Source organism: Lepidochelys kempii, chromosome 4, assembly GCF_965140285.1.
Source record: "Lepidochelys kempii isolate rLepKem1 chromosome 4, rLepKem1.hap1, whole genome shotgun sequence".
NCBI lineage: Eukaryota > Metazoa > Chordata > Testudines > Cheloniidae > Lepidochelys > Lepidochelys kempii.
In genome coordinates, this window is record NC_136383.1 from 128304592 (window position 1) to 128365539 (window position 60948).

Sequence of the window (60948 nt, forward strand, 5' to 3'; positions counted from 1 at the left end):
ATCTCTTGCAATTTTGATTTGTTTCTTATGGTGGGAGATTCAGGGCCAAAGTAATTCCTGGTTTTGCTTACTCCATTACAGTCGATAGCATTACATCAGCCATGAGTCTGACCCATTGTTCATTGCAACTGCTTTTATGGTCTCCCGCAATGGAATCCTCCAGATCACTTCTGCCAAAACACTGAGTCTGGTAGTCTCTAAAACAGGGTAAGTGATGTTGACATGTGAAAGTGAATTATCAAAGCCAGTTGGCAGCAGCAGGTAAGGATCATGAAGTACCTGATTGAGAAGTGGACACTATCTACTCTTTCCTGCCCTGAAAACCTGCCAGTGGAAGATGCAGCTGTATTATATGAAAACTTAGGGAAAGAGTCTGCCTTGGGCTGTTACCTGGGGTTTTCAGAACGCTAAGCAGCAGTAACAACTGGTTTTCTCCAGGTGGTGTCAGGAAGAAACCAGTGGGGACCCAGCTCCTCCGTCTGATAAATGATTGATACAAACCAGAGTGCCTGTACCTAAAACTACTCTTTTATTAGGTCTCAAGCACACACACACACACATGCTGTAGTAACGGGGTCAGAGCACCCCAAACATTATAGTTACCCAAAGTCTGAGATGGTTTCAAGTGATCACCAGCTGGGCTTCAAGGTGAGATTAGGTGTCAGCTCCTTGCCCAAAGAAAAGCTCCTGCTGACGGCTCCAAAATGTATTCTTTTGCTTTATCTTTATAGCTAACTTAAACAAAGCACATAACTCATAGTGACGCCTAGTGGGTCACCATAGTAACCCCTAGTGGGTCACCATAGATTCATAGACACTAAGGTCAGAAGGGACCATTATGATCATCTAGTCTGACCTCCTGCACAACGCAGGCCACAGAATCTCACCCACCCACTCCTGCGAAAAACCTCTCACCTATGCCTGAGGTATTGAAGTCCTCAAATCATGGTTTAAAGACTTCAAGGAGCAGAGAATCCTCCTGCAAGTGACCCGTGCCCCATGCTACAGAAGAAGGTGAAAAACCTCCAGGGCCTCTTCCAATCTGCCCTGGAGGAAAATTCCTTCCTGACCCCAAATATGGCGATCAGCTAAACCCTGAGCATATGGGCAAGATTCACCAGTCAGATACTACAGAAAATTCTTTCCTGGGTAACTCAGATTCCACCCCATCTAACATCCCATCACAGGCCATTAGGCCTATTTACCATGAATATTTAAAGATCAATTAATTACCAAAATCATGTTATTCCATTGTACCATCTCCTCCATAAACTTATCGAGTTTAATCTTAAAGCCAGATAGATCTTTTGCCCCCACTGTTTCCCTTGGAAGGCTATTCCAAAACTTCACTCCTCTGATGGTTAGAAACCTTCGTCTAATTTCAAATCTAAACTTCCCAGTGGCCAGTTTATATCCATTTGTTCTTGTGTCCACATTGGTACTGAGCTTAAATAATTCCTCTCCCTCTGCAGTATTTATCCCTCTGATATATTTATAGAGAGCAATCATATCTCCCCTCAACCTTCTTTTAGTTAGGCTAAACAAGCCAAGCTCCTTGAGTCTCCTTTCATAAGACAAGTTTTCCATTCCTCGGATCATCCTAGTAGCTCTTCTCTGTACCTGTTCCAGTTTGAATTCATCCTTCTGAAACATGGGAGACCAGAACTGCACACAGTATTCCAGGTGAGGTCTCACCAGCGCCTTGTATAATGGTACTAAAGCTTCCTTATCCCTACTGGAAATACTTCTCCTGATGCATCCCAAGACCACATTAGCTTTTTTCACGGCCATATCACATTGGCGGCTCATAGTCATCCTATAATCAACCAATACTCCAAGGTCCTTCTCCTCCTCCGTTACTTCTAATTGATGCATCCCCAGCTTATAACTAAAATTCTTGTTATTAATCCCTAAATGCAACCTTACACTTCTCACTATTAAATTTCATCCTATTACTATTACTCCAGTATACAAGGTCATCCAGATCCTCCTGTATGATATCCCGGTCCTTCTCTAAACTGGCAATACCTCCCAGCTTTGTATCATCCGCAAACTTTATTAGCACACTCCCACTTTTTGTGCCGAGGTCAGTAATAAAAAGATTAAATAAGATTGGTCCCAAAACTGATCCTTGAGGAACTCCTCTGGTAACCTCCCTCCAGCCTGACAGTTCACCTTTCAGTAGGACCCATTGTAGTCTTCCCTTTAACCAATTCCTTATCCACCTTTCAATGTTCATATTGATCCCCATCTTTTCCAATTTAGCTAATAATTCCCCATGTGGCACGGTATCAAACGCCTTACTGAAATCTAGGTAAATTAGATCCACTGTGTTTCCTTTGTCTAAAAAATCTGTTACTTTTTCAAAGAAGGAGATCAGGTTGGTTTGGCACGATCTACCTTTTGTAAAACCATGTTGTATTTTGTCCCATTTACCATTGACTTCAATGTCCTTAACTACTTTCTCCTTCAAAATTTTTTCCAAGACCTTGCATACTACAGATGTCAAACTAACAGGCCTGTAGTTACCCAGATCACTTTTTTTCCTTTCTTAAAAATAGGAACTATATTAGCAATTCTCCAATCATACGGTACAACTCCTGAGTTTACAGATTCATTAAAAATTCTTGCTAATGGGCTTGCAATTTCGGACGCCAAATCCTTTAATATTCTTGGATGAAGATTATCTGGGCCCCCCAATTTAGTCCCATTAAGCTGTCTGAGTTTCGCTTCTACCTCAGATATGGTAATATCTACTTCCATATCCTCATTCCCATTTGTCATGCTACCATTATCCCTAAGATCCTCTTTAGCCTCATTAAAGACTGAGGCAAAGTATTTGTTTAGATATTGGGCCATGCCTAGATTATCCTTAACCTCCACTCCATCCTCAGTGTTTAGCGGTCCCACTTCTTCTTTCTTTGTTTTCTTCTTATTTATATGGCTATAGAACCTTTTACTATTGGTTTTAATTCCCTTTGCAAGGTCCAACTGTACTTGACTTTTAGCCTGTCTCACTTTATCCCTACATGTTCTGACCTCAATAAGGTAGCTTTCCTTGCTGATCCCTCCCATCTTCCACTCCCTATATGCTTTCTGCTTTTTCTTAATCACCTCTCTGAGATGCTTGCTCATCCAGCTTGGTCTACAACTCCTGCTTGGTCTACAATTCTTCTAGTTTCAACAAATTGCTTATGATCTCTTATCATCAGAACATTTCTAGTATTTCTAGTCATAACAACAATAAAACTTATACGTCAGGGGCACTTAAACCCATCTGGTGGTCCAAACATTCCTTCCATTCTCATGGTACATTCACTCTCTGTCCCATCCTCCCATTCTGATTAGCAAAACTTCAATCATGCAGCTGTTTGGCCTTGCCTCTCAAAGCCCTAATGATTATTTCTAGCTCTGTGGTATTTGGCTTTCAGCTAGCTGTAGCTGGACACACTAAATGGCTGACTGGAGTTTGGTCAAGTTCTGGGGTTACAGGTCAACTTTGGGAGTGCCAAGGGAGTCTGCCAGGGCTGCATTGTGGCTGGAGCATGTTTTACACTCTCTGTCCAGCATTTTTTGCAGGCTATAATCCCAACCTTTCTAGTTCCCTTCCAGCGTATAACGCCGGTGGAGGTGTTATCCAAAAGCAGGGACTATGCTGAGTCCCCAACAACATTCTAGCCAGTTCCTGATAGGGCAAAAACAAGGTAAAGGGAGGGTTTTGAAAACCATTCAGCAATGTGATTGTGCTGCACGGTGCTGTCTTGTGGGACATGGCATTTTAACAACAGTTGTTGAAGTTCATTCTGGAACCTGCTAGATTCAGGAATGAGCAGCAATAACCATTACAAAATGGACCCACCAGGCTGGCACCAGCTGGTGGGTCCATGTTACTCAAGATATAACTGAGATGCAAAATTTGGGTCTAGGTTTGGGTCTGGATTTTGAACTCTCAGAAAAGCACAAGGGTGTTTGGATTCTCTGGACTGTCTGTATGTGTAACCTGAATGTTTTCCAAGGTTGGCTATTGGAAGCTGCTTCAGGACCTGGCCCATCTGGTGGTATAGGCTGGAGCTAGGTGATCAATGGACTACTCAGTTTGCTGGCTACTTTGAAATGTTGAAAAATATTCGCATTGGGTTGGACCGAAAACAAATTTTCAAAGTTTTTGGTAAATTGAAATGTTGAAAAAAATTTGGGTTTTGTTTCATTTCAATGAAATGAAAAGAGAGTCCTGGGATGGGGCCTCTGCTTGCTGACCTGAGTCCAACTGATTTGTGTGTGGACGGAAAGGGGGCTTGGGCTCAAACCTCAGTCAGAGCCTGGGCTTAGAGTGCAGTGTAGACATACCCTTAAGGTCCTATGTCACAGCCACCATCCTTTCAGCAGAAGGAGGGAAATTGGGCAAGACTCCCCTCAAAGTCTATGGGTGCTGCCCCTTCCTGAACTGGAAGCGACACTGTTCTGTTAGCTCTCCTTCCTCAGAGCAGAGTGAGCTGACTGCAGAGCTTGCAGTCCTTACTGGCCCAAAGAGTCATGATAAGACTCAAGACTCCTACTGGACGCAGCACATCATCAGCACCAGCCTACTTGGCTGCTGGCTGGTGACATATTTTATCCAGCTTGATTCCTTCCTCCAAACCTCTTTTATTTAAACGTTAAACTGATTTAATTTTGTATGTCCTATGGCTCCTTCGCTGGGGATCACACCCAGAGGGGTAGCCTTCGGGTCGTACTTGTTTCCTTGTAGCAGAGCAGACCTACAGCACTTCTGGTTTGCATTTTTCCGTAGCATCCAGGAGGCTCACAGAATTTAGTTCTTAGGAAAGAAGAGTGGCTGGGGAAAGCTAATCCGTCCATTGGGCGAGTGGTCAGCGTGTGCTAGGCCGTGCCTTGGACCTTCTAGTCTGACTTTTAAAAAAAGGTATGAATTTTTAGTGCCTGGGCAAGGAGCTATACAGAGAGCCAGGGAGACTGAAGTCTTGCCTATTTACAGAAAGGGTCCAGCATGGGAACTGGCAGTACAAGCTTCCCCCCATAGCCCTGCCAGCGTGCTTCAACTCTGATCAGAGGCGGATTAAGGTTTCCTGGGGCCCTGGGCCCCTCCCTGCTCCTTTTGCCTGTGGCCCCGCCCTTAGCCCCACACCTTTCTGCCCCTTTCCTGGGGCCCGCCCCTCTTCCCCCCAGGGTCTCCCCCATTCCACTCCCACACTGCGGCCCCGCAACCTGCTTGCTTTCTCCCCTCACCCCACTGATGCCCCAGGACCAGAGAAGCTCTCTCCCCCTACCCCGGGACCACAGCCCCTGCCCCGGGACCACAGCCTGCAGGGAGTGAGAACTCCCCCAGCCCTGAGGCCGTGGCAGGTAGTGAGAGCTCCTTTAGTCCTGGGGCTGCAGCAGGGTCTGGGTGCTGGGGCTTCCCCTCCCACCCCCTGTGCTTCTGTGGGGGACCAGGGTCGGGTCACTAGGGCTTCTCCCGCCCCCCCTCCTGGCTCTTCTGACAGGGTTGGGATGCTGGGGGCTTCCCCCACTGCTCTGTGACTTCTGCCGGGAATGGGGTCACGGGGTGCAGGGGCTTCCCGCACTGCCCCACAGCTGCTGCCGGGGAGTGGGGTCGGGCCACGGGGGCTCCCCCTGCCAGGGGCTCTGGGCTTCTGCTGCCCAGTGGCAGATTTTTTCCAGGGCCCCCCAGTTGCCTGGGGCCCCTGGGCATGGGCCCTGTTGGCTGAGTGGCTAATCCACGACTGACTCTGACCTGGATGCACCAGCCCTACGATAACAGGGGCAGAGTCTGTGTCCCACGCAGTCCTTGTCTTCTGTGCTCATCCCACCAATGTGTGTGGAAATGCCTGTCTATTGCACAAGCTTGGGAACCAGGAACTTCTCTGTTCTAATTCTGGCTCTGGTGCTAACTTCTGTTGTGGCCTTGGGGAAGGCACTTCACCTCTCGGAATCCATTTGCATAGTGGGGATACTGATATTTACTTTCCTAATGCACAGGGCAGGAAATTGATTAGCTAGCGCTAGATTCTGCCACCGTTACTCCTGCTGACTTGTAATTTACTCCCGGGATAAGCCCAGGGCTTCACTTGCCAAGCAACCTCCCCTAGTTCCTTCTCCCTGTCTGGTGGGAGCATCTCAATAGCAGTCCCTGGTCTGCTGGGGCTGTGATTCGGAGCAGTCATATGAGAAAAGGAAGGCTCCTTATTCACTGTCCAAGCTATGCAACAGTGTAAGGGTGAGGGAAAATCTGGTTCCCATTATTAGTTATTATCAGAGCTGGCTCTGAATGCTTCTCACAGTTTAGATTTTGCCCCCTGCAGATAAGGTTCGCCGTGTCCTGACCGGTGTACGATGTGGCCAACGTTCTTCAAAAATTCAAAATCAGGAAGAGAAACGTTCATGGAAAATCTTGAAGCATTTCTGAGAAAATTTGTTCGGCATTCTCTGACCAGCTGTGGCGATAGCTATTGTCGTGGCAGGGGTAGCTATTGTGCGGTGGACACCGGCGTACTGGGAACAATTCCTCTGCTTCTGTTTGCCATGAACAATGTTCCCATCCTTTGTAGTCCAGGGAATACAGTTAGGCAGCTGGTGTGCTGAGATCACTGCCCGTCATGCTGACCAGTGTTGTCTCCTTTGTACTCCCCGTCTGTCTAGCTCTGTCTGTTGTTTCTTGTTTTATGCACAGATTGTAGGCGCCTTGGGGTAGGGACTGTTTTGTGTTTGTACAGCGTCTAGCACTTTGGGGGTCCCAGGCTATGCTTAGGACTCCTAGGTGCTATGGTGCTACTACTAACATAAAATAACCTAATAATCCTTACCTTTTGTTATTCTTAAATCATTGCGGTACTTGCCAGACTAATGATACCACTTAGCGCTAGCAGGGATGTTTTCTATGACAAACACAGTTACTATACAGTGGAATTTGAATAGCTGAGTACAATGCTGTGGGCTGTATGGGATATTTTCACTCACTGGGGTGAATGACAATCTGTGATGAAAAATGCATTTATTTTGTCTCTTATTAAAATAAAACTTCTCTGGCTGGGCAGTCACAGGGGCAGGGACATGCAGTGGATAAAGTGACATGATTATTGTTGTTTTTCTACAGAGCAAAGCAAACCAAATCCTTTCATCAGCTGCCTTTAAACACATCTTGGAGACAGCTCGCTTGCACCGAACCAACACAATAGAAGAGTCAGTTTCTAAGAACGCAAGAAGTGGCAGATTCAGATGTAGCAGCAGCTGCTGTGTGGTGTGTCCTACATAGCACTGACCACATTAAAGCATGCAGTCAGGTGTACACTGCACACTGATATCGTAGGTAATAGCTGGCAAGGCATAACTGGTCAAGTTATAGGCAACCCCCAGGAGCCCTTTCTGGTGCAAGTCCTTCAAAGCTAAGAACTTCTGTAATGCAGCTGAAATTTCCTTTTTTAATTCATTATTGTTTAGTTTTGGACCTTGCCTGTATAATAGTCTCATCTGTTGCACTGATGCAGCCATTAACTGTCACAAAAGCCCCAGGCACGCGTGGTAGATGTCTGTGGTTAGACTGTGGTTCCTTTGTGATCGCAGCAGAGCAAAATGGAGGATTTGAGAAAGTCAAGTGAATTCTAAACCCAGGAGACACTCGGCACAACGGTATCAACAAAACCCAGTGTTACTGACGGAAAGGAGAACGGCTCTTCGTACACTGTAACCCCACTTGGAAAAAATGGATCAGTTATGTAACTTTCTTGGCTGGAGGCCATCGCTGTTCGGATTCAGCATTACTGGGTGAAGTGTATTTGGATAGGAAGCTGCTTAGAAGTTGCACTCTACTGCAGACGTTAACAGTGAGCTCGTATGCTTTTATATCAATTATATCTACAGATCAGCACAGCCTCCTGTCACACATTCCATGTCTCTGGGAAATTATTCTGCCTTACCCCTTCTGAGGTCACTGTTAAGGTCTCCTTTTTTCCAGCGGAGGGAACTTTCCCTGAGGAACAGGTATTTGATGAGTTGTTTCCCTGTCCCAGAAGTGGGTGATGGCAGTTGTGCCGCAGCTGATTATTTGGTGGGTTTACCTTGGTGCACATGTTTTCTTTTATGGCTAAAATAGTAGGAAACGCTCTATCGACAAACATTCCTGATGTATCACTAATATCTTAGGAATCAGTTTATGAGCAGCAACAGTTTGGCCAAAGGGCTGATCCCAGAGTGTTGTAGATTTCTTGCAAAAGCGGTACAAAGAAACGTGAGACAGTCCAGTGAGAAATGACCAAAAGGGCTGATTTTCTGAACTCTTATTCTCTCTGTGTCAATTCATTTTTCAACAATCACCCTGAGAAATTCACACTGGGCTCAGTTTATATACTGTGGTTTGGTTCTTGCTGTTTCATTGAGATCTTTACAAAAGAAAGATTTAAAGCTCCTGTTAAACTGAACTGTGTAATGCGACTGAAATCTGGTGATGCTACCAATGCACCATAATTTAGGACCCTACCAAATTCATGGCCATGAAAAATGCATCACAAACCGTTAAATCTGGTCTTTTTTGTGCTTTTACCCTATACTATGCAGATTTCATGGGGGAGACCAGCATTTCTTAAATGGACCCAAAAGGGAGTTGCAGGGGCATCACAAGGTTATTTTAGGGGGGTTGCAGTATTGCCACCCTTACATCTGTGCTGACTTCAGAGTGGGGTGGCTGGAGAGTTGCGGCTGTTGGTTGGACGCCCAGCTCCAAAGGCAGCATCCCGCCATCAGCAGCACAGAAGTAAGGGTGGCGATACCATACAAAACCAAGATGTTTTCCTTTTTGTGTTCAGGTCTTTAATTGTTCATTAGATACAACTAATTGGTCAAGCAAAGCGAGGTCTAATAATTCTCCATTTATAATAATAATAATTCTCCATTTGTCTACACAGGATTCGCAGGCTGTGTACATTGCACCTCCTAGTTTGTTGGCTCTCAGGCCATTGTTGGTTTTTTTCCCCTTCTTGCCTGATGTGGGCACCCGTGGAGTCAGCATGTTTAAGGAGTAGGATTCTTTCCAACAAGACATTTGCACAGCTAGTTTTGTATTTATGTTCCATGATAGACCTGGTGGGGATTGGGTGGAGGGACATTTGAACAAAACAAAAGTACAGGGTCTGTCCGTCTGTGTGTGTGTCTGTAGGGTTGGCTCTTGTAGATATATGGACAGTTCCCCATCTGGGACCATGTGAAGTGTGCTGGATATTATTGGTTTATGGCAGGTGTTTTTTAAAGGAGACATGAGTGATTCATTTACTGGAGGTTTCACTAAAAGACATGGGCGGTGGGTGGCTAGGGCGAGAGTGGGGACAGACCACCCCAGGCTATTTTGGGAGCCCCCCACCACACTTTGCGCATGGCCAGGTCAGCAAGCAGAGCTCCATGTTTGGTGGCGCCGGAGCAGGAATGGGGTCAGGGTGTCACTGGGGGAAGGCCCTGCCTGCGCACTGGATTTCCTGTAGATAGAACTAGATTCTTCAGTCCATACAGGGAGGTGCTGGCTCCTGAGTGGTGCTACCAGGGGAGGATGTCTGGGACTGGAGAGGGTCCTAGGGGAAGGGGGAGATCCACAGAGGACTGGGAAGGGGAGGAGTCCTGGGGGGAAGGATCTTGAAGAGATTGCGGGGAGGGGAGGAGATGTTGAGAGGATTGGGGGGGGGGAAGCAGAGCCCTGGGGAGAGAAGGGTGATCTTGAAGGGTTGGGTGGGGGCAGGAGTCGCAGGTGGAGAGGGGGAGATCCAGGGCCAGGAAGAGGGTGGTGGGAGGGTGTCACCTATGCATGGACCTGTGCATCAAGTGATTCTGTGGCGGGCTCCTCCCAATCTGCCAGCAGTGAGACCCAACGGGCTAGAGCGGGGAGTCAGGCCCAGCCCCGTGGGACAGGAGCTGCTCCTGCAGGGTGAGTGTGGGGTGGGCTCAGTCTCCCGAAGGAACATTTTCACCACCTGCTTATGCTAAGAGAAGACCACCCCATCGGTTAGGGCCTGCTACTTTAATTGGGTCCAGCTTGAAGGATCCTGCTACTATAGGTTTGGGGAGCCCTTGTTAACATTTGGGTGTCCATATGTACCCTGTGCGTGTTGTTTTCTATATACTGAAACTTTATTTTGTTGGAGGTTGCAAAAGTCTTTGTCTGGTAAAATCTGTATTTTACCTATAATCTATATATTACATTCATGGCATACACACCAAGAAGTTAGATAGAAACATCAAGTACTCTTGCTGGAAGGCTGCAGTGTAACTTCATTTCTTACAATTCTGAACAGTAACACACAAGAGCCCCAAAACAGAGAGAGGAAAAGCAGACTGCTCCCTAAGGCAGTGAGGCACAACTCACCCCACCTTGCTTTTAGCTGGCTCTTTCCAGATGGACTCCCACACGTTGGTACAGAGCCCCAACACCTGCAAGCAGTGGTAGCTTCCAGTTCCCACAGGCCTCAATACACAACACTGTATATGCAATAACTTTGACAGTAAGCCTGCCCTCTTGTTTCCCCTTTGGTTTGTGAAGCGTTAATCCTGTGTGTGTATGGGGGTAGGGGGGATGTGAGAAAACCTGGATTTGTGCAGCAAATAGCCCAACTTGATTGTCATGCACATTGTGTAAAGAGTTGTCACTTTGGATGGGCTATCACCAGCAGGAGAGTGAATTTGTGTGGGGGGGTGGAGGGTGAGAAAACCTGGATTTGTGCTGGAAATGGCCCACCTGATGATCACTTTAGATAAGCTATTACCAGCAGGACAGTGGGGTGGGAGGAGGTATTGGTTCATATTCTCTGTGTATATATAAAGTCTGCTGCAGTTTCCACGATATGCATCTGATGAAGTGAGCTGTAGCTCACAAAAGCTTATGCTCTAATAAATTGGTTAGTCTCTAAGGTGCCACAAGTACTCCTTTTCTTTTTGCGAATACAGACTAATACGGCTGTTACTCTGAATCCTGTCAGAGTTTGTGTAAAGAGAAGCGGGAGAGGGAAGGAAGATTGCTCTGCAAAACATGTGTACCTTGCTGACAGCTTGGGCGCCAAAACTGTCTCTCTGACTCATTGTCAGTAAGCAAAAAGTATCACAAAGACTAGAGGCAGTTTTTACTCTCAGGTCGTGTGACAACACAGAGGAAGAGAGATGGACAACCAGCTCTTTCTGAAGTGACAGCTTGGGAGCATTTTACCATCTGGTATTTGCAGGTCTTCTTTTTAGGTTAACCATCAGCCACTGTATTTTCTTTGTGTGTGTCTGTGTGTGGCTTGCATGATATAGATATGTATACAGATCTGTATTTTGCTAAATGTTTACTGCTAAAGCACTTAAGATATGGTGAATCGTAAGGCAAACAATTTGGTTTTGATTACTGTAAAGCACAGCTGTAGCTTTGCCTAATGTTTCAAGGCAATTTACATTTTATTGATTAAATAAAAAGGTGACCATTTTCATACATTGACATTCCATTATTTAAAAGCACAGAAAATAGAGTACCTGCCTATACTCCTGTGTACCTTAAATTCTGAAAGAGTTACAGGTTTAATGTACCAAAAGGGCATAATCTGTGGCAAGAAAATCAAAAATGTGCTCAACTCCTTTACATAGAATAGTCTGACCAAGAGAGAACAACTAATGTAGTAGTTAACTTTACTCAAAGGTTAGATCATTTGTAGCTTTGATAGCAACTTACCAGATAATACAAATGTGGTTTTGTATATTTCTAACACACATTTCTTTTAAACTAGGCTGTGTGTTTTCTATAAAATATTGCTAAAAAAGGATGACTGAGTTTGTGTACTTTGGGATTGAGCTATGCAGGTACCAGATTCACACAGGATAATCTATATAGCCTTTGTATGTGAGAGAGCCTGGTTTTCTCTGAAATTGTTATCAATCCCTGGGTATAGGCAGTGCCCTGGGTGTCTGACAGTGTTCCTCTACATGTGTATGTTGTTTCTATTTATGTGTATCTGTACTGATTGCACTTGGCGTTCAGATGTAGCCCCTGTGTGCATATATTTTTCTAAAATACTGAAATATTACTGCGTTGGAGGGGAGCTAAAATTGGTAAAGCCTGTCTGTTATGTAAAATCTGTATACACATTAACTTTTGCACAGAGACTGCCCTGCACTGTTCCCCATTACTGCGAAGCATTAAGCCTGTCAGAGACGGGGAGAAGGAAGGTGACCATGATGGAGTAAAAAGAAAAGGAGTACTTGTGGCACCTTAGAGACTAACCAATTTATTAGAGCATAAGCTTTCGTGAGCTACAGCTCACTTCCTCAGCTGTAGCTCACGAAAGCTTATGCTCTAATAAATTGGTTAGTCTCTAAGGTGCCACAAGTACTCCTTTTCTTTTTGCGAATACAGACTAACACGGCTGTTACTCTGAAACCTGTCATGATGGAGTAGCGAGTCCTTGCAGGTCTGGCTGCAGAGTGTAATTAGCACCTTTCCTTTGTGTTTTATACAAACTAGGTTCCTGTGTTATGAAGAGGGCTGGAGCCTTGTGAACCAACACTGCTGCCCTGAAGGTCGGACAGAAACCAACTTTTTCATCAAGGAACTTTTCTTAGGAGTTTGGGACGGCTTAACATCTGCTGCTTGCAGTTCTATTGTTAATTTGTTAGGCAGCACAATCAAGATGATGTTTTTCTAATTTTTCAATGTATGTGTCTGTTGGTGACACAGCTGTAAATATACAAGTTAGTTTGTAAGTAGGCTTAAAGAAGTTTATCTATAAAATAGCATCTATAAACTGGTTCCGTTGGGTGTGTGCTATGGATGAGGTGTTGCGGGGTTGTTTGTGTTATATGCTTTGCTGCTGACAGAATTTTAAAAGAAATGTCAGAGTGTTTGCCTCTCTGTGTGTGTTCATGGGTTTATAAGTAAGTTAGACTGCACTATGTGAAAACGTGGACATTTTACCCAATTCCATCTACCTTGAGAATAGATAGATTTTTTTTTCTCAATTTTTTTCCCACTTGCATGACTATCAGTTTTAATAATGTCAGTTCTAGGAACATTACAAGTGCTTTTCCCATTCACTTTTACAAATCTACCAAAAAGGCATACGTTTATGAGCTTGCACATATTTTCTGCGTGGCTTTAAAATCAGATATGGCTTCTGTGAGGACATTAGAAAATACACGTAAGAGTTATTTGAAGGGCCACATCCCGCAGTACCTGCGGCCATGGTGCTAGGCACACATCCTGCTGTGTGGATGGTAAGTAAGGAGAGATGCCAGTTTGGAATGTTTGTGACTGCATCTTGTCTCTTTGGTTGCAAAAATAAAAAAATCATCCATGGAAATGGGATTGAATAATGAATATGAATAAAAGAATTAAGAAAAATGGAGCGATTTACTGCCTGTATTAGATTAACAGTTGAGCTATTTGGGGGGGAATATGGGCCAAAAGGGATGAACTGATTTTTTTAAGCACTTTACAAAAACAATATAAATACCTGCTGCAAATATAACTTATAATGTCTCTGCTCTGCTGTATTTCCTTGCCTTTTACACTTACTTCCTCTCTTTTCAGAGTAGCAGCCGTGTTAGTCTGTATTCGCAAAAAGAAAAGGAGGACTTGTGGCACCTTAGAGACTAACCAATTTATTTGAGCATGAGCTTTCGTGAACTACAGCTCACTTCATCGGATGCATTCATGAAAGCTTATGCTCAAATAAATTGGTTAGTCTCTAAGGTGCCACAAGGACTCCTTTTCTTTTTCCTCTCTTTTAATACTTTTTAAGGAAATTACATGTGCTATCAGCAATTCAGTTTGTTTTTAAATTAAAATTAAATTTTCTAACAAAAATGTTTAATAAAAATATACACCTCATAACAAATATATAACTCAGATTATTATGCCATATCACTATAAATACCTGCGACTTTTCTCTCCAGATATTCACATGCGAAAATGCAGTGGGGTATTTTAGTTCATATATAAATTTATGAATGTCCGTTTTTCCTCAACAATTCTCTCTGCACATTTTTTAAACACTGCTCTCTCAATATTCTATTTGATATTTTTTTATACTTTTAGCCGTGTTTTTTTATCACTTCTAAGGGTGCTGCTACTTATTAGTCATTGGTTTAAGAGTTCTGGGCTATCCACCCAAACCCATTAGCTTCCCTCCCTAGATAAGGGGAATCTTGCTATTAATGATCAGCTGGTGGAAGGGGGTATGTCATGCTGAAGAAGGCAAAGGGTTTAGGATACAACATCACATCCAACACAATGTCATGTGCAGCATGGCATGAGGTCTAGTGACGTCGTCACTCTTAGCCATCTATCTTATTTTGATATTTACTATGTGCATAGTACTCCTAGCAGAGTCCCATGACAGGTGTTGTTCTGTTAGACTATGTGAGCAAAGTACCCTTTTCCTGTTCGTACTGGAAACATGACACCTTGGACTTTCAATGGGATGGTTCTTGAGGTTGCTACTTTGAGCTGGGTCTGAGAAAAGAAACGGAAAATATCTGGGCACAAGGCTAGTTTCATCAAACGTCCTGTGTGGGTGGTTTCCTTATTTGTGTGTTTCCCAGGAAGAGTCTATGAGAAAGAAGGTGAAACTTGCTGCCAAAGTCCAGATGTTTGCAATATTTAAAGACAATGCGCTGCATTGATAAAAAGTAACGGTTACGCGTGTTATCAGCACTCAAACATTCGTAATTGCTACTAAGATACATACACGCGTGTCTCCAGACTAGATGTAGGGTTCTGGAGTTTTGTTGTCCAGCTCAGCCAGCACTACGGCCATTGTACCGAACGGAGATGAAAACCCTTTTTCTAAAAATCACAACGAAGCAACATTATATTATTCGGGCAAGTTTGTTAACATAGTGCCCCTTGTTACTACACTAGATCGGCATCAGTTTGGAAGATGGCAGAGAAGTAAATGCATGGCAATTCAGCCCTTAAATAACTGCATTCTGGACTAGTCGATGTTCCAGTGATTGAAAGCTCGAAATGTGAGGCCGTGCCAAGTCAAATGGTTGCTTCAATATTCAGATACCATGGTGATGGGCACAGCATAAGAACCTGAATAGACTAAAGGATGAAGCAGCAAGAACTATAGTGTTCCCTAAAAGGAAAATACCAAGTGTCCCTGCTGGTGTTTGCCCTTTTCATTTAACAAATCAACTTCATTTTAAAACCGACCAGTAATCTTCTGACATCAAGGCAGTTGCTCAATGAAGATTTCAATGAAATATCATTTAATATCCCTACCCTACAGACTTTCCCCACCCAGAGGAATGAGGGAGGACGTGTTTTTATGGGAGTGATTGACAAGTGTAGCAACTTTTCAGAAGTAATATACCTGTAGTATGGCCTGATCCTGAAGGGAACTGTTGAGTGCACTAAGCTCCTGTGGAAGTCACTGAGAGATGAGGAGAATCATGACTTCACAGTATTGGGCCAACAGAGGTGCTGAGCACCTGAAACTCTCACAAAGGTCAATAAGTCAAACCCTGAGGTACCAACTCAGCTTTCCTTCAGTCAACACAGAAGTAAATTTCCTTGGCTTAAGACAGGAACTCTAGACTTGGCCCAATGGAACCTGCCGGTGCTCAGCCCCTGTCAAGATTTGGCAAATTGACAATGCCCTGGTTGGTACAAAGGGTGTGATCCTGTGCTGACCACCTCCTGGAAGGCGATGAGCACCCTCAACTCTCATTGAAACCAGGGGCACTCAGCACCTTGCAGGATCAAGCCCCTTTATCGTTGTTAGGGAATGGAATAACGGTAATAGGGCCCAATCCTGTAAACTCTGACTACAGGCCATAGTACTGGCATCAAAGTCAATGGGAACTGAGGATGCTCAGCTCCTTTCAGGAGCTGACGTCAGAGGAACCACGGTAGCATCCACTACCCCAGTAGTACATATTTACAGGATTGAGCTCAGATGAACACAGATCTGTATGCCACGAACATATGGAACTTCTTAACAGCAAGAGTGCTGGGAGCTAGGCATCTGCGTCCAAAACCGTTTGTTGACAAATGTTCTCTGTGGCCTTGGACACATTTTTTAAACTCGGCGTTATTTTCTCCACCTATAAAATGGCGCTAATGATATTGATTTACCCCTCACCCAGGTTGCTCTGAGAAGTCATTGACATTTGCAAAATGCTCTGAACATTTGTTAGTGAAATAAAGGCTCAATATTCTTTTCTCGGGCCAGCAGTAGAGCAGAGAGTAGTTCAGAGATCTGCCCTAGTAGGTGTTTGATCACAGATGCTTTCTCTCTCTCAGTGCAAGTACTTGAGAATAGATATTATTATGTTACAGTCGTGCGCAAAGGCTGCAGTCAAGACTGGGGGCCCATTGTGCTTGTTGCTGTACAAAGTCCTCAGAAGATACGATCTAGGAGCAGCGTACCCTTTAAATGGTTCTTTCTGAATGCTGCACACTCTGCCTGTCAGCACAGAGAGCTCTGCAGATGCCTTTTGTGTTTTTATCCTTATTTTCTGAAATACGTTATGTCTTGCCGTGTCATCTCTGGTCACTTCTATAAGAAATCAACTGGTACAAACCCTGTGTTTAGTCAAAGTGTGATGGGGGGGGTTTACCTCACACAAGGCCTGAGGAAGTCAAAATGGCCAGGTAACGAACCCCGTGGCAGGCTGCCCCTGGAGGAGAGTCAGGCCTGATAAGTTCCAACTGACAATGATGCCCAGCTGGGCAGGTGCAGGCTGGGCCAATAGATAACCAGGAAGTGATGTGCAGGAGATGGCAATATGTGAAGGTCTGCAGTCACTTGCTGGGCTGAGTGGGGGACAGGTAGAAACCAGGGGGAGAATAGAAGCCTTGGTAGCCTGGCCTTGAAGGAAGGGTGTACCCAGAGGAGGGTGGAGAAGATGGAGCCAAAGTGGGAAGTAGCCTAGGGAAACAGCAGCAAGGTTTTGGATAGTGCAGACCTTGGTGGCTGGTTGTAGGGTCCCTGGGCTGGAATTCAGAGTAGTGGGTGGGCCCGGATTCCCTTTCCAGTCACTGGGGAAGCGGCATAGACTGGGCAGTGGAATGGGAGTCTGCCTGAGACAGATTGTCCAGTGGGACTTTGGTACCCCAGCAGGGGCGGGCTAGGTAGTGACCTCATAGGGCTGAATCATAAGGAGGGAGTTGCCTGAATGATGAAGCGGGAGTAACCTGACTCCAGAGACAATGCGAGACCATAGGGTGAGAAACCAAGAAGGGGGCATCAGACCTGAATGGAGCTAATCCTTAGAGCAGCCAGGAGGAGGCGCTGCCTAGCAGTGAATGAACCCCATGACATAAAGAGAATGACACGAAAGGGAGCTCTTCGTTTATGTTTGTTACCTGGATAAGATCACGAAGATCACCCATTTAAAACAGAACAAACACCTGCTGGCTTGCTCTTTGTAATAACACTTGCCTGATCTGTTTGCTTGCAGACCCAATATTACAAAGCTTAGTCTCCCGGGTTTGGGAGGACTGTCCGGGGGGCAGCTTGGACCATGTAGATATTGAAGTACCTGTTTGCACACACATGTCGGGTACTCAGCTAGCTGGGTGAGCCGTCTGACTGCTAACACTATCCTTATTGCTAACAAAGATAAAGGGGCCTCTGGCCTCAGTGGGAGTGGAGGGTACTCCCTGCTTTCACAACCTTGGAAATATCACTTCCTCTGCTCCCAGCCCCACCCCACCATGCCCCCTATGCTGGGGCCTGTAAAGAGCTCCTCACTTCCCGTGCAAGGGGAATTCTCCTCTGGCTGGATCTAGAGCTTTCAGAGCAGCTTTTCACTGCTCCAGCTGTTTTGTCCAGAGTCTGAGCCTGACACTACTTATTGGTCTCAGTTTTCTCATTGAGGTCAACGGCAGTAGTCATGTGAGTAAGGCTTTAAAGGCCTCGGCCTCCAAGCTTGCAAAAAATATATAAAAAGGTACTTTCACTCGCTTTGCAAATGCTTAGAATGTTCTCAGAAATATTCTTTCTGGCTGGGAACTTCCCAGTTTTTGGTCTGAGCCCAAAAATGAATTATGGGAAAGTTTGAATGCAATCCATTCAGCTGGTTTTGAATCTAGATGGGTGTGTGTTCTCCCGTTCTTCCATGGTTTCTCTTTCCCTACAAATAACGCCTTCCAAAATTTGGGTTTAAAAAAATACATGTAATGAAGACATCAGTTTTAATGCACATGCAGTAAAACTATCTATTACATATTTAGCTGTATTATATGTCTACTACAGGTTTAGTGTTGCTATTGCCTATGCATTAATTAAAGTACTTTTATGGTATGCAATATGATTTACTGTTCAACAAGTTGGTTGAAGAACAGAGTTCTCAGCTTCTTAGATTTGAATCTTCTCCTGGATTCCTGAATTAAAAAGAAAAAAAAAACCCAAACCAGTTAAACATATTACAGAGATTCATTGTTCAGGAAATAAGAAACTGCAACAGCACCCTGCTGGTATTAGCTCAGACACTCATAGTCTTTGACTTGAGCTCTGACTTGGTTTAGGTTTGGATCAGCCAGTTACTTTTGCTTTGGGCCCAGATTTTGCAGCAAATCTTGTGCATACAAATAGTCCTCACTCACGTGAGCAGTTCCAATGAAGTCAATGAGAAGAACAATTACTTATGTGAGTAATATTTTCAGGATCAAACACTTGTTTTGTATAATGTTATATTTATTCAGCAGTGTAAGGAAACTACTTCATTCTGTGCTCACAGTGACTCTGTTCACTACAGCATCGTACTGAGAGCTCATGTTGAGTTGTGTGTCCACTTTGGCCCCTGAATCCTTTCCAGGATACGGTCCCCTGGCATTTCTTCTTCCTAGATATATTAAATTGCATTTTGTTTGAATGTGCCCAGTTTACCAAGTGGTCCAGATCACCTCTGTATGGTTGCCCTGTCTTCATCATTATTTACCACTCCACTAATCTTTGTGTTATCTGCAAATTTTATCAGCAGTGAGTTTATATTTACTTTAATGTCATTTATGGAAATGTTGAATAGTGTTGGGCCTAGGACCAATCCCTAGTGAAAGGCCTGCTTCAGTGACGATTCCCCACTGATGACTACTTTTTGAGATCTGTCATTTAGTCAGTTCTTATTTAACGTGTTCATTTAATATTGTATAGTGCTAACATTTTAATCAGAATGTCGAGAGGTACTAAGTGCCTTACAAAAGTCTAAGTATATTACAGCTGTGAAGTTACCTTTATCAACCAAACTTGTATTCTCATCAAAGAATGAAATTGGGTTTGTCTGACAAGACCCATTTTCAATAAAACCAGGTGACCAGCATTAATTATATTCCTATCCTTTAGCTCTTTATCAATTGAATCATGTATGAATACTTTGCCTGCAAAATATTTCATTTACCAAACACTGTGTTGTCTTGTTGAAAACCATGTTGTCAGTAAACAAAAAAAGTGGCTAATGATTTCAATAAAAAATTTGGTCTAAAAATCAAATGAATTTTTTTGCATAAAATGGAAAATGTAGATAATGGCGACAGTTTTCCATGAAACATATTGTTTTAAACATCTGCTTTTTTTTGACAAAAAGGTGTTTAATGCAAAAAATTTCAACAAGTTTAATTTACATCTAACAGATACAGTTGACTGTGGAATCTTAATCTGGCCCCCTTGTGTGTGTATGTTACAGTGGTCTTTAATTACATGATCATTTATTATTTTTTCCACGGGACCCCCGCCTCATTCAGTGCAAGGGATGGACAATGTTCAGGGGACGAGGAACTGTCCAATATTTCTTTTTAACCTCCTCATTCAGTGTGTGGCCCCAGACCTTATTTACTGCATGCCATCAAACTCTGGACAGAATAAGGGATAATGAAATTTTCTATGTTGCTCATCACCATAGTACCTGAGCCTTACAAACATTAGTAAATTTATCCTCAGCCCTGGGGAAGTGTTGTTAGCCCCACATCCATGAAATAGGGATGAGATACAGAGAGCCCACATGGGCAGCTCTCCCCCCTCACTTCTCCATGGCTTCTCCCAGCTGGGACCCCCGCAAGGATCCAAAGAGCAGCAAAGTCCCTGAACTCCTACTGGGAATGGGGAGGGAGGAGAGGAAAGTGACCAGGCATCACTGGGTGAAAGCTTAGGTTATGCCCACACTTATCAACTAAAAATGATGTAGTATTGACACCAGCTTTGGAAAGCAAAGTGCATTGGGCCAGATTCTGATTACAATTACACTGGTGTGTATCTAGAGTAGCTCAAATGATTATACTGGGGCAGAATCTGCTGTATTTGTTCTGATTTTTGGTTCCTCCATTTGGCTAGATGTCCATGCTAGGCATCCTAAATTTCCAATACTAGTTAGTGTTCTAAAAGGAAATAGTGCCATGGTTTAATAGTCACGAGAAAACATACTGAAAAAACACAAAGGAAATGAGTCTGGTCAGCTTCTCTCGGTATTGCATGTCCTCAAAGGCAGTGTGGATGAACAACAGCAATCTTGCTGAGTTGACCCAAGATGTTACCGGTGTTGGTTTCATCTGTGCATCCGCGATATGGTCCTATGCTGGCAAGCTCTTTGCAAAAACTATATTATCCAGGACTGATGACCTGTGTTATGAAATCCACCGAGAAAGTCCCGTGACCCTACTGATAGTTTTGTAAATCTTGTGGTTTTTCTTCTGTTAATAACTGGTTTCCATCCTCCAAAATAGGAGCAGAGAACCTACTGTTATGTACAAGTCTTTGCCTTTCTGCACCTGGCTTATTACTCAGAGGGAGAGGATGAAATTCTGGGATGTCTTGTGTTGCTCAGCAACAGTCCCCAAGACCTAAAGGACACTGCTTCTCAACATAGTTCATTTTCTTGGCTGTTATTGGTTTCCATTTCCTTGAACGTTGACAGATCTCAGGCCATAGTTACATGAGAGGCATTTTTTCCGTTTGACGTTATGATCAGACACCCATTTTCCAGTTCACGCTGGGAAAAGAGCATCTTTGACCTTTGAGGTAGCATGCAGTTGTTATTGTGGCTGAGAGAGATTGGAGAGCTGATTACAAGAAAAGAAACTGAAAATGTCTATAGCAGTTGGGCTAATTCCATTAGGCATGAAAGGATGTTAATAGTGTGCATCTTGTTTTGTTTAATTAGTCTTGTAGCTCTAGTGCTAGAAGTCTGAACGGAAATGCAGAAGGTCCATAGATCAAACCCTCTTGATGATGAGGAGACTGATAGTTACAGACCATAGATCTTGTTTCTTTTGAAAATAAAACCAAGGATTTTACATACCAAAAATTATGTGAAATAAATGTATTCAAGTTGCTGAGTCAAATACTCAAAAGTTAAGAAATACCAGATGTAGAGTTGCTTTGCAACCTTAATTCAGCCCCCTTGTGTATTTATGTTTATAGTCGCATACTTTTAGACTTTAAGTATATGATCAAAGCCCTGGCTGGGATGATTTAGTTGGTGTTGGTCCTGCTTTGAGCAGGGGATTGGACGAGATGACCTCCTGAGGTCTCTTCCAACCCTTATCTTCTATGATTCTATGATCACATACTAGCTTTTCCACAGTAACTCTGGTTCATTCAATGCACAGGATGGACCTCACCTGGGGATGAATCAGAGTTATGTAGTGAAGGTGGCTGTTGTCTGTAGGACCCCTGCCTCATTTGTGAGTATTGCAGAAGGGGGAAGGTGTGAAGTAAATGAGGCACGACACTGCAGGAAGTGAAAGGATAGTCTCATAATTAAGGAAGTTGGATGCTGCCCTGGAGAACTGGATTCTATCCCTGCCTCTGCGATAGAGTGCCCATGTGATGCTGGGCAAGTCACTTAAAACAAAATGTTCACAGCTGGCAACTAATTATGTGTTCTTCTGGCTGCCTGCTTTGAGACACCGGAGATCTGATTTGCAGACGCGCTGAGTGCTCGTGTCTGCAAGTGAAGTCAACTGGAGCTGTGCTTTGAACATGTACCGTACTATTAAATTGCTACATACTCTGGAAAATCAGGTCTTAGGTCATCTCAAATTGGGCACCCAAAATTAGTGGAGGCTTTGACAATTTTAACCTTACTCGCTCCCTGTCCAGTTTCCCCACTGTAAAATGGAATTAATAACACTATCTCTGCTCACAGGGGTGTGGTGCGGAAAAATTCACAGTCTTCGTGAAGCACTAAGGTACTACGACAAGAGCACCAACAAAATGCCTTGGAGCAAATTAATAATTTTGCATTCAGAGCAGCCTTCGGATGGTATGGCAGTCAATTAGCCCTGGACCTCACACTGAATGAGGAGAGAAAAAGAAATAATAAAAATGACCCATGCACTGAAAGTGGCAGGGGTCTTATGAAAAACCATTGTGATCATGTAATTAATGTCTGTATCATCATGCACATGTCCAAGGGGAGAGAATTATAGTTGTGCAGCCAATCTTAATTTGGGCATTTCCTAATCTGGGCATTTTAGAGCTTGACTTTGTTACAAATTACACATTGTAGGACATGCACACAACTGCTGCGAATTATACCTGGTAGGACACGCACACAAGTGCTGCGAATTATACCTGATAGGACACGCACACCAATGCTGCGAATTATACCTGATAGGACATGCACAGTTCGAATCTAGGCTGAGGTACAGAAAAAAAGTCCACAACTGCAGAGTTCCCAAAAAACACTAAATTTATTACGCTCGAGTGTGGTGCCCCCCTGCTAGCCAGGAGGGGACCCTGAATGCAGATTATACAAAGGTTATATACCTTTTAGCAAAGCATGTTGCCCTCGTGCATCGGAAACCTTAGCCAATAAACAAACCCTTGTCTTATCTACCACCTATCCCTGCTTGGTGCATTCCTCGTGCTATACCAGTATGTTAATTACACAGCATGGTCCTAAAGCCATGCATCAGTAACTTTTATTATCAGGATGGGAGGCCTCACATCAAGGCCAAGAGACAGGGAGTTAGAGACTGAGAAAAACCAGATACTGGGAGTCAAGGCAGGCTGGAGACAAGGAGGAGGATTTTCACAGGGATTCAGTATTTAAGGATTACTCCTCCTGGTGTATGATGTGCTGGCATTTAAACAATGGTGGGCCCCAAACCAAAATGGAGTCACATGTGCTAACTTTTCCTTAACAACTTTGAAACCTCAATAATGTTATTTTAATGTAGTTTTGCTAATGTAATTTCAAAAATAAAACGGCTCTGGCTGGGCAGTCACAGGGGCAGGGCTGGGCAGTGGATAAAGTGACATGATTAGTGTTGTTTTCTTATAGAGCTTAGCAAACCAAAATCCTTTCATCAGCTGCCTTTAAACACATTTTGGAGGCAGCTCCCTTGCACCGAACCAACATAATAGAAGAGACAGTTTCTAAGAACGCAAGAAGTGGCAGATTCAGATGTAGCAGCAGCTGCTGTGTGGTGTGTCCTACATAGTGCTGACCACATTAAAATATAAAGGCAGGTGTGCAGCACACACTGATATTGTAGGTAATAGCTGGAAAGGCATAACTGGTTACCAGCTTACCCCGAGAAGCCCTTCCTGGTGCAAGTCCTTCAAAGGTAAGTATTGCTGTACGGTAGCTGAAAAAAAATTGTATTTGTTATTGTTTAGATTTGGTCCCTGTCTGTATAAACGACTCACCTGTTGCACCGATGCAGCCATTAACTGTCACAAAAGCCCCAGGCACGCGTGGTAGATGTCTGTGGTTAGATTGTGGTTCCTTTGTGATCGCAGCAGAGCAAAATGGAGGATTTGAGAAAGTCAAGTGAATTCTAAACCCACGAGACACTGCGCACAACAGTATCAACAAAACCCAGTGTTACTGAAGGAAAGGAGAATGGCTCTTCGTACACTGTAACCCCACTTGGAGAAAACAAATGGATCAGTTATGTAACTTTCTTAGCTGGAGAACATAGCTAGTTCAGTTGGTTATTGTGTGGTGCTTTGGATGGCAAACACAGAGTGTATGGACCTGACCCTGAAGTCCTTAGGCAAAATTCCAATTGAAACGAATGAGAGTTTTGCTTAAATAAGGACTTGGGCCGTGTATTTGAAGGCAGGGTTGAGCCCTATATTTTAAGGTCCCATGAACCACTCTGTTGCCGGCACAGTGTGCCTGAGGCGAGCAACAGCAGGGGTTCGTTGCCCGGTATGCGTCACCCATAATCACAACGGGGTGGAGAAGTAGAAAAGTTTATTTGGAATTCCAAAGAAAGGTACAGGGAGAGAAATCTCAAATCCTGCACATCAGAGCAGGTCATTACACACACTTTTATATTCCTTAATGCTACTGCACTACACATCAGCCAATCAAAGCTTTGCACAAATACTTTGCCTTCTTTATATGGGTTACAACAATGTTTATTTCCTGCAACCTCTAACAAGCATTCCTAGCAACTTAAACAACCAGCACATTCTGTCTGGCCTTAAAGATGTCTTCTCCTGTTATCTTTAACATGGCGTCAGCAAACCTTACACTGTAAGGCATTATCTGCGGCTGCAACATTGTTTTAAGAGCAAAAGAGCTTACTCAAACCAGCCAGGCCTGAGTTCCATTAAGGGGGGTTGAAAAGAAGCCCTTAGGCCTAGAGCAGGGAGACTTCCTCGACCCTTATGGCCTTCCATCCCCTCGACTTAACTAGTGGCCATGCCCTGGGGTCCTCAACAACTCCATTTGGCCTATGGAGTGGCAACTGTGAATAGTTAGGTGTGAATTTCTCCATCAAGATGAAATGGAAGAGAATATTTTGAATGAAGCAATAAATGGTCTTTAATGTGGGGAGCATCTGGTGTTCATGGACCCAGATCTTTGTTGTGCTGTGTCAGAGAACTTTGTTCCTCAAAATATTTTTTGCAATTTCTTTGGGTTTCAAGTGACGGTTGTCAGAACTACATGCTGTGTGTAATAGCATCTTCTTGTGCCCCGCACTTTAGCTCGGTGGGTTTTTGTGGGTGTGCATTCCTATGCAGCAAATGTTGAGAGAGTGGGGGAGAGCGAGCTTAATTGTTAGAAACTCATTAATTCACACGGTTAGTGGGGAGACCAACTGTGAATGACTTAATGTTGCAAACTATTGTTAAAGTGTACATGTGCAATACAAAAGGACAATGTATCACAAAATGCTTTGTTCATTCAGGGCCTGATCTAAAATCTGCTGGCTCCCATTGGCTTCAATGTGGCTTGGATCAAACCCAACAATAGTTTAGTATAATAACTCTTCATAATGCACTAGCTGAACATATGGTAGCATAAATATAATGAAAGCCTAGTAGTATGAAACCTCACATCAACATCTGCTGTTGAAGCATGGCTGGGAGGTAGAAGGGGTTCACCTGGGGAATAGGACGCGTGCAGTGGCGTGAAATGGGACAGTGACGTTCTACTGGATGTTATTGCTAAAACAATTACAAGGGCCAGGTAAAGGGGGAGTGTGTGAAATCACAGATGGAGCCTATCATGCCTGTACTCCATCACCTCCTGTGGCTTCCAATTCCTCAACATAAAGGCTGCAAGAAGATGGAGTGCTTCAAATAGAAGACAAATAGTGAGACTCCTGCATAAGGGAGATTGATTCTGAGCTTTCTTCTTTAGATAACACTTTGTGAGGAGAAGTGTTGCAGAGAGGAGAAACTAGACTGAATTGGGCCTGTTCTAAATGGTGCCAGATCAGATTTGGGAACCTACAATCTCTGCTCACATAAAAAGTTTTGTATTTACTCCCTTAAAAAAGGAGCAGGGCAGTTCTGCTGCCTTTGAAATCAATGGCAAAACTCCCATTGATTTCCCATGCCACTGATGGATGCTGTTCCTCTTTTCGTTTTATTATTCAAGGGCTCAGTCCTGTGAGCTGCAGAAAATCTCCAGGAGATGCCCAGCCCCTGGCAGGATCAGGCCCCAAGCGTTTCGATTTCTGAGTGATACCTGAAAAACGATACTTTTCAAGGCATTTTGTAGATGCCACTACAAATCAAGCTGGCATTCAGCAAAAATGGCCAGATCCTGGGACGTGCTCAGTCACAACGTGCGTCCGAGTCCATGGGAACTACAGGTGCTCCGCACCATCATCAGGATTTAGCCTAATGTTTATGTTAAAAAAAAAAGCAGTCCTGACAGGAGGTCTCCATGCACCTGGCTGTGATCCAGGAGCTGCTGCACTCTGTGCAGCATCTGCTTGCTTATGGCATGAACAAGAAGCCACTGAGCCGGCGCTGCTGACCTCGCCCTGAAACTACCAGCCGTGCTTGAGGAATGCAGGCAGCCCAGGTAGCAATGATGGGAAAATACCCTGCCTGGTTAGTGGTGAGTCATCTGAGTAGTTAGTGAGTCTCCTTGGAGAAAACGCTGAAAAACTGTGTCGGATTTTAAACAGCATCAGGAGGTTCTAGTTTGACTCAGGCTATGCTGGCACTGCAGCCTATGTTGGCATAACTTATGTCGCTCAGGGGTGTGACTAAACCCCCCCCCCCCCGGAGTGACACGCGTTACACTGACACAAGCGTTTGTGTAGACGTGCTGCAGTGGCACAGGGGGACCGGTATAGCTGCTCCTCTGCAGTTGTCTCCGTGTAGACGTGGCCTGGGAGCTGGCTTGTCGGAGCCAGTTCTCTTCTCAGACCCGGCTGCAACAATGCAGTGGGACTGCACTGCCGTTTGCCCATGAACCGCCCTCCAGCTCAGCCTCAGGTGTTGAGGGCCTGTGACGTGCTGTGCACCACCTGCATTACATTGCCTTCCTTCAACTTCAGCGCTTCCCAGGGACAGACCCATCCGTTAACAGACCCTTTAGCAGTGTCGGTTAGCGAGACCGGTGCCTCAGCGGCTTTCTCGGCCGTCCTGCTGTACTTCCGATGAAGCGTGTCAATAAAGATTTAGGCCAAGCTTTTCAAAGTGACTAGGAATTTTTTGGATGTCTGACTTGCAATGCCTTAAAAGAGCCTAATTTGCAGAGGGTGGATTCTCTGCACTTTCTAATAATCAGGGCCCCTTAAGGTGTCTCAGGTTGGACACCCAAAATCACTGGGCTCTTTAGAAAGTCTCCACCTTAAATTGGATGTAAAAGTAGGACTGTTTATGTTAACTAAATACTAATGTATTTAAAAAAAAGGAGTACTTGTGGCACCTTAGAGACTAACCAATTTATTTGAGCATAAGCTTTCACGAAAGCTTATGCTCAAATAAATTGGTTAGTCTCTAAGGTGCCACAAGTACTCCTTTTCTTTTTGCAAATACAGACTAACACGGCTGTTACTTTGAAACCTGTCGTAATGTATTTAAATACTGCTCGTCACCCTGCTAAAAGATACCTATTGCAGAGCTTTGACACTGCAATCCCACAGCAGTGGCTCCTATTTCAATATCGTCCATAACAACTGCAACTCAGCTGCAACCCTTCTGAGTCAATAAAAAAATATTGCAAAGTATTAGGGCCTGATCCCAAACACAGCGTGGATACAGGGTTTACTAGTGCATGTATTTCCAATGGGCTAACTCATGGTAGGAAGCAGGAAAGGTGGCAGTCAGTGGTTTTCAGGATCAGTCCCTTAGATTGTAAAGTCCCAGGGACTTTTCTTTTAAGCCTTGGCTGTAAAGTAACCTATTGTGGTGCTTTAAAAAGAAGAATAAATACAATGCCAGTTAATTATGTCAAACATTTATTGGGCTTTTAGCGATACTGTGATGAGTTATTCAGCTTCAGTAAATATGCTCTTTGGCAAATTGGCATTTATTTAACACAGAACTGGTGCTCACATACTATGGTGATCAGCACTATGGGAATCCCTGAGCTAGTGAGATGATGGCTAGGTCTATCCAATACACTCAGAAGAAAGTGAAATATCTTACGTAGGTTTTTCCCTACCAACAATACAAGTATGAGTCTTTCCTTTCCACCCACAATGTGGAAATGAGGTTTACTGGCTCACTTTCTGTTTGACTAAATGCAAGTTAAAACATCGGAGGCTACTGCCTGCATTGAAGAAGAATTACCCTATGCACAGCTCTGGGGATTACTTCCTGAAAAAAACAACCCACCCACTATGTGTAAGAAGTAAGTATGGAAGTTATTGTGCTTACTTCATTGAGGAGGCGGTTGGTGGTGATGGTGTGTGGAGGAGAGAACCACCAAGTTCTAATAGGCCAGAAGAGTATTGCTAACAGGTTTGGAGAGTAGAATCCACGGGCACATGTGAAACTAGAGACCATTTCCGGAGGGAGGCAGTGTAGCTTAGTAAACAGGAGGGCACTAAACTAGCAGGCAGGAAACATGGGTTCTATTTTGGGCTCTGCTATTAACCTTCAGTGTGACCTGCCCTCTGTGTCTGTCTTGTCTATTAGACTGTAAGCTTTTCAGGGCAGGGATTCTGTCTTAAGCCTGGTCTACACCATTTTTATTCCACTTTAAATTTCTCATTTAGGGATGTGATTTGTGACAGAGAGAGTAAATACCCTGCATTTACAGGGGTACTCTGTACCGGTATAAGCACCTTCCTGCCAGTATCATTGCGTCCACACTAAGGGGTTGGACCACTTTAACTAGACCAGTTTGGACCTTATCTAATTAAAATGGTAGAAAACTGTGTTTAGACAAGCTCTTGCTATATTGTTATAGTGTCAAATAGCCTGGGACCCCAATCTCCGCTTGGGGCACGTGGTGCTACAGTAATACCAATAGGAATTTATTCTCTGAGCAACATCAGGTGAAAGATGGTCCTAGTCCTAGATTGGTAAAGACTTTTTATAACAACACTCTTGGTCATGAAGTACATAGAACTCAGCAAATAATTTTTTTTTTTTTTTAGTTCGGCAGCTGAAATGAAAACCTTGAAAAAATTACATTTCATTTTGGGTTGAACTTTTTGTTTGACCTGCAATTTTTTTTCATTTTGTTTCATATTTCAGTTTTTTTTAAACCCTCTTGTTTTTTTCTTTTTCAAATAAATCTACCTAACGTTCTAAATGAAATCGTTCCAAACAGAAACTCAAAACGTTTCATTTTGAAAATATCAAAATGAAACCTTTGGACTGTAAAAAACATTTTTTCCCCTCTTGAAACTGTTTGCCAAATTTGATCCACATTCGTGAATAGTTTTGGTTGACCTGAAGCTGCATTTTTCAGTGAATAAAACTATTCATCCATAAAATTTTGCAGAGCTCTATACATATATTGAAAGCCACTCAACCTCCTAGATAAGTGAATTATCGATCCTTCAAAAGGCTGTTCTGAAAATGACCTGTACATTCAATAAAATTCGAATCAATTGGCTTTAAGAGAAAAAAAAAGAATCTAAAATCCACTCAAAGATTATTTTATTAGGTGGAATTGAATGTCTAGAGTGCCATGAAGCTCTTCAGAAGAAATTTTCAGTACATTGTACAAAAACACTATTTACACAATATTGACATGACAATACATACAGCAAACCAGCGGTTATTCCTGTAAGGTGCTGAGCAGCCTCAAACCCCGATGACTTTAGAAGGAATTGAAGGCGTGCAGCAGGAGGGAGTTGGTACTTTGCAGGACCTGACCCTACAATTTGGAAGCTGTAGTAAGTGAGAGAATACTAACACAGCTGTGGTACATGACAGGTAAATCCCAGAGAACAAACACCTACTCTGCATTTCAAGTCTCAGATTGTTTTCCATAACATTCCTCCTGGTTCATGTGTTCCAGGTGTTGATCTCGTGTGGCATTTACAGTAGCCATCTGATGTGCAACATAGACAAATCCTCCAGCCATTCGTCTTACTTAAGAACCCTAAAGTATTGGGAGATACAAAGATGTTAATCCTCTTGGCAAAGAGTACATGCTGCAAAGCGCAAAGGTCCAGATCCTCCAGGTATTTGGGTGCCTGACTCTCATTGGTTCTAGTGGGATTTACATGCCTAAATACTTTGAGGGTCTGGGCCAAAGTCCAGGAACAAAATAGAAAATACTGCCCTTTTCAGACTATGCATTACTAGAGTCCTAGTAATAATGAACAAAAAACAGCCTGGCAAACGGGAAACTGAGAAGAATGAAAAATCAGACATGATGGTGCTAAGCTAGCAAGTAATTTGTGACCCAGAACAACAGTCAACAATGGTATGTGCTGATCCACATCAACAAGGGATGGACAAGCATCCCAATCCATAAGTGGCAGCCTGGGCATGGAGCAGAATGCACTCAGCCCTCCCCACCCAATAACAGAGGGAGTGTGTGTGTGTGTGGGGGGGGGACGGGGGACACTCTCCCAAGCAGCGAGGTCTGGGGAGCATGTTCTGGGGCACTACCAGCCCCTGAGCTAAGTCTAGCAGTCATAGGAGTGGGGGATGGTGCTCCTTCTGTCGCTGCCATACTGGAATGGCACGCGTACCCTGTCCACCCAGCAGACTCCTATGGCCTGGGGGGCAGGAAGAATTGAAAGAAGGGAGGCCGCCACCTGGAATGCAGTCCTGATGTCTGGGGCAGGGGGCCATTTGACAAAGCAGGCAAGGGGACAGGCTAGCAGGGCAGGGCAGAGAAGGTGCACAGGTCTCTGGAGCTCAGTGGGGCTAGATGTGGCTCTTGGAGCTGGAGTGAGAGCCCTACTTTCAGGAGGAAGTTCATGGATTTTTTTCTGCCCTGTGAACAACCTCTGTCAAGGTTCACCAAGGGCCCATGGGAACATCTTCACATAGCTCTGCTGTCACGGAAAGATTGTCACTGTAGTTCATCATTCCAGCTCCCCCGCCCCCCCCCCCGCCACTCTCCGTTATTCCAGGCCTATCAAGGGTAGCATTAAATGGCCCGATTTCTGGGGCTTCCTTTCCCCCTCCCTTCGGAGACCATTCCTCAGCTTAACTGATCTCCCAGGCAGGAGGCATCTTTGAACACACAGGCCAGCTCTTCCTTTTTGACTTTCATTCAGTGGCTGCCAGACATGCCTCCTTCGCAGTCAGTAATCCCTTGCTGGTTGAGAAGGGGACCAGCTGTAGATTAACATCATTTTTGGGTGGATAAACCGTGCTGAGTTTTGCCCGCATGCCACTCCTCACTTCCTGTCACATACAGGGGAAGAAACCACATCCAAAGCAGCTCTCAGAATATCCAGCTGCTCGGGCAGGATTTAAAATGTGGCCAAGGCATAGAGAGAATCCAAGGAAGTTTGTGCAGGCTGGATCTTGTTTACCAGTGGCACAACTTGGGAACTGGTCTGTTGTCATGTGACATGTCCTATGTCTCTATGAACCATTTAGTGCTATCTGCAGATGGGCCTGAGTTGAAAGTTCTGATTGAGATCTGAGCCCCTCCGAGCTTGGGAGTATTTGAGGATCTAGCTGTAATATTCTGTCCAGATGCCCGAAGCTGTGGCGAGGGTCTGGGGAAGGGAGTTCTGGTCTGAGAGTTTGCTTTCAGCCCATCTCGTGTGATAACAGGCCCATGCTTAAGCTTTTGGCACATGAAACAGCCAACACTTGGGGAGAAAATGCCTTTTCTGGACCTAGCAATAATGGGGTGAAAACTACCCCACCCTGCAGGAGGGGAAAACAGACAGACTGCTTCTCTTTCCTATGGGATGCCTTCATTATGAGAGTCGAAGGAGTTGCACAGACACACTCAATTCTGTACGGTGCTGAGTGCTTCCTGCGAGGTGCTGAGAGTCCTCAGTTCCCACTTACTTTACCAGGAGCTGAGGGCACTTGAGGACACGCAGCAGCATACAGGAGGTGCTCAGCACCTCGTGGGATTGTTCCCCCACATTCATTTTCGTTAGCACTAACTCACGCATGAGAAAAGCAAAGCTGCATTTTTTGCAGTGTACAGGGCTGCAGAACACAACCAAGAGCACTTACTGTTTGCTGAAGTGAAGCCGCAGTCTCCTGCGCAGGCCTGAAAGGAGACAGGCAATAGCTCAGGAGAACAGTTCCTTGGCTTCTAGCACTCCCACCCCACAAAGCTCTCTCCTGAACTCCTGATATTCCCTGCTCCCACTCCCAGACATCTCTGCCTCCTCAAGACCCCCGCCCCTTTCCCCCACTGGAGCTGTCCTGCCAGGGTTTCCCAGCCTGCAGCTGCTCCTTGAGGCTCTGTCTGAAGGGTGCGGATGCTCCTCTATGCTGGGATGAGGAGCAGAAATGTGTGAGGCCCGCCATCTTGGCTGATGCACCTGGGATTGAACTGGGGACCTCTAGAGCTAAAAACGTGAGCAGTTGAAGTGCCGTAGCTGGGGGTTGTAACAGATGCAAATCCTCCGGGGATCAGCGGAGAGAGGGGACCTATAACACCTGTAACACTGGGATTTGTGTGCACACAGCCCTAGGCTGCATGCATTTTGGGGGGGTCCCTGTGGGATTTGGGGTGGATGACGGGTTTCCTGTGAGACCTGTCTCCCCCATCCTCTGCTTCCTTCCCAAATGGATCTTTGGACCCACCAGAGGCTCTCTGCAGGGTGCTGGGGCAGGGGAGAGTGCCCCCTTCTGAGCAGGAGAGGTGAATTCCACACATGGAGAAACCCCCCTCAGAAGAGTGAAAAGCTCCGGGAGCAGTGCGACCCATTTGCTGTGCCCAGCACTTACGCTGAAAGCGACGGATGGCAATAACCAGAGACAGCAGTAAAATAACAGCACATGTTGCTAATGGGGCCCAGATGAAGCCGCTGCAGGAAGAACCTAGAAACCAAAAGAAACATACAGTGAGTATTACAGAAAACAACAGCAGCTGGCAGACTGTGCCGGCTACACACAATACCTTTGACAGAAATGCTCCTGGGGCATGGGAGGGGGCATTGTGTCTCCAGATCTACACACAGATCTGTCCCCTTTCACGCAGAAGGGGGCTCAGCTTCCTCAGGGATACAGTCCTGCCCTTCGCCTCCACCCCCACGGGGCCCCTCCACTTCTCCATGGATCTGGGGGTGGTGGGTTGGGCAGGGACTGGGTGGGGTGTGCGGAGAAGTGGACAGGCCAGGGTAGGGGTAGCCCTGAGCTGTATTCTCTTTTTCTTAGAATCCCCTCTGGGGTGGAGGATCCCCCTTTGAAGCAGGTTCCTAGGGCCGGGGGCAGTGCCAGGTACTGAGGCTCTGGTACAGACATGACCATATCTGCTATTAGCATCAGTGGGCGTCATGTGCATGCATCAAGGGGAGAGACCAGATCCCTGTGTTTTTATGTACCTTGCATGTTTCAGTGAAGTGTTTCATGACTCTATGCCAGGGCCCAGAGAGTGTCCTCCACTTCAGTGGAGTCACCCCAGAGTTACATCGGGGCAGCTAAGAAAATGGAATATATTGAGGCAGCTTCATTCCTAGTGTGACTCCGTTGGTTTAAACCGAACTGCACTCAGGATCAGTTTGGCCCACGCTACATTTTGCAAAGATGCCTAGCAAAAGGCAGTGCCCTACCTTTCATTTTAGCAGGAGTTATGCTGGAGGGTTTGCACCTCAAAGGTTTCTTTGGGGGCAGCGTTTTCTCTGTAGGTTTTTCAGTGGAAGGCAAAGAGTTGACTGAAATGATGAAAATAGGATTAATGTGACATAGCACGGAAGACATTTAAACGACACGTTAAGAGTAATGAGGAAAAATCTTTGACAATCTTTAGGGCTAAAAAGAACCCCCCATCCCCCCAATGAATGAAATTATTGTAAAATCCCAAATGAATGGACGTGTTGCACTCTTGTATCTCTAAATAACTTTGTATAGAAAAGGTTGATGCTTGGCAAGTGGTTAGGTCATAATATGGGACAAGGAGTTTTGACATTTAGGCCAAGATTTTCAAAAGTGACCTCTGATTTTGGGTGTCCAGATTGAGATACCTTAAAGGATCCTGATTTTCAAAATAATACTAAGAATTTACTCTCTGAACAGCCAGGCCCTTTAATGTGTCTCATAGATAATTATTAGCATTTGTACCTTGGAGCCCCAGTCACGGACCAGGATCATGTTGTGTTAGGGGTTGTACAAACACAGAAGAAAAAGACGGCTCCTGACCCATAGAGCTTATAATGTAAGTCCAAAACAAGCATCTCCACATGGATACAGACAGGTTGATTGAGGCGTACAAGGCAGCAGAAACAATCCTGGTTGGCAGGCTCTGGTCACAGAACCCCAGCAATCTAAGCTTTGTCAAGTTTCTTGGAGGCTTCATGACAAAAGATAGTTTTAAGGAGGGTTTTGAAGGAGGCTAATGAAGTGGTTTTGTGGAAGTTTACAGGGAGCAAATCCCAAGCCTGCCAGGAAACACTGGTGAAAACGTGAAAGTATTTGTTTGAAAATTTAACAAGTGGGTGATAGAGGCTGGGCAATGCGGGCTGATCAGCGACAGGAGCTGACTTTTCAATACTGAATGAGAGATGATAGGTAGGGTGGGGATAAGGTGGGGTGAGTCTTGATGTAGGGCACCCTAAATCACTAGGTGCTTTTGAAGATCCTGGCCTTAGAATGTATGTGTGTGTGTGTGTGGGGGGGGGTGTTGGTTTTTTTAAACAGCCTCTAAATATTTAGGAAAATTACTAGTGTGAAGGGTCCCGATCCTGTTCCCATTCAGTTCAATGGGAGTTTTGCTGTGTGGCTGCAGAATTTGGCCCTTTCATGCCAGTTATTTTTCTAAACACCGTAATTACTAGTCATTAAGCTTCCAAAGAATTTCAATGACCTCAAATTCTGCCCAAAATACAAGCAATTATCCCATATCTGGTAGGTGAATTTGTAATTATACAGGACCCCAGATTTCAATGAGTAAGGTACTACTCAGTGTTAGTAAAGAAAGCAAAATCTAGCCCAGGGGTCTCAAACACGCAGCCTGAGGGGTTATTTTCTGCGGCCTGCCAGCTCCCCGCAGCCCCCCGCTCCCCTAGAGTGGCTCGGGCCCGGCGCACACCAGCGGCAGGGCAGGCTCCCTGCCTGCCTGCCCTGCCCCTGTGCAGCTCCGGGAAGCAACTGGGACCTGGGGGGAGGAGGAGGGCACAGGGGTCTGTGTGTTGCTCTGGCCACTCCTCCAGGTACCTCCCCTGAAGCTCCCATTGGCCGCGGTTCCCCATTCCCGGCCAATGGGAGCTTCCCGGCTTTCAGGGAAGGGGTTGGAATGGGGGCAGGGAAGGGGCGGGAAGAGGCGGGGCAGGGAAGGGGCCTCACGGAAGGGGTGGAGTGGGGGCAGGGCCAGGGCAGTGTGGGGGGGGGCGGTGGTCAGTGGTGCGGCCCTTGGGTCAATGTACTAATCCATATGTGGCCCTCGTGGTCATTTGAGTTTGAGACCCCTGATCTAGCCAATAAATGCCCAGTATTACAGTATATTGAATGAACAAGGGCAGTGATATCACGCTGTACTGGTGGAAAAAGCATATTGGCAGCTATCTCCTGTGCTGTAACACTTCCTACCAGGAATAGTACTTACCACTGGACATATTACAAGATGTGGGCTAAGTGTTTACAGGATCTGTCCCTAAGATTGGGTTAACATATTTTCTGCTATATTTCCAAACCATATCTTGTATTTTACAGTATCACAGGTTATTATTGTCCATGATAGTTGAGAAAGTGAGGGGGGGCTACCAGAAAGATATTTCTGCACAAAACCCTATATTGGGGCTTGATCCTGCAAAATTCTCTAATCTACCTTCAGCTCACATTGTCTTCAGTCTAATATAGACTGAATATTTTCCACATGTCTATCATAAGGTTTTGGCCTGATATCCATCATGGTAGGATCCGCGTGCATATCACATCAAACTGATAGCAACAGCAACATCCCAAGGGGATATCAAAACATCTCTGACTCTGGTCCCTTGTCAGAATATAGAAAGCTTTGCTTGGAGTAGTTTTTTTGCTGACTATAACAGTGATTAAATAAGGCCTGTGGCTTATTATTGACTATATGAGTTATAATTTAACATATTTAGCTCTCTAAGAAGTCAGGTCAGAAAAACCTCTAATGACAAAAAACAACCAATCAGCGAAACAAAACCCCCCTCTATTATACAATTACAGATAAAATCAGATCATTCAAACACCAGGTAACCAAAAGTCTGGGCTATCCAAAATTCATTTCTTTCCCTCTGGAACTGAAATTCATATAGAAACCACAATTTATGGTAATGACACGGACACGCCAAAAGTGTCAGATGTCCCATGAGACATCTGTATCATTGGGATTTACCTGTGTAACTTCTTTCCTATTTTTGTTAAAGTACTTAACAACAGACATTAAAAAATGAAATCAAAGAGTATTTTGTCACGGATGCCAAAGGAAAAAGAAAAAAACTCCCAGTGAAGTGTGATTTTGCTTACATATGAGTGGGGAACCCCTGTTTCTTTAACTCAATATATTGGGGCCAGCTTTAAATCTCAATGTTTTCATTCTGACTGGATAACAGCAGCATGTTTTCGAAACCACTGTTTTCGTATAGCTGCTCAGATAATTCTCCTCTGTCTTCAAAGAGCTTTTCTTTCAAGTAAGCACGGAATGAAAAGGGTCACACTTAGCCAACACAATGGCAGTAAATGCCAGCGTATTTATTTGCCACAAACAAAGGACTGGGGATTCTTCAAGGAGGGAGACTGTGAACATTTTAAAGTCAATGACCATAATTATATCTGTGTTAAACATACACTTTAGATTGAAGGTTTTTATCACCTTAGGACATACATAGCTCCAAAGTGAAGCCATGAGGAAGGGTTTTAAGCACATGATCATGTCCTGTGATCAAAGTGCAGTGCTTTTTCTACCCTTTGCTACATAGTGGAGAAGCTGTGGATTGGAAAGTATTGCTGAATGCCTGAGAATTTCAAAGAGGTTCGCTAAGACCCTACAATAGGATCCTATAGCTCAGATCCTTAAGCTCACATAAAGTCCCACTGGTTTCAGTGTAGCGCTCACAAAAGGTTTTGGTCTGACAGCCCTGGGACTGAAATTCTCTGTTTACGCACAGAACAGGCACGGGCAGCATTGCCAAACCAGCAGTCGGAGCCATGCGGGTGGACCCTGTGCTTCTAAGGAGTGCCCCAGATTCCATCAGCCCGGCACCAGGGTCCTGCTGGATCAGATTGCAGGAATCAGCAGTGCCAGCTTCCCCACACAGGTACATCAATGTGCCTCAGCTCTGACCTAGCGGGACCAGCTCTCAGAATCAGAAGGTAGTTCAGTCTCCATGGCCTCATCAGTCCTGAGCTGCTGTCCCTGCCGAGATTGCCAACCACGTTGCCAGGGTGTGCCAGTTGTGATGGAGTAGGAACTGGATTGAGACCCATTTCACACAGGGTCCTAACCAGTCCCTGGATGGTGAGAGCTGTCAGCTGTTATCAGCCTGTCAGGACTTGCCAGGGGAGAACTGGGTATGAAAGGCTCACTATCCTGTCACCAACCCTCTGAGCTAGATGATCAGCCCCCCATGATTTAATGGGGGTGTTAGGATATCGGTAAATGCCAGGTGAGAAACAGAATCAGTGCGTGAGAATGAGCTGTGAACTCAAGTGGGGAAATAATCCAAGTTAAGAGCAAAAACAGCACTGGAATTAGAGAAGGATAATAAACGTGAATCTTCCAGGTCTAGTAGCGTTCCTTTGAAAGGCTCCTTTACACAACAATTATCAGAGCACAGCAGTGCTCATGCTGTGATCAGGACTGAGAAACAGACAGTGGTGAAAAATTACAACTTATTAGCAGCCTTATAACACTGGAAGCAATTTCCCTACATTTCACAGAGTCATAGATTCTAAGGCCAGAAGGGACCTGTGATTATCTAGTCTGACCTCCTGCGTAACACAGGCCATGGAACCTCCCTGAAATAATACCTGTGTGAACTCGAGCAGATCTTTTAGAAAAACATCCAGTCTTGTTTTAACAATTGCCAGTGATGGAGAATCCACCACAACCCTAGGTAAATTGTTCCAGTGGTTAATTTCCCTCCCTTTTGAAATTTCGTGCCTTACTTCCAGTCTGACTTTGTCTAGCCTCGTATTCAAGCCAGCGGTTATTGCTATACCTTTTCCTGCCAGGTTTTCTGGCTCATATAGTCTCTAAGATCTCTTCAAGCACATTCCAGGGTCCAAACCTTTCATGCCTTGCTCATGCGGATAGTCTCAATGAAAGCAATGAGAAAGGCGGGCAGGATTTAGGCACCGATTTGTGCCCAGTTACCTTTTCTATCAGGGTTATTTTTATTATTCTAACCTTTCTATTGCAGCAGCATCTCGGCCAAGCCTTGTGAGATTTTGGAGTGCATGTGGTTGTCTGAAACAGCACTTACCCACGCTAAGCTCTGTTCCATTGCCAAAGAGCAGCTCTGAGTATTGGGAGACAGCGCAGTAATATGTGCCGGCGTCCAAAGGCTGAAGCCTGCTGATCTTCAGCGTGTACGACTGCTGAAAGCTTCCTTTACTCACATTAAACCTTTCTTTGTCGATGTCGTCACCCAGAGTGTGTTTGTGCAAAACGTTTGAAAATAGTATATACTGGAATTCTTGGCTCTCCTTGCTCCATCGGTACCAGTAGATCCCTAAATGGGAAAACTGTTCACTTTTCATTGCACAGACCATTTCCTTCGTACTGTTGTTCAGAGCTACAATACGTAGTGGAGTCTGAAATAAAGCTGGGGTTTTCTGGCAACCTACAAGGAAGTAAATAACATGTTTGTGGTCAAGATTTTTTTCCTACACATATTAAATAAAGGATTTCTTCATGAGCTTCGTAGTTTTTCTGTTCATGGAATTATGGGGGTCACACAAATTAGGGCTATAACAGACCTATTAGGAAATCTAGCTCCTATTTCATGCCAGTGGTGGATTGTTCCCTATTAATCTTCTCGCCATCCCAACATTTTGTAACCAGTGCCTAGATACTACAGTGGCTGGTGCTCTCTACCTGGCTCTATGGGTAGCTATAAAAGATCATAGCTAGCTAGCTCTATTTCTAGTATGTTGTCCAGCCCACTTTAAAAAATCCCAACCAATGGGTCTTTCACATCTTAGTAAGGGAAAGTATTTTTTTTTTTTTGCCTTTCCTTGTCTTCGGTGCTTTGCCATTCTTTGGGCATGTTTCAATTTCTTTTGACAGTTCTTTTCTAGCTTGTTCGCTGGATTTTCTCTGCCTGGAAAGGCAGCAAAGAGGCTAAAGATGACTCCAGATAAGGTATCAAAACAAGAATTACAGCTCACTCAAGCGATAAATGCAGCAAGCAACACACATAAAAATAGATAATATACTGAAGTTAATGGGAGCTGAAGGCACTTGGCTTCCCAGAGGATCCAACCCCGTATGGGTTTTTATACATTAATATACATTTACTCACACTGACAATCCTACAATGGGCCAGATCCTCAGCTGGTGTCAAAACAGCGTAGCTCTATTGACATGAGTGGAGCTCTGCCAATTTATACCAGTTGATGATTTCTCCAGACTGCTTCTGTTATTTAATCATGGATGAATACAACCAGAGACTTGGTGGTTGAGAGGGGCAGTTATTTTGCTTATTTTCTCACCTCTTGCATTCGATACACTGTGTGGATTTGGAGTTTTGCAAGTACCTGGAGCTTGGATAGTCACAGAATTAAAATAAAAAGAGATAATAAACAAGGGCCAGATGTTGATCTCCTCACTCACATTGAGTAGCATCGTACACTGTGAATTGTCTCTTAGAGACAGATTCAGTAATACTCTCATGTACATGGAGTTGTACCTTACGGCTCAATGACTCCCACTGAGCTCAGTGGAACTATTTGAGGAGTAAGGTGCTACTTAGTGGGATTATTGGTTTGCAGGCTTGCCCAGTGACTTCAATAGGAATATTTGTGGAGAAAGGTGCTACTCTCCTTGAGTAAAAGTATCCTACTCTGGCCTTTTTACTTACTGTTCTTAGAATTTATTTTTGAAACAAACAAATGATTCCATGTCGTGAATCTTCATAGCTGGAAACATGAGCCACAGTGGGATAGGATACTGAATAATAATGTTAACATACCATTGCCAACTCTTATGATTTTATTGTGAGTCTCACGATATTTAGTGTTTTTCTTAGAGCCCCAGTGCCTGGAGCGAGGAGATTATGTGAGACTCTCAGCTTTCATTACAAAAGTAATGTTTTTAGCCTTCATGATTGCTGAGGAAAGCTGGAAAATGTCACTCCACAGACTCAAAAACAAGCAGGAAAATAAAAAGGAAGCCATTTTCACTATCTCATTAGTGAGCTTTATATCAACTTTGCGATTTTCAGGGCTTGACTCATGGTTTTTGAATGCTTAGGGCTGGCAATACTGAACTCAGCCTTTGGAAAATATTACCTCCGTTACAATATTCTGCCTTGGTGTGCTGATGGGTGTGTGTACAGGCTTAGGCGAGAATAATAGAGGGACTCAGGTTTTCAGCAAACAAAACAACAAACTCTGGAGATGATGCAACAGAGTAAAAACTACACTGAACAACCAAGAGCCACTTATTTCCTGTGCATGTTTTAAGGGCCTGCCCTTTGTAGTCTTGTCTCATATTTCTTGCCTCTTTACTTTAAAGTGCTCATGTTCCTTTAAAATCCTGGGCTTATTTACAGTCACTTTGGGTAATAATAATACTTAGGCCCCTATCCCGCACACTGATGCACACACGTGCACCTAAATGGCGCCCGACGGATCTCAGTAGGTCTCCAAGTGGAACCTCATTAATGTGGGGCTCCATGCGGATGAAGCAGGCTGCCTGCTTGGGTCAGCTTGCAGGATCTGTGTCTTGACTTTGATACAGGACTTTTGACCTTCCTAATGGTTTACAAATATTGGGAGCCAGCCAGTTTTAAAACTGGTATAAGTGGCTGCAAGTCCATTGACATTAAACCAGCTCTGTATTTGATACGCTGTACTGAGGAATTTGACCTCAGTAAAGACTGCTGGTAGTTAACATTTTAATTTTCAATTCTCTATCGTCTGGGTGTCTTAAGCCAGCATTGGCTTAGCGATATGCTTGCTTGATCTATGAATGCATCTGGGAGGAGCACTAAAACTATTCTTAGGACAAACAAAAAGCCAAAGCTGGTTGTTCTTATTCAAGCAAAAATTTCCATTGTGTCACTGGACATTTCACCTGAGAAAGGCTTGCTGAGTAAGGGCAATATTTACTAGCATAGGAAATCTTTCTTGCCTTCCTCGTGTTAATAGTCCCATTGATGTCTATACACTGAGCAAGGCAAGCAGGATTTAGCCTATAATAAAGATGTGGTCTGTGACTTTGTAGTATGGTTCCCGTTCTCTCTCTCTCTCTCAAAAATCTCTGACATTGATGAAATGAAATAAAACTGAAGGGAAGGGAAGCTGTGCTGTAAATAGAACATGATGGTGAAGAGTCTATTATATTTTCATGTATTGAAGCCCAACCTTGCAAACCCTTATTCTGGCAGACGCTTCCTTGTGCCGCAAAGTCTATGGGACTACTTGCATAAAGGTTTTCAGGATCTGTCCCACAGACTGCTTGCTGGGTAACCATCTCAGTCATAGATTCCAAGGCCATAAAGGACCATTGTGATCATCTAGTCCGGCGGTTCTCAAACTGTGGGTCGTGACCCTACTTTAATGGGCATGCCAGGGCTGGCATTAGACTTTCTGGGGCCCAGGGCCGAAGCCAAAGCCCAAGCCCCGCTGCCCAGGGCCAAAGCCAACCTGGGTGGCAGGGCTCAGGTTACAGGCCCCCTGCCTGGGGCTGAACCCCTGGGGTTTTGGCTTCCCTGCCCTGCACGGTGTGGTTCAGGCTTTGGCTTTGCCCCTCCGGGGCAGCGGGGCTCAAGATTTGGTCCCCTCTCATGGGTCATGTAGTAATTTTTGTTCTCAGAAGGAGGACACAGTGCAGTGAAGTTTGAGAACCTCTGATATAGTCTGACCTCCTGTTTAACACAACCCATGGAGCTTCCCCAAAATAATTCCTAGAGCAGAGCTTTTAGAAAAACTTCAAATCTCAATTTCAGAAATTTCAGTGATGGAGAATCCACCACAACCCTTGGTACATTGTTCCAGTGGTTAATTACCCTATAAAAAATCTACACCTTATTTCCAGTCTGAATTTGTCTAGCTTCAACTTTCAGCCCTTGGATCATATTATACCTTTCTCTGTTAGATTGAAGAGCCCATTATTAAATATTTTTTCACCATGTAGATACTTATAGACTTCTCTACTCCTGGTTGTTCTGTCCTTCTGAGTTATGTGGTCACCCCAACATTCATAAAAAGAAAAGGCCCATTTCATATTGAGGATGGGATTTTTCAAAACCGCTTAGCATTAACCTATCTTTGCTCCCATTGAAGTCAATGGTAAAACTCACATTGACTTGAATGAGAGCGGAGTTAGAACAATGCTGAGTGCATTTGAAAATCCCCTCTGGAGTAGATTATAATGGCGCACTTCTCTTTATAAATATTCATTTGCAGTCAAAGTTCATAATAAAAACCAGTCCATTTTCCTCCCCCACGTTAGAAGTATTTAGCAGTTTCTAATGTATACACCGATTGTTTGGAATTTCTCAAGATGCGCATGTGACCAGATTCCATTCGTAACTTGTTTCTGTCATCTCATAATGTATTAATCATTCCTTTCATTGACTCCCCACATGCTGTCCTGCTTTACATCCGTTGCGACCTCATTGTAATCAATGGGATCGCAGAGGCTGTAGAATAAAGTCAGGGGAGAATTTTGCCCTGTCTCTGTTCCTGGAAAGAATAAATAAAATGGTTTGTGGTGCCTGATCTGAAAAAAACTGGTGACATAATCTGCAAGTTTATGCTGTACTCAACATCTGTATCCTTATGATAAACCAACAATAAAGCATTTTATGCAGTACACAAAGTACCTATAAATAATACTATAATGTAATATTGGAGGTCAGACTATATCAGAGGTTCTCTGATAAAATGTATGCTATCCTGTAGCTGTAATATCCTATGACTATAATATAGCGAATATTTAATCAACACACCCTATGCTATATCTATAATAAAACATGACATCATACATCAATAGTTTCTGTGATTCTAGGGGGACAATCCAACGGTTACACTGGTGTAAATCTAATCTTATGTAGCCTTCCATGACCACAGTATCTCAACGCCTGAAGCTATATGCTGATTTAGCTGACTACAGCATTTAACCGGATGATTCTTGAATATACTATATTCTAAACCGATAACACCCTATAATATAGCAACCCTAATAGCTCTGAAATAAAATAATCCCAAATGATGTCTAGAATATTATACAGTAGATATGTAATATCATATATACATATGTAACATAAAATATATTAAATCTATAACCTACTGTACTTTATCTGCATTATTAACATCCCAATCTGTAGCTGTGATATAACACGATGGAGGGGAGGAGGTTACAAAGTTACTACAGCACTTTGCATCCTCGCAGTCTCCTGCACTTCGGGTTCAGCTCTAGTTAACACCATACAAAGGCTTCGCCGTGTTCCTCTGTTACCTGTGATGTGTAGAGAGAGGTAAAGAAAGAGCCAAGGCCACTCCATCTCGGACCCGAGGGCACCTGAGAGCTTGTGAGTTTCAGCCTGGAACAAGAGGGCTTCTGAGTCTGCTGAAGTAGGGGGAGTGGTGGGGGCGGGCTGTGTGACAGAACCCAAAGCCTATGTATGAGCTGCTTCTCATTAGCAAGGCAGTAGGGAGGGGATGATGAGGGACACATGGTTAATTGAGTTATTTGTTCGCTCCATTAAGACGTGTAAGTTGTATATAACCCGCCTGGGAGTGGGAAGCAGACACATCTCACCCGTCCTGTGTTTGGACAATGACCTGGACAGTGGATGTCTCTTCAGTATGGGAACATGAAGTCTAATGCTATTTCCACATAGATGTGCATATATGGCACTTTCTTTGGCATGCAAAGTGTCTCACCCATCAGCCCCCTCTCCCCACATTTACGTGCTCCAGCTCTTAACACTACAACCTATTGGCAGTAGGGTCTCTTGCCGTACCAGGGAATTCTGTAGCAACTCACTGACATCAGTGGCATTCCGGCTATAAATGAGATCAGAATTAAACTCTGTATTATAGCATCAGGGAGCTAGAGATATCCTTCTTGCACTCTGGCCCCTGCTCCATCTCCAGTGCTGGGCTTGCCCACTCCCTCTTTCACACCGCAAACCTTCTGATACCTGTGAGACAAGAACTGGTCAGAGGTTTTAATCGGAAGGGGGCGGATGACTAATCATCTGGTGGTACCTTCCTTGGTGAGTCCCCAGAAGCAACTTCCAGATGGCTGGCAGAAGAGTTAGAACAAAGGAGGGGTCCAGATGGAAAGATGGTGAGCCTCTCTCCAGGCCTTGCACAGAGCTTGCCTGACAATAAAGGACCAAACCATGCCTCCAGAAAATCCCACAGAATCCTACCGAGATGTTGGTCACAGACAGTGCTTAATTTGTGCTGGGGCTTGTCAGGGCTGAGCTCCGGCACCTCTAGGTTTGGTAGTTCATAGCCCTGGCACCTCTGGGCTTGCCGTGTCAGTTATGATAGTAGAAAAATTCCTTGAGCCCCAGCATCTCTTTCATTACAAATTAAGCCCTGGTCACAGATCTTTTCCCCGTAACAGCTTGTTTTTCTTAAGCACTGTGGGCCCAGTTCAAAGCCCATTGAAGTCAGGGGGAGACTTGTCAACTTCAGCAGGCTTTGGGATTGGGCTTTGTATGAATAGACTGTTCATTCTTTTAACCTCGTGCTCGCAATAGGACGGGTCAAAAAATGTTTTGTGAAAAATTTCCCATTTTCTCAAATTTTTTCGATTAAGAAAATATCCAAGTTTTTGAAGTAAAAATCCAAAAACTGAGATGTTTTGTTTTTTTCAGTTATGGTTCTCTCCCGCCCCTTTTCTCTCTCTCTTTCCCCTCCCCCCCCCTTTCTGTTTTGCCACTGAAAAGAAAACAATAAATGAAAAACCAGCTTGGGGTTTTCAGTGTCAAAAGATGTTGGATTTTCAGGGTTTAATTTTTAAATAAACGAAACACTTATTGCCATTTTTCATTTTAAAAAAGAATAAAAAATTTGACGAGCTGTATGATTCACAAGGAGAATCTACCTACTCAAGCTTTGGTATGAGGTAACAATAGCCTTTTAATTTTCGACAATGGGTATTTTTTCTGGACCTGGATAATGCTGAAAGTGAAGCTTACTCTCCATTATCCAGATATCAGAGGCATTAAAAGAATTACAGGAAGTTTTGAGAACAAGAGCAAGAAACCTCAAACACATTTAGTGGCTGACAAACCCACAAAAGTAAGGAAATTCTGCTAACGCTCACCTCACTGTGTCTGGGTGTTGCTGTACATGTCACTGGATGGCTTATGCGCTGTAATATTAAAGCATAAGAGATGCTCTGAAATTTTGGCTTTGCTAGGCTTGTATCATTCAATATTTATGCTTTTAATAATGAAATGTCTCCAGATGAATTCACTGTTTTACATGGGAGTTGGCGGGGGAGTTCAGCAGTAACCATCAAATTTCTGTTCACATTTTTACAAAAAAGTAAAACTAGTCATAATAATTTTATTTGTACAACTCCCATTTCTATCCCTTCTACTGGGGGCTGAGAAAGCTCCTTCTTAGAGCTGGCAGCAAAATGGGGAAATGCTTTTACAAAAAAATTCAAAGCTGTTTTTATTTTCTGGGTTCAAAACATACTTCACTTTCATAGATTCAGCCAATACTTCCTTTTCCATGAAATTTAAAAAAAAATTTGTGGAAATATTTTTGAAAATAAAACTGGATTTTTGGTAACTAACAAGTATTGAAACAATTGTGTTAAATATTTTCTTAAAATTTTTGATATGAATGGAAATTGGAAAATTTTGATAAAAAGAATAATGGAAAGTTTCTATAATGTGGACACTTTTTCAGAAAAAGTTTTGCTTATTGAAAACATGCCATTTTTTTTGAGGAAGAAATGTACTATGAAAAATTCAACCAGCTATACTGCAATGAGTCTTACAGTCCTCCACGCTAATCTGCAACATGAAGTGATGGATGAAAATGGTATTATTCTCCTGTCCTGCAGTGCGTCAAGAGCGTAAGTACCAGCCTTAGGAATCAGGGCACAAACCCCACATTGGCTGTGAGTTCTATACTTAGATTTCATCAACCAATTATCAAGTGTAAACTCCTCAGGCACTATAATAGCCTAAACATGGAGTCACAGACAATCCCCTTGGATATTCCAATCTGTTTTACCAACCTAGTAAGCCTGCATTTGTGAATGATGGGTCTTTACACCAAGTATCACAGTAATATTCAGGTTACTCTCAGTTCCAAAAGACTAATCACTTACCCCAGCTCAATTGCACTTTAGATCTCAAACCAAAGATAATGCTTGTAGCCAACCCTATAATAAACTATCTAAAGATTTATTATATAGGAAATGGAAATGATAGTTATTTACAAGGGTAAAGTAGGTAAACGTAGATACACACAATTAAGTTCCTATCTTAAGTTTCAAAAGTAATAGATCCTTTTATGATAAGCAAATGCTATCCATCCTTTAGGGCTAACCCAGGCTAAGCACTGGGGATCTTTTGCTTATGTCCAGTAATCCTTGCCCTCCAGAATCCAAGCAGCATCCAGATCCAGTTCCTCCTTGTAAAGGGTTTTTATTCCCTTCCCACCTTCTGCTTTGAGTTGCAAACTCAGCTGATGGGAGGAATTTACGTGCAAGTCTCATCTTCATGGTGGTGGTGGGAGAGAGCATAAACAACAATGTCTTTTGTGCTTATGAATGTTTCACTCTAGTAAACAACAAAGTCTTCACTTGCAAGTCTCATCTTCATGGGTGGGAAGAGTAAACAACAAAGTCCTTGGTCCCTTTCAGTCTTCCACTCTAGTCTGTCTGGTGTCAATGGGTCTTCCTTTTTGGGCAGGACATACCACCTTCTGTTGGACACTAGCATTTCACTCTAACTAATGTCTCTCTCCTGTCTGGTGATTTACACAGTTACAAAGGCTTACAATGCAAATGCTCAAACATGATTTTACAGTGTGGGATACAGAGTTTATGACTGAAATTAAGGCAGAAATTATAATTCTAATACCTATTTTAACAATACTAACACACAGCTGAGCCAGACTGGTTCCAGCCGCATATTTGTCCGTGTTCGGTGGAGACATGGGGATCTGAGCATGAGCTGGTACCTGGTCTGCCAGCGTCACAGTTGGGTTTCTGTGACACTACTTTTGCACCTTGAGAAATCCTGAACCACCTGGAAACACGAGAAGAAGGAATCTTTGCCATGATTTCTTGACATGTGCTATCCCAAGAAATTTAGTGTCAGAATTACAAAGTTCCTCAGTTTTTTGCTACGATGAAAACAAAAATTGAATGAAATATTTCAGCACTCTAAACATTAACAAGACCTGTTTTCAATGACGTTGTTTAATCTATGAGTGAATGTTATACAGTTACCAATTCTGCAGCCTGTATGTGGAGAGTCAATAGAGGGGATTTAAGGATTCTTAAAGATTAATTTCCTTGGCTTGCAACCTCATTTTGCTGAACTCTTTATTGAATCAGTTGCAATGCTAGAGAGATCTAGTTCTATCAAATGAATCCTTTTAGTATATTGTGCTCTTAACAGAACATTTGAGTTCCCCTACAGTGATCACAAAAAGCTAGTCTAAGGCTGTTTTTTATGCTAGTACTTTCCTACTTGTGCTGGTTTGGTTTTCTAAGAAGTAGTTACTTTTCGAATTTGTGGCAAAAATACTAGCTGCAGAACTAAATATGCTTTCAGAACCAACTTGGAGATCTGAGCCAACGTGTAGGAAAAGCACTGAGTAACATCAACAGCCTTGCTTCCCAATACACCAAATGCCAGATTCTCGGTTGCTGTAAATCAGTGTAGTTCCATTGACTTCATGTAGCTATGCTAAATTGTATCAGCTGAGGACCTGGCCCTATATCTTATGGCTATTTTCATTGTTATATGCAGTGTTGTTGTAGCCGTGTCAGATCCAGGATAGTAGAGAGACAAGGTGCGTGAGGTAATATATTTTACTGGACCAACTTCTGTTGGTAAGAGACAAGCTTTGGAGCTTACATGGAGCTCTTCTTTTGCTCTGGGAAGCGTATTGAGAGTGTCACAGTTAAATATAAGTGTGGTGTTTAGATGCTGCTTGTAATTATTAGAACTGGGAGCACTGGCTGTTGGGAGTCTGAAAGGACAGGAAACAGGAAGGCAGGGGGGAAGTTGAGGAGGCAGAGTGAGAGCTACTGAGGGTGCAGCAGCTGCTTGGTAAGGAGGTTTCCACTTTAAAAATAAAGTCCTGTTGAAGTTTGTTAGTATCTTGCCTGGTTGCTACAACATTTTGGCAATGAGGATGGATCTTCTGCCTCTGAACCCACCTGCACCCTTTCTGCAAAGCCCAGGTGAGCCTCCAAATGCTTTTACTGCCTGGATCCATATGTTTGAGACTTATCTGCTTGCAATCACTGCTACAGAGATTTCTGAAGTAAGAAAGCTTGCTCTACTAATCCACTACCTTGGAGCAGAAGGGCAGCGTATATTTTACACTTTTCTCCTTGCAGATGATAAATATGAGACTGCACTCACTGCATTAAAGAACTTTTTTGTGCCAAAGGTGAATGTAGTAGCTAATCGTTACAGATTTCGCCAGCATGAGCAGAAAACAGGGGAGACTATATTGCTTCCCTGAGGAGTCTGATTGTAACTTGTGACTTTGAGAATATGGCAGATGAGATGATTAGAGACCAGCTCATTGAGAAAACAACCATGTTTTGTGTAAGAGAACGTTTACTTCTAGAACCACAACTTACACTAGAAAAAGCAATAACCATTACTACGCAGATTGAGTCAGCTACAGCTGAAGCCAAAATAATGAGCATGGATATAGGAGGCACAGTCCAGGCTGTGACTCCTTTGCAGAAAAGTTCACTATCGCTGCAGACAAACGATTACAAGAGGAAAACTAATGAAAAACCACTGAATCAGCAACTTCAAAATACAGTAAAGGCATGCTTTCACTGTGGATCCCCACAACACCTTGCAAGCTACACAGGATGTCCGGCAAAAGTAGCTCAGTGCAATCATTGCAAAAAGATTGGGCATTTTGCTAAAGTATGTCGCAGCAGCCAGTTCAATCAACAGGTGCATGCAGTTACAATACCAGATGTTACTGTGCTGAGTGTGGACAAAATCACTACTGCACATATTGCAGAACAGATAAAGTGCACTGTAAACGTTTCCGCCATACCCTCAGGCAAATCACACTCTATTCAGCTAATGTTGGACACTGGCTCAGCAGTATCTATACTACCTGATTCCATCTATCTGCATTACTTTAAAGACGTGCCTCTTACTGAACCCAAACTTCACTTGGTGTGCTATTTGAAAAACCATATTCCAGTACATGGCTGCCTGCCAGTAATTAGTGACTTTTGGTGATTGCTGTGTAACTGCAGAGTTCTACATTGTCCAGAAAGGCACTCCTATCCTTGGCAGAAATTTATTGGCTACTTTAAATCTCAGGGTAGTTAATGGATGAATTGATCTTCCTCAGCAAAGCACTCTTGCGGTACACACACCAGTTTCAGCTGGGACCCAACACCAGGTTGAGGAGAAAGTCGGCTGTGCTTATGGGTTTCTGCATAAAGTTAAAATGTGGAATAATGTGATGCCTATACGACAGAAGTTACGGCACTTACCATTTTCAGTCAGAGAAGCTGTTTCAGAGGAACTTAGAAAACTTGTTCAAAAGGACATTATTGAAGAGATTGACTCCTCAGAATGGGTTTCACCAAAGCAGTGACACAGAAGAAGGGTGGAGGCATTCGCCTTTGTGTGGATTTATGGGAGCCAAATAAAGCTATTGTGATTGACAGCCATCCTCTTCCTCACACAGAAGAAGTATTTGCAGAACTCCATGGAGCAAAGATGTTTTCTACTCTTGATTTGCAGACCGCATACTACCAGGTTATGTTGCATGAAGATAGCAGAGACCTCACAGCATTTATTACACATGAGGGACTATTTCGTTTTAAACGTGTTCCATACGGTCTTGCATCTGCCCCAAGTGCCTTCCAAAAAATGGTGTCATTGATTCTGAAGAATCAACATGGAGTTCAGTGTTATCTGGATGATATTATCGTGTTTGGAAATACTTCTGAGGAGCATGACAATAACCTGCAGTCTGTATTAAACTGCATCAGCAAAGCAGGCCTCAAGCTCAATAGGTCCAAATACAAATTTAGACAAACTGAACTCTCCTTTCTGGGGCATACAATTTCACAGGCTGGACTAAAACCTGATCCAGATCATATCCTGGCAATTTCAAATGCTCCTCCTCCAACAGATTTGCAAACCATACGTTCCTTCTTGGGTCTTACCTCCTGGTATGCAAAATTCTTTCCCAATTATGCTTCTGTCATTGAACTGTTACAAGAATTACTATGGAGAAGTTCAACCTGAGTGTGGACAATGGATGCACAAGCCAGTTTTGAAACAGTGAAAGACTTGACTGTACATAGTCCAGTACTTGCACTATTCAGTCCTGCATTGCCCACAATTGTAACTACTGATGCTTCTGATTATGGACTTGGGGCTGTCCTCACACAACTGCATGAGGAAAACATAGAGAGGACTGTTGCATTTGCTTCAAGGACACTAAGTAATGCTGAGAGGAAATATTCTGCAGTTGAAAAAGAAGCACTTGCTTGTGTCTGGGCTACTGAAAACTGGAGAACTTACCTGTGGGGTCGCACGTTCAAGTTGCACACAGACCACAGCCCTTTGACGACGTTGCTCACCACAAAAGGACTGGGAAGAGCAGGATACCATATTGCTCGATGGTCTGCAAGACTACTCTCTTTCAATTATGAACTGAAATATAAGCCTGGAAACCAAAATGTGGTTGCTGATTGCCTTTCTTGCCTGCCTTTGCTTTCACCAGATGGTCCACCGGAGGATGAGGATGTAGGGGTTGCGCTTATTACAAGCACTCTTACTGCAGTTACAAAAGAACAATTTCAAGCTGCTTGTTCAGCGTGTCCAATTCAACAAAAACTATGGGAATTTCTGACAAAGAGATGGCCCGGTAGCACTAAATATTTTGACCCAGTTTTGCTGCCTTATTTTAGAGTTTGGGATGAACTTCCTTTGCTTGATGGCTCTGTGCTACGAGATACACACCAGCTACTTGTGCCAGAAGAGTTACAGTCAAAACTCATACACCTGGCACACGATACTCATCAAGGAACTGTCAGAACCAAACAACGACTACTGGATCTGTATTGGTGGCCAGGGATGGACTCTCAAACTGAAGCACTCATAAAATCCTGTGTCACTTGCCAAATGCATGATAAGACAGCAGTGACATGTACCCCTCCATTACAGCCTGTTCCTCTTCCTGAATCTGCATGGGAAAAAGTGGCGATTGACATTGTAGGACTCTTTGATACTGCTCCAAGTGACTGCCATTATGCCATCACTTTAATAGACTATTTCAGTAAATGGCCTGAGGTAGCGTTTACATCGCAAATCTCTTCTGCTACAGTACTTAAGTTCCTCTCTTCAGTTTTTAGCAGGGAAGGTAACCCCAAAGAACTAGTTTCAGATAATGGTAGTCAATTTACTTCTCTGGAGTTTGAAACTTTTCTAGCAGAGAGGAACATTTTACACAGGTCATCCCTATATTACCCTCAAGCCAATGGGGAAATCGAACGGTTTAACAGAAGTTTGAAAACGAGTTTGCAAATGGCTAAACTGGAAGGGCGATTGTGGATAACTTTCACTACTGATTTCTTGCAAGCATACCAGGCTACACGACATGCCACAACACAAAGATCACCGACAGAGTTACTGCATGGGAAACAGATGAATACTAAACTGAACATTGCTGAATTGTTAAAGGCATGACCTGATGCCCCAGACGAGGATGATGTGAGAAAAACAGTTGAACAGAACCAAGCAAAGTAGAAGGCTTTCACAGACAAGCGTCAGGGTGCTAAGGAACCAAAGTTTGAGTGTGGTTCCTTCGTTAGAATACGAAAACCTGGAATTTTACACAAAGGGAACCATAAATTCACAGCTCCTCTTAAAATCACAGAGAAGAAGGGACCTTACACTTATCGACTTTCTGATGGGAGGGTATGGAATGCTTCTTATCTTGCACCTGACTATGCACCAAGAGGAGATTATGCCGACACCCAGTCTGCATTGGATGACTGCAGCATAGTATCAACACAACAAGACATTGCACTGGAACCGGGGCTTGAGAGACAGCCTGTCAGACTCAGACGACCACCTGTCTGGACTAGAGACTATGTTATGTAGTATCTACAGTGTTTTCAGTGTAATATTTCTGCCAACAATATAGTGTCTTGTTTCATATTTCTTCCTGTGGTTAGAACAACAATGTTTATTTTAATTGGGAGAGTTTCTTAAGAGAGGAGGGAATGTGGTGTTTAGATGCTGCTTGTAATTTTTGGAATTGGGAGCCCTGGCTTTTGGGAATCTGAAAGGACAGGAAACAGGAAGTGTGTGTGTGTGTGCGAGGGGGGGGAAGTTGAGGAGGTGGAGTGAGAGCTACCAAGGGTGCAGCAGCTGCTTGGTAAAGAGGTTTCCACTTTAAAAATAAAATCCTGTTGAAGTTTGTTAGTACCTTGCCTGGTTGCTACAACACTAAGGTGGAACAGTATTTAGCTGCGACACTGCGTACATTTGCCAGACCTGAAGAAGAGCTCTATGTAAGCTCAAAAGCTTGTCTCTCTCACCAACAGAAGTTGATCCAATAAAATATATTACTTCATCCATTTTGTCTGGCTATTTTCACACAGTTCAATATCTTTTGAGTTAAGTTGTTTCTTTGTCTGAATTTCAGCTGTACGGGGGAGCATGCCCTTTAAAAATTCTATTTGTTTGTTTCCCTTCTCTGTTAATGGTAGAACGGTATTTCTTCTGTTGGGATACTCCCCCTATGAATACACTCTGCACCGAGGCTTATTTGAAAAGAATGGTATCTCCTGGGCACTTCTGCAGAATTTGGGTGACGTTAATAACATTCCTATAATGAAGGATTCCACCTGATTATAAGTGCATTTCTCAGAACTTGTAGAGGACTGGTGGCCTTCCAAATTTTTTAATTTGTTTGTGAAGCTGAAATCAAGCATTTTTCTAGCCAGGACTCAACTCAAGCATTCAGAACTTCATTGTGTGAAGGGGTGAAATGTTCAAAAGTGTCTAAGTGCTTTCAATGGGACTTAGAGTCTTAAGTCACGGAGGCATTTTTGAAAATTTTATCCAGTGTATTTACACGCACCCCCCCCCATACCCCACACACACACAACTACCCACACAACCACCCTCTGGATGTCTTAGAATCAGTGCTTAATTTGTAATGACAGAGATGCTGGTGCTCAAGCCATTAGGTGCCAGGGCTCAAGCAATTTTTTTACTTTCATAACTGACGCAGCAAGCCCAGCGAGGCTGGGGCTATGAACTGCCCAGCCTAGAGGTGCAGGGGCTCAGTGCTGGCAAGTCCTGGCACAAATTAAGCTCTGCTTCAAATAACATATTGCCATTACAGGATTGATCCCGGGGTGAATTTATCAAGAGATATTTGTAACAATATCTAATACAATTGCACATCTGAGATTTTATTTAAAGAGGGGCGTGACATTACGTGGAATATCGTAGCAGCAGCAAAGACACCAATTTTTGACTCTCCTACCACACTGTGAAATCGAGAGCGTTTCCACTGTCATCAGTGCAGTGACATGATTGTAAACCTGCTGTGAGAGAGTGTCTCTTTTCCCTTTCCAAGTGGTACACTGGGGACGATTTATTACTTAACCTCTATCACACATGGCACTTTAAACATACCTAAGACAAGATCCCTTGTCCAAGGACTTTATGCTTTAATTCAGATAAGAAAATATGATATATAAGATAATTCATGCCCTAATTGGCAAGGGGAAAGCTGTGGCAGTAAGATCCGCATGGAAAGGTTATATAAAAGTAGTTTTAAAACCTAGCAATCAAACATTCTTGGTGCTTACCAAGTGGATTGCTCTTCCAGGCAAACAAGGTCTACAGCTGGGAGTTGGAGTAGCAGGTGAAAGGAGAATTTAGAGTTAGGATGAAGGAAGGGAAGGAAATAGGTGGGTAGGGAGAGGCACTATAGGGAAGGCTAGTGCACTGGACTGGGACTTACGGGAGCTGGGTTCTAGTCCCTGATCTGCTGTTGGATGACCTTGGGTAAGTTGCTTTCCCCATCTGTAAAAGGGGGTTATGAGATCTACTGATGAGAAGAGGTAGATATGATCGTTGATGTGAAATTGTGCACAATTGACCTTGAATTTGATGTAGTAAGATTATTACATATTATTTGTATTACAGTAGTGCCTGGAAGCCCCAACCAAGATCCGGGCCCCATTGTGCTAGGCACCGTACAAACATATGGTAAGTGATGGGTTCTGCCCCAAAGAGCTTACAGTCTACAGCCAGCCAAAGAGAGTGTGTGGGGAAGGAATGTGATCTCCATTTTACAGATGGAGAACTGAGGCCCAGAGAGACCAAGTGACTCGCCCAGAGTCACACAGCAAGTCTGTGATAGTGGGACTGACTGACCCCAAATCTCCTGGGACCCCAGTTCAGTGCATTGTCACAAGAGAATTTTCTTCTTGGTAGGAGACAGGATTCAAGTGAGAAGATGCAAAGTCCAGTGATTTAGAGGATGAAGGAAGAAGAGGATGATCTTAACAGTGGTTTTATAGAGAAGAAATACAAGAAAGCCAGAGACGGAGAGGTTGCCATGCTTAAAGCAAAAGATGACTAAGGTACGTATATAATAGGGAAGTAGAGGAAAGGATGGAGTCTAATGATATTATGGAGGAAAAAGCCCCAGAACTAAGTGACAGCCTGGATTTCGGGGGTTAGGGGAGAAGGACATGACATGAGATCTGAAACTGCATGCACTGTCTCATGACTGCCATTTGCAATATCCATTTTTCATTCAACCAGTGACATGACTCTCAGGGCCTGCGATGAACAGAGATGTACAAAGAACACATGGCTATTGAAGGAAATGGTTTCTTTAGCGACAATAACCCTGTCAGCTCTCTCAGAACTTCCTGTCATGCTCTTGCAGCTTCGCCCCCGCCCCCTGAGCAGTTCAGTCAGGGTGGCTACAAGAATCTGAGACTAAATATCTGCCGGCAACATTTTGCTTTTGGTGGCATGGCAAATGGAACCCATACAAGAGGTAAAGGCTGCAGTGCTTGTGAACAGCTACAGCTAGCTGTGGGAATTTTGGCCCACCCGTTTCCATTGTATTTGAACACCTCAAAACCTCACCACAGCCCGGAAAGGGAGGGACGTGCTATATTTACACATGCAGTTGCCATGTCAGCGTGGGCACCTCCAAGAACTCAGGGCAGACCTGTGGTCAGCCTCACTTATGGAAATGAGCTCTTTAGTACTGAAATGAGCCAGGTGAGGAAGCCCAAGGTCTCTTCTTCCCCACCATCGACTGTTGGGGAGATTTGTAATCCTGAAGCCCTTTTTCCCCTCCAAGTGTCCTTGTGATCAGTTCACCAAGGTGGTTTGGAAACTAAACTTAGTTCAGGCTAGTTGCATTAGCAAATTGCAGACATGGTATTAAAAGGCAAGAACACAATCTAGTTATTGGCCTAGAAGCAGGAATCATTGGGTGAAATTCTCTCGTCTGTGTTATGCAGGAGATCAGGTTAGATGACCATTCTTGTCCCTTCTGGCCCTAAAATGAATGAATTTCAATGAAGTGAAAGCCTTTTCTATGCAAATCACAGAATAATGTCACGGGGACTTATGCAACTGTTGCAACAATGAAGGGAATTAGATACACCTAAGCCATGGTACAATAAAAGGGAAGAGTGAGTTAAATCTCTTAAACAAAGAAGGTTTCAGAGTAACAGCCGTGTTAGTCTGTATTCGCAAAAAGAAAAGGAGTACTTGTGGCACCTTAGAGACTAACCAATTTATCTGAGCAGGAGCTTTTGTGAGCTACAGCTCACTTCATCGGATGCCACCAATGGGATTGAGCCCATGTGTTACGGTGAGATTTGTTTTCCTTTCTCCTGCTTGTGTGAAATCTTCAGTCTCCTGTAGCTTTTCCTTTTCTTTTAAACAAAGAAGACATTCTGAATTAATTCTCCTACAAACTGAACTGAGGTATGTCCACTGGGATATCCATGTAAAAGCAGCAGTGAAAGGGTTAAGCTCCCCCCCACCCCCGCAATTTTTTCAGATAGGCCATATTTGAATGCAGGAAGTTGTTACTATTATTTATTGTTAGTGTTGCAGTAACCCCTAGAGGCCCCTACTCCGATCAGGAGCCCTTAGTGCCAGCAGAATCCTTGCCTCAAAGAGCTGGCTCTTCTCCCCCTCATGCAGAATAGCTTAGCTACAGGGTTTGGTTTGGTTTTGGTGCAAGCTACAGGAGATTGAAGATCTCACACAAGCAGGAGAAAGGAAAACAAATCTCACCGTAACACATGGGCTCAATCCCATTGGTGGCAACTTTAACTAGGCTCTTTTCCCCCCCTCCATGCATCTGGTCATGACTCCTATAGAATGCAGTTGTATGGGGAGTTTGCAATGTAAGGGTTTAACACAATAAACATGTACTAGAATATTACGGTTCAATCAGTTTTCGAAACCACAATGTTTACATAGTTCAGCAATTTACTGATGAGTGAAGAATGCCTAGGCCTGAATGGCGTTACTACTAGAAAACATTTAGGAAGTGGGCAACTTGTTAACCTATCATACAACCCATTACAAAGAAGTACTACCGTATTCTAAGGGATTGGTAAACTGGTGCTTATAATAGTGCCACAACACTGTTTGGGGCTATTACTGTTGGGGTTTTCTGCAAGAGAAAATATGGGAGGGGGGAAGAAGCATTTTAGGTGGAGCAGGTCAAATAGTTAAACAGACAAGACCTGATACATTACTATTTTCATGACTAAAAGTGCCAAGCTTGGCTTGCCATGTTTTGCAGGGTTATATGATTGGTTGTTCATGAGTATTTGGATGATCACGGCGCACAGGTGAAAATGTTTGTGCACTATGAAATTTTCAAGAGTTTTAGCATAAATGGTTACTGGTCTGAAAATTCATAGTGGGAGTTTATTGTTCTCCAGAAACGGTACTCTCATGGTTCCAGGGCTCGCTGCACCTCGGCTGACCTTCTGGTCTCTTTGAGTGCCCCCTCCCTTTTGCCCATAGCTGTCTCACAATCATTGAGCACTATGACCAGGACCCACTGTATCCCATGTATACCAATCATTTATCACCTTGAAGGCCCAACTGGGTTTCAAGCCCCTGTGTTACCTCCTAGAGATGACCAGTGACAGTGACCAATAACTTTCTTAAAACAAAGCATTTATGTTTAGTGATTGGAACAAAGCATCAGAGGAAAAGACATTTTAAAATGACAATGCTCGCTAAGGAGAGCTCCCAATCCAGGAGGTAACTAGTGGAGTTCCTCAAGGACTTGGGACCTGTCTCATTTAATATTTTCATTAATGTCTTTGGCTCAAAAAGTGAGAGTGTGCTAATAAAATTTGTGGATGACAAACACTTGGGAGGTATTACCAATATGGAGGCAAACCGGAATATCATACAAGGAGATTTGGATGACCTTGAAATCTGGAGTAATAAAAATGGGATAAAATTTAATAGCATAAAGTGTAAGGTCAGGCACTAACAACAAGAATTTTTGCTATAAGCTTGGGATGTATCAGTTGGAAGTGGTAGAGGAAAAAGACCAAGTATGTTCGTTGATCACAGGATGACTATGAGGTGCCAATGTGATGCAGCCCTGAAAAAGGCTAATGAAATCTTAGGATGCATCAGGTGAGGTATTTCCAGTAGAGATGGAGAAGTGTTATTACCATTATACAAGGAACTGGTGAGACCTCATCTGGAATACTGTGTTCAGTTCTGGTCTTCCATGTTTAAGGAAGATGAATTCAAACTGGAACAGGTGCAGAGAATGACTATTAGGATGATCGGAGGAATGGAAAACCTACATTACGAGAGGATACTTAAAGAACTTGGCTTGTTTAGCCTAACAAAATGAAGGCTGAGGGGGAAGACATCAGTGGGATTAAACACCACGGAGGGAGAGGAGTTATTTAAGTTAAGGGCCAGTGTTGGCACAAGAACAAATGGGTATAAACTGGCCATCATTAAATTTAGGCTTGAAATTAGATGAAGATTTCTAACCATCAAAGGACTGATGTTCTGGAACAGGGAAGTAGTGGGGGCAAAAAACCTGATTTATGAGCTTGATAAGTTTATGGAGGGGATGTTATAATGATGTTGCCTACAATGGCACATGACTCATCCACATCTGCTATTAGCAAATAGCTCCATGGCCAGAGATGAGACCCTAGAGGGGGAGGGCTTGGAGTTAGTACAGTGAATGGTTTGCCAGGTGTCTGGCTGGCAGGTCTTGCCCACATGCTCAGGGTCTAACTGATCACCATGACTGGGGTTGGGAAGGAATTTTTTTCCAGGTCAGATTGGCAGAGACCCCTAAGGGTTTTTTCACCTTCTTCTGCAGTGTGCAGCATGGGTCACTTGCTGGATTGAACTAGAGTCCATGGTCTAGAGTCCAGCTCTAGCCCAAACGTCTACATTGCAGTTAAACAGCCCTTAGCCTGAGCCCCAGGAGACCACGTCAGCTGACTTGGACCAGCCCCTGGTTTTTAATTGCAGTGTAGACATGTCCGAAGTCTATGAGTCTATGAGAGTGGGCTAACGCCATTAAGGCTTCTTGCTCTGGCATTGTCTCTTAACGATCCTTAACTATATGCTGTTGGGTGCTCTTCCCTTAGGATAAATAGACCCCCTTTGGGTGAAATATCATTTCATTATATGGTACAAACACACCACACTAGTGACAGACCCAGATACAATATTAATAATTATTAAAGAGCAACCCCACGGTATCCCAAATGCCAGGTGACCTCCGTGACCATTCAACATTCAAAGAACATTCAAAGAAAAGAACCAATGAGATTGGAAGTTATTTATAGACTGCTTCAGCAAATCCTTAGGAGTCATGAACACATTCACAACCATCAGGATTAGTTCAACATAATTCTTTAACCAAAAATGAAGCTACATTTTAATGAACATTACCTGAAAGAAACCGATCAGCCTGCAGTCTAAGTAGCTGATCCCTTTCATTAGATTATTTATAACTAAAAATAATTTATAAGTAGAGGTAGCTGAACACTGGAATTTCCATAATTTCCATTCTGATACTTTGACATTTGGTTTTGTCCCAAATTGCCTGAAACAGACACGTGACTCCCATGATGCACACTGTCAGTTCAACCAGTGGAGATACTAAAGTGCGTTATGGGAGATGTAGTCAAGCCAGGCAGCCCAGCCCATTGAGAACAATAGGGGCACAAGACATCCAAATTACAACTCACATGGGGCATTACAACAGCTCAAGCAAATGTCAAACTGAACTGGAAAACAATATTTCTATTTGATTTAACAAACTAAAATGTTTCAATTTTTCCAAAGGAACAATAAAAAATAATCGTTTTACAGAAACTGCATTGTCTGTTGAAAAATATTTCAGTGGAAAATTCCTCTGTTTAAAAGCTTCACATTTTACTTTTAAAGTGAAGTATTGCCATAAAAGGTAGTGTCTAAAACTTTAGGGTTTTTTCTCAAAGAGGACAGGAATCAAAAATTTGTTGGCTGCTATTTTAATATGACATATATTTATGAATGACATTTGTGATTCTTTTTTACAGGGGGAAAAAAAGCAAATAACTTTTTCTTTTATGCTGCTCTGAGCTGAAATGTGGTTTGAGAGACAAACTTTTGTTTTTGTTTATGCAGGTGCAGTTTTGTACTGAAAATTTAGGTCATTGTACATGAAGGACTTACACAGCTAAGTAATGCTAAATTTCAGGCAAAGATAATCGTAGGTCAAAACTGCACCCTAAAAGATGCAGGCTAGCATCAGAAAATCTGGTATGTGTCAAAGATATGTAACAAGTCAAAAATTGACAAGCATCACAAGTGAAAATGATGTGAAATTTACTGAGATCTACTAGAAAACTGGCAAGCAGATTTCTTTACCAATAGGATCAAACATGTGAGATACACACTGGGGATTTACACAATAGCACTTCAGAGTCTCAGTGTTTATTGCAGGTGACAGGTGCAAGGACTGCAGAGATAGAAAGCTGCACGATGAAATCCGGTGCACTGCCTGTGACCTTAGTTTGAAGAACAGCTGTTAAAATGAGTATGCTTAAAAATGATAATGCAACTAGTGTTATTTAGGGTGCAATTGATACTTGCAGGGGGAAAGCAATTACCATTTTAAAATTACTTTAGAGAGAGAGAAAAAATATCCTAGCAAGGGCAGATGTGGCTTTCAGAAGAGTCAGTGTCATCCAATTGCATTTTTGCAAAGCATTCAGCAAGACTGAAAATTCTCCACTTTATTCCACAGAGTAGATCTCAGAGCTGGTGTTCTGGGTCTGACTACTTGCACAGGACTCCCAGGGGTTGACATGTTATGTAGTAGGTGGAACTTTGAGGAGCTCTATGATGCGAGAGAGCGGAACAGTGGAATTGAGATCTGCCATGTGGATCAAAGATAAGGGTTTTAAAATTGTTTTCCACCTTCTGTTTTAAAGTAACTTGGCTATTTTGGGCACAAATTTCAGTTGGTACTTTGAGGCACCTTATTAATTAGGGACTCCTATACATCTAAGCCTACACTGCTCCCAGCCCCATTAAAATTAAATTTACCATAAATAAAACCCCATAAATATAACAAAAGTTGTTTGTGTGACCCTCTATCCCAGTGCATTAGCTTCCCATGTGGCTGCATTCGCTCTGCCTTACTTCTTGTTTTTCTAATCTTATCACCTCCACCTGCTGTTCTTGTTTCAACTTAGGCCCTGATCCAGACATTGATTCTGTGGTCCAAATCCTCACCTGGTACAAATCGGCAT

At 43.5% G+C, this 60948-nt stretch overlaps 1 protein-coding gene across 1 annotated transcript; it reads right to left on the bottom strand.

Moving 5' to 3' along the window:
- Positions 1-31783: 31783 nt before the first annotated feature.
- Positions 31784-43423, bottom strand: CD8B (CD8 subunit beta). Its single transcript, XM_073340149.2, has 5 exons — positions 43378-43423; positions 38174-38533; positions 33335-33436; positions 32511-32603; positions 31784-31824 (listed from the first exon to the last, which is right to left on the bottom strand). The coding sequence occupies exons 1-5, from the start codon at positions 43421-43423 to the stop codon at positions 31784-31786; spliced, it is 642 nt and encodes a 213-aa protein (XP_073196250.2).
- Between the last annotated feature and the right edge of the window lie 17525 nt (positions 43424-60948).

Excerpts from the sequence above, each read along its gene's own strand:
- CD8B (XM_073340149.2), bottom strand. The coding sequence starts at position 43,423 with ATGGAGTGGCCTTGGCTCTTTCTTTACCTCTCTCTACACATCACAG. Across the intron at positions 33,437-38,173 it reads TGGAACAGAGCTTAGCGTGG|TCAACTCTTTGCCTTCCACT; the intron begins GTAAGTGCTGTT and ends TCATCATTTCAG. Across the intron at positions 32,604-33,334 it reads AACTCCTGCTAAAATGAAAG|GTTCTTCCTGCAGCGGCTTC; the intron begins GTAGGGCACTGC and ends TTTGGTTTCTAG.